The 72089-nt window shown below is 38.5% G+C and overlaps 2 pseudogenes; both read left to right on the top strand.

Moving 5' to 3' along the window:
- Window positions 1–51046: 51046 nt before the first annotated feature.
- LOC149161295 (soluble inorganic pyrophosphatase 6, chloroplastic pseudogene) lies at window positions 51047–51880 on the top strand (annotated as a pseudogene).
- A 74-nt stretch (window positions 51881–51954) lies between these two features.
- On the top strand, window positions 51955–56400 carry LOC149161294 (soluble inorganic pyrophosphatase 6, chloroplastic pseudogene; annotated as a pseudogene).
- The last annotated feature ends 15689 nt before the right edge of the window (window positions 56401–72089 follow it).

Here is a 72089-nt window from a genome sequence, read left to right as displayed (position 1 = left end):
AAGTTGCTTTTATAAAGATTGCATTCTCTCAACTTTTTAGTTAAGCAATTCATCGAAAAAGTAAAGTAGTGGATAAATCATTCTAGGTGCATTTTGTAGTGGTTTCGAGTCGAGTCAACACACCACTAGTTTCACTTCCATCACCTTTTGACTTAAGAAACAACCTTAAAAGTAACGCTTAAATTAAAATCAATCTAGTAATCTTTATTTTTCTAGGGCTCTGAAGCACCAACATAGCTTAGGCTAGGGTCTTGGAGTAGGTGAGTACTTAACTCTCCAAGACTACAAAACCAAACAGATAGTCTATCTTGAGTAGAACAAATCCAATTGTTTCAGTTACATTCTGGGAAAGCTCCTCTTAAAGGAGAAACACGAGCTCGTGTCCGAACCAGTGAGGGGATCATTCCTCCCTCGTTGGGAACGACGCCAGGCAGTACGTATTACAAACGGTAAACCTCGGATTAACCATTGTCGAGGAGCCAGGGGTCACTTATCGGTAAACCTTGGATTGTTGTCAAGGAGCCGGTAAGGGGATTGGAGCTTGCTACTCTGCCCTTGCGTGCTGTCGGAGTTTAGACTGTTCCCCCAGGTGTAATTGTTGTGATTGGTAACCTTAGTGGCCATAATATCTAGGATTCTACCCAAGGTGACGGTGGAGGGAAGGTCCCACTGTACCTGGAGCAGACGTCGGTTATACTCACTTGGATTTTCTGGGGGGTTCGCTTCACTTCGAGACGGTTAAAGTGGAGGAACTTGGTCCAGTCTATTCATTAAGCAGGTTGCCGGGGTAACTGTTCCACCCACTATTTCTGTACTGAATCCTGCGAGGTTGGGCCTAATCACCAACTAGCGTTTTTGGTCCGGAAGACTACTGTTTGTGTGTGGTTTGACGCTCTAGATTATTTAGGCGTGTGCTTCAAATTTGATTGGTTCTTTAGAAGACTTTAGGTGGTTTGATTTGAAATTTTTTACTTTGTTTTCGTGTGTTGTAGTTAAAATCTTTAATTGTGGCGGAATTACCGAGAAGGTCCCGTCGAATTGCGGGCCAGTCTCCTGAAGTTGTTTCTGTGGCCGAATTGTTGAGAAGATCCCGTAGACTTAGGGGATCCCCTCCTCGAGACGACCCAGGTAATTTAGAAGGGTTAAAGGTCCTTGTAACTCCTCCTAGTGGCAGTAGAGTAGGATCACCTGAAGAAGGAGAATCTTCCTTGGTAGTCCATCCAGATTACCAAAGTTTAGAAACAGGTTACAATCCCGAAGCTGTTACAGTTTCCGAGCTTGCTGGTAGTTTTTCATCTGCCAGTGAAACAGGCGAAGAACCTGAAATTTCAGAACCTGTTACTCCAACTCCTAGTGTTCCTGATTCACCAAGAATAGAAAGAATTATCACCGAAAATCTTCCTGTTGGATTAATTGCTATAGAAGAACTTGTTCCAGAGGAAGAAATAGGCGTTTCTGATTCTGAAGATCTAATTACCCTTGATCTAAGGGAGCGTGAATCCATCTTTTACAGTCCTCCTAGAAGTGAATCTTGGTACCTTGCATTAACCAATTTTTTAGACAACTCAGTAGGTTTTTCTACACCTCGTACTCCGGTTCCACCTAGAGGAATTCATTCTCCTGTAAATATGTCTGGTCAGTCATCTGTGTTTTCACAAAGTCCTGAATCATTTTTACATGGCGGTCCTTCTGTTCCTACTGGGTATCAATCACTTTCTGGTACCTTTGCGGGAGCATCTCCTCAACCTGTTGATCATGGGTTATTAGTTGGAAACAGTGGTAATGTACCATTGAGTATAGGTGAAGTTTATATGATGTCAGGTTCAACTCCCATTAACCAACCTCAAGGTGGCCAATTACCGCCTGGGGGGCAACCTTCGTTAATGCCTGGGGGGCAACCTCAAGGTACTTCATTCGTGACTGGGGGGCAACCTCAAGGGTATCAACCCCAGCCTCAATATGTACCCCAAAGTCAACCTCAGTATCAGTATCAACCTCAAGGATGGCAACCTCAAGGATGGCAACCCCAAGGGTATCAACCCCAAGGGTATCAACCTCAAGGATACCAACCTCAAGGTCAAGGTCAACCCCAGTATTCGTATTTACCTCAAGGTTATCAACCTACGGGTCAATACCCTGGTCAAGGTTATCAACCACCTCAAGGGCAATCATATGGGACTGCACCTTACAGTTATCAACCCTATCCTCAATACGGCTATGGATCTCAGTATCCTCAACCTGTTACGAGTCAATACCCTGGAATGTTAACATGGGATCCGTCACAGGGTCAACAGATGTCGCAACCAAGTATACAGTCGGTACCTCAAGCAGGACAACCTGCAGTTCCTGGTCCACCCCAGCAACCGCAACCTGTCCAGTCAAGTGTTCAGACCCCTGTAACTTCTGTAGTTACTCAGCCGCCAATTGCACCTAGTACTCCACCTCACACGGCTGCAGCAACTACCGCTTCATCTACCATGCTTACTTCTGGAGTATCGGCAGCTCCGGTTTCTACTGTCCCTGTAACCACTCCTCAGACATCTGTACCGTTGTCTGGACCCACGGTTCAAACCACAGTCCAGATGCCTGCAGGCCAACCTGGTACAAGTACGGTTGTTACTACTCAACCTCAATTTGTTCAACCTCCGTACCAGGGACAGTATCAACCTGGGCAAGCTGCCCAACAACCGGTTTACCAGTATCAACCGTATCCTGGGTACACTTATCAACCACCTCAACAACCCCAGTACGGTCCGGTTAATCCTGGTTTTCCAGGAGGATATAATATCCCCAATGCGACTCCTGTTCCTAGTTATCCTGGATATCCTCCTCCTGGGGCTGGTATTGTGACTCAGAGTTTTAGAGATCCTAACCGGCAGTTACCATTTATTGCAACTTTAGATTTACCCGACTTGACGCGCCTAACGAACGATCCAATTCAATATCTTCCGTTCTGGCCGCCAATGCCAAATAAGTTGCCCAGCGATATACCCAAGTTCGAAGGTAAGTCTGGAGAGGATCCGTCTAATCACGTGATGACTTACCACCTCTGGTGTGCATCAAATTCCATCTCAGATGATTCCATCCGCTTACGTCTTTTCCAGCGTACACTCATTGGTCTCGCAGCCAAGTGGTACATTGAGTTACCACGGGCCTCTTTTTACAACTTTAGCCAGTTAGCTACCTCGTTCTTAACTCATTTTCAGTTACCAGTCAGATACGATAATGGTACAGAATTATTAACTTCGCTAAAACAATCGACATCCACGTACATTTCTGATCACATCCATGAGTGGAGACGTCGAAGAAGATTAGTGAAAGTTTTTATCCCGGACCAAATCTTAGCTGAATGGTTTGTCAAATCATTATTACCAAGAATTACTGAAGATGTAGCTAAGGCCGGAGTAGTTACTGAGGAGCAAGTCATTGCTCAGGCACAATACCTTGACTTAGTTTACACTCAGTCGGGTACGTTACACGAGAAAATTCCGGATCTTCCAAAGTCAAACCAAATCGCTGCTGCTCCTTCGGGATCTCATGCCGCTGATGGTATGATCGGTATCGTGACTACGAAGAGTAAGAAGAAGTCTTCCAAGGCCTCCAATACTCCAATTATCACTTTGCCTGATTCTCCGACAGGAGAGTCTTCTCCTCCTGAACTTACCGCCGACATTCACGCTGTAGAGTCATCTACGGCCAAATCCAAAAACGGTGGAAAGAAGAAAGGAAAGAAGAAGGCTAAAGCAGACAAGGCTCCAAAGGAGAAAACGGAAAAGTCGGAAACCAATGACGAAAAACGCAAACCTCGATATCCTTGTCTTATTTGTGAAGAAGATCATTTTACGAGAGACTGCCCTCATCGGGCCGAGGTAGTGAAAATAGTCAAAGGTTCTCCCACTCCTGCTGTGTTAAAAAATCCATTTCCAGAGCAGGAGAATAAGATGATAGGTTCTTCTTCGAATGCCAGTGAAGAACCCATTTTGATGATGTCTCATGTCAGGATTGCGACTCGATCGCAAGATTATGGTAGTAAGGCTCCTGTTGATGGTAAGGAAGCAGAATCTTCTCACTCTAACCCATCAACCTCAGCTCCTGGTTCCGATCCACTACAGATCGAAAAACCTAACCCAGACTTAGTGATTAAGCCGCCCGCCAAGGGTGTACTTCGAAGGTCTGCTTTCAATCCACATGCGAGAGCAGCCCAGAATTACAACATTGTTGAAGACTTAGCTGTTTCACCTTCAGCAATGTCGGCACTCGAAGTGCTGCAATCATGTCCAGCGCAACGAAAATTGCTTTTGTCGGCTATTGGAGCTGTCGATGTTCAGGACCCGAACCTAATGATCTTTGATCTAGAAAGTAGTACACCGCGTCTCCCCCATCAAATGGCTTTCCAAATTCCAGTGATAGTCAAAAACAGGCCTATTCATCGGACTGTGATTGATGAGGGAGCTTCTACGTGTATTATGTCGATTCAATGTTGGAGATCGCTTGGTTCTCCTTCGTTGAACCAATCCCCCACCATCCTTAAGGCCTTTGATGGCCGTGGGTTCCGTCCGTTTGGTATTCTACAAGAATTGCCTATAGGGGTCGAAGGTAAAACCGTTAGTCTGGATGTGGAAGTGGTTGATGCCCCTCTAGACTACAACCTTCTTTTGGGTCGAAGTTGGTCATATGCTATGACAGCGGTCGTTTCATCGGTCTTCAGAGTCATTAAGTTTCCACATAACGGTAAGATCGTGACTATTGATCAGCTGACATACTTTTCATCCGACCCAACCTCTTTAGAAACTATCCAGCATGTTGGTAAAACGACAATCCCTTATAGGGACATTGGTGTAGGTTTAGTTAAGGATTCCGGTTTACTGGGAACTTTTCCTCTCCCTCCACTCAATGCAGACCCTTCGTTCGCAACAATTCATATGATCACGTCAGAAAACATTATTTATGATGATCCTTGGTATGTTCCCTCTGACTCTGAGCTAGACTCACTCGGTGATGTTATGCCGTTGAGTCCGTATGAGATTGCTTATGAAGCTCTTATGTCTTTTACCGACTTTCATTCAACCGACCAAATGAATGTGGTCAGTGAAGAGTCACTTTTCACCTCACCCTTAGAACGGATAACGTTTCCCGAAGAAGTGTCATCTGACGAACAACTTCGCGAAATCCTAAGTGTAGATGATCTACCATGGGAAGATCTCCATCACAGATCTTCGTTTTTACCTAAGGATGATGCATTTGAAAATGATTTTTCATCTATCTTTACCGCTGAATATGTCAAAGACGCTCAGGATCCAACGAAACATTCTGATTCAGAGCTGAATTTAGGGAATATTTCTCGTACTATTCCCATTGATATTTCAGTGAAGCCCGGAATCGAGGAGAACATTCATATAGGTGCCGCATGTACTGAAGAAGAAATCCAAACTTACAAGGCCCTATTCCAAGAATTCCGCGACGTGTTTGCCTGGTCTTACGAGGAAATGCCGGGAATTGATCCTGCCATTGTTGTTCATGAAATCAAAACCTACCCGGATGCTAAACCCATTCGGCAACGGTTGCGTCAGATTCACCCTCGAAAAGCGGCTGCGATTAAAGCAGAAGTCGAAAAGCTGTTGAAAGCAGGTTTCATTTATCCGATCCCGTTAACGGATTGGGTATCGAATATTGTTCCCGTCAATAAAAAACAAGGAACAATAAGAATCTGTATCGACTATAGGGATATCAATCGAGCTTGTCCAAAAGACAACTATCCTACGCCTTATATCGATCAAATTATTGATGATTGTGCCGGAAGTGAGATGTTTTCCTTCATGGATGGTTTCTCAGGCTATAATCAAATCAATATTCTACCTGCCGATCAACCAAAAACGGCATTCATTTGTCCATGGGGGACATTTGCTTATTGCAAATTACCTTTTGGACTTAAGAATGCCGGGGCCACTTTTCAACGGGCGATGTCTTATGCATTTCATGACATCAAGCACATTGTGCAACCCTATCTCGATGATTTGCCTGCTCATTCTTTACAACGAGCTGATCACCTTGTCCACCTACGAGCAATCTTTATGAGGTGTAGGCATTATCGAATTCGGTTGAATCCCCACAAGTGTGTTTTCTGTATAGAAACAGGTCGATTGCTGGGATTTGTTGTTTCAAAAGCCGGCATTCGCGTCGATCCCTCGAAAGTCGAGGCTATCATCAAATTGCCTCCTCCTTCGAGTTTGCGCCAACTCCAAAGTTTGCAAGGGAAAGCGAACTTTTTACGCCGATTCATCCCAAACTACGCCGAGGTCACTAAAGGTTTTACACGGTTGTTGAAACAGAACGCACAATTCTTTTGGGACGAGATTGCCCAACAATCTTTTGATGCACTAAAACACGCGTTGACCCATGCACCGTTATTGCATCCTCCCAACTACAACCAGGACTACTTCTTATACCTCGCAGCTTCGCATTCCACCATTGGAATGGTGTTAGTTCAAGAAGATGAATTCAAAGCAGAGCATGTGATATATTATCTTAGTAGAACCTTAAATCCCACTGAGTTAAAATATTCGCATGTGGAGAAATTGGCCCTGGCAGCCGTTCAAGCTGTCCAGCGTTTTCGTCACTACATTCTTCTCCGCAAGACTACAGTTATTTCGGATTGCAACCCTATGATTTATATTTTGACAAAACAACTGCTAGGGGGCAAGTACTCTAAATGGATTGTTATCCTGCAAGAGTTCGACTTGGAGTTCGAGAAGTCCAAGTCTAAGAAATCTTTAGTTTTTGCGGAATTGATGTGTGATTTCCCGAGTGCTGACACAGAGACTGTGGCAGAGGAGTCCATTGCGGACGAATCTTTGTTTCTTATTAGCACTTTAGATCCGTGGTATGGGGATATAATCATCTATCTCCAAACCCAAACCTTTCGGCCTGAAGCTTCCAAGGAAGACCGTCGAAAAATTCGGTTTCGATCCCAGCAATACAGAATTATTGGAGATACACTTTATCGCCGGGGGGCAGACTTAGTTTTTCGACGTTGTTTAACTCACGAAGAGGCTGAGAGAGTTTTGAATGATTGTCACTCTGGAGCATGTGGCGGTCATATGTCTGGGTATGCCACAGCTCAGAAGGTGTTGCGCGCTGGCTATTTCTGGCCGTCTATGTTTAAAGATTGTATCCTTGCTGTCAGAACATGCCACAACTGTCAAGTGTTTGATCGAAAGATGCGCGCTCCACCTGCTCCTCTCCACCCTATAATTGCCGCTGGTCCATTCGCCAAATGGGGCATTGACTTTATTACTTGTAACCCTCACTCGGCCGGGGGGCATGCGTATATCATCCTCGCGGTTGATTATTTTACAAAATGGGCCGAGGCGATGCCTACATTCGACGCAAGCGGCAAGACAGCTGCAGTTTTCGTATTCAATCATATCATAACTAGGTTTGGTGTCCCACAAGCAATCATTACTGACCATGGGAGCCATTTTCGAAACGTCATGATGACTGAGCTTACAAGCCAGCTTGGTTTGCGCCACGATAGCTCTACTCCTTATTATCCGCAAGCCAACGGTTTGGTTGAGTCAATCAACAAAGTTCTAGTCATCATGATTCGACGGATCATTGGTATCCATCGAACGAATTGGCATAACATGTTATTTTCGGCGCTATGGGCATATCGAACTTCAGTGAAAAATTCAACAGGTTTCACCCCTTTCCAGCTAGTTTATGGCTTAGAAGCTGTGTTACCTATTGAATGCGAAATCCCATCACTTCAAATGGCTGTCGAATTACTTCCAGCTACTTCCGAAGAGGAGAAACGGTTATTATACTTGGCTAAATTAGATGAGACTCGACGTGACGCTACTTTAGCTATCGAGACTCACGCGAAACGAATGAAAGCTCAGTACGATAAAAATGTAACCCCTCGAAGTTTTTCGGAAGGAGACCTAGTACTATTATATGATCAAGCTAACGATAAGCTAGGTGCCGGAAAATTCGTTCCCATGTGGCATGGGCCCTACATTGTAAAGCGAAAGCTAGCAAAAGGGGCTTATGAGTTAGTTGATTTTGATGGGGACTCTTTGGGTAAACCCAGAAATGGACTTTACCTAAAGAGGTATTATGCTTAAAATGATGGGTATGGAGAAATTTTTAGATAGGTTAGATTTTCTTTCTAGCTAGCAAGTGTGTTAGTTTAGTCAGTGTGCTTAGCTTAGCAAGTGTGGTTTTTCGTCATTATTCTGGCTTATCTTGGTTTTACTCTTGATATTGTAGATGTCGACGCCTCTCCAAACATACATTGGATTTGCTGATGGTGCTTGTCGTAGTACACGGAATATCTCTTCCGCAGCTTGGGTTATCTATTCGCCCTCTGACGAGTTAGTTTCTATGCATGGGGTAAGCCTCGGTCAAACAACGAATAACATTGCAGAATACAGTGCAGTGGTTGAATTATTATCCGAATCTATTTCATTTGGAATTCGACGTTTGATAGTGAGGTTAGATTCTGAACTTGTTGTATTACAGCTTAATAGAGTTTATGCCATTAGAAATCCTGTGTTATTAAGGTTGTTTTTGAGAGTGCGTCTCTTGGAACGTGAATTTGATTACATTGAATATCAACATATTCCAAGGTCTTTGAATACATTAGCAGATGCAATTGCTTCTCGAATGTTGGACAGACATTTACGATAATCATGCAAGTAAATTTAAAAACATTTCATCACATATGTTAAACAAGATAAGCCGGTAATAGTGATATATATAGATAGAAGTGTGTCAAAAAATATATACATCGTCTTCGATCATAGGTTTAAAACACCTTATGATCGGCAAAATGATAGTACAAAAAGTCAAAAATGTCACATGTGACTACAAAAGTGACTAGTCAATCACTGGTGGTGCTCTCTGTACGACACCACTGCGCGGGCTACCTTACGCAAAAATCTCCTAAACGGTCCAGGGACCGCGACTACGAAGCGCTGAAGCCTGATAGGAATGTCGTCCATAGTAGTCTCAGGTATATCTGCCGTGAGACGCTCTAGATCATGCTCCAACTCAGCTAGTACTTCTGCTGTCGCATCCTGTGGGGCCGGTACCGGTGCAGCTGGATGTAGTCTATCATAAGGCCGGAGGTTGGCTGGACGCTGTGGACCAACATCTGCATTTTGAAAGATTTACTATTAGTTTTGAGACGATATATATAAAAAATACAAAAAATACATAACTAGAAAACTTGTGAAAATAAAAAGTACCTCTGTCGTCCCATTGTTCTCCCTGTGGAAGAACCATGTCCGGATCACCTCTGAAATCCATTCCGGCATACGGAAAGTCCTGTATCACAAAAAGCTGGCCCTCTAACCAGTCAAAATAACTATCTGAGAATCGAACTACTGTCGCGCCCTCGTCAGGATGCCGGGCCATCACCGCAACCCATCGTATCAGCTTTGGCTGCTGGGGACCCAAGATATCAACAGTGAGTTGCTGAGGGATCAGCATTGGAATTCTCTCCAAGGCAAAGCTCACGACTATAGGCCCATATCCAAAAGTCTTTAGTCGTCCGTTCTTTGCCTTGGTCAGTTGGCTCTTCATATGAGCCGACACAGCTTCACACCAGTTGAAAATGGTGCCTTGGTAACAGTCAATTGCCATCCGCATTTGGGATCCGGAAGCAATGTGTAAAGCGGCCGCGCCGCAAATTCTGGTAACCGTGAACGCTATGACTTTGAGTTCCGGCAGAGTGATGTGTTTTATCTCTATGCCTTTTGAATGGTGAGCCCCAGGTGTGCACCAATTCTCGCGGAGACTATCAAGGGATTGGCCACCCGGCCTAGTCCCCGCAAGACTGAGTTGCTCACCTCTGTTTGGCAAGCCAGTGAGAAAGTATACATCCGAGGGCTCTATCTCGAGCTGGTGCCCTCCTATGTAAAAGCATTGTTCTTGTACGTTCCATCGCTCAACCAGCCATTCCAAGAATCTTACCTGGCCCCTCATGCCCGGTATGGTCCAATATTTGTATAATCCGCATGCTCTTAGGGCATCCAGGGAAGGTTGATGATTTATTGCAGCTTCATCTTCCTCTACATGCTCTCTTTCTCTCCAGTCTAACATGATTAATGCCCTGCATATCAAAAATAGCAATTAGAAATTAATTTGGGAATTTTTGGTGGTTTTTTGAGAGAGTTGGGGTTTTGAAATGCGCGTTTCTCGGAGGACGCACCCCGGCTTTGTAGCACAGGGCGCCCGGACGCAGCTGGCCTGAAGGCGGGCTGCGTCTTCCGACCGTTTTCCCGTATGAGAAAAAGTCGGGGGACGCAGGTCACCCGAAGGGCACCTGCGTCCGCCGAGAGGCGCATTCCAAAACCAAAACCCCCCCAAAAAATGAAACTAAAACCTAAAAATTGATTCTAAACGGATAGAAATGCAGAGTAGGATGTGTAAAATACCTGGATGAGACGGCGTTCGATTCCAACGGTCAGATTTTCCGCAGCGACCACGGGAAGTTTCTTGTCAAAAGCTCCTTTTTCAACCTCAACAGTGAAACGGTAAAAATGACATGGTAAAAGGTCTTTTTATAGGTTTTTTGGATGAATTAGTTCATTTTTTACCATGAAAAGATGTTTTTGAATGTATTTTTGCCTATTTTAAACAGGTATGAGTAATGTGTCGCTTTTGTGCAGGACAAAGGGATTTCGAGGGAAATTGTAATTTTTCACAAACAAAATTTCAGAGTCATCTTTTAAGCCCTTTTCTGACTCCTAAAACATGAAAAGATCGCCGAGTGTTTCTTTTTCACTCGTTAAAACGGAATTAAAAGACGGTCCCCTTTTAGCTCTTTTCTGACCGCAAAATCAGGAAAAGATTGCCGGGTTTTTGTCGTTTCGAACTCGATAAGGAAATAAAACGACGTGTCCTTGATCGCTTTTTACTTTTCAGGTTAACGACACTATTATGAAAGTACTCCTTGGTCGCAAGATCAAGCGGTTCCCCCAGGTATTATTTTATACTTTTTCGGGCTTGAGGGACACAAATATACGAAAAAGTTCAACGTGGAGTCTCCTTTAGTTTTTTCAGACTCTCTAAAAATGAAAAACGCCGAGTTTCTCCTATACTGGGCTCGTTAAACTTTTACAGTAGAGGACCTGTTCAATTACAAACAGGAACGAACCACTCCTTCCTAGGGTTCGAATTTAAACTAGGTTGGACTCGTCCGAAGGATGAGCTTATAATCAAGCATATGTTATCCTCCTCAAGCTTGTTAAAAATAAAGAGGTACTTGCCAGAAATGGTGGGGGAAAAAAGAGAAGAATGAACCTATTTGTCACCTTTTGTCTCAGAAGAAACTTTATTACCGCTCTTGAACACGACACTTTTCATTCACCTGGGTTGGGAAATCTTTTACCTCACAGTTGACCAAATCACTTTGAAAGTCTTTAACCGGGTTTCAGGGGTTAACTTTGAGTTATTCGTCACCAAGCCATCTGTTGTGTCGTTATGTGTTCAAGAGGTCTGCAAGCAAAAACTTTCATCTGCAAAATACTTGTCATCCATTTGACCATCCCTGAGTCAGTCCTTACAGCAACATTTCTTCAACTTGAACAATGATTTCGTGTTGCGGGCTTGCCTGCAACGGGTCGCTTTCTATCGACATCGACACATTATCTAGAAAGATGACTTAGGAATCGACAGTACCTTGAAGTCTGCATGCATCAATGGCAGGTTTCTCGCCTTTGACGTCAGTTTACATCATTGACTTTCGATCAGAGGATTCCGTGAAGTGTTCGACATCAAAACATCTATTCACATTTCACGGGTTGTGCTTGGTACTTTGAGAACCATTGACATTACTGGTGGTTTCTCTCACGCTTGTTAACAGTTTACATCATTGACTGGTAATCAAGTGGTTTCTACCATGTTCGACATCGAATCATTTAATCACATGGCTAGAATCGTACCAATTCGGGAAGTAGAAGTGAAGACCCTGGATCTAGTTTCTACCATCCAGGCTGCGAGGAGTTTTGTATTCATTATCTATGTAGACTAATCATAAACAGATGGCTGCGTCCATACTGTGTCTACAAAAGTCTATAAAAATGATGTACTGCAAGATCATTCCTGTATCAGAATAGTTAGTCCATTAGTTAAAGTTTTGAATCTGAGTATGGGAATGCCTACCTCAGTGATGATATAATCTTATCCATGTATTTTGTGTTGAAAATTGCAGGTTCCAACCAGGCCATCCACAAGGCAATCCTTGAAATGATAAAGCGCTTCACCCTTCCTAGAATTACAAAACCCTATTCTATTCCAGGCTTCGCACTTTAGGGGGCAATCTGTTACACTAAAAAATGTCACCTTGACTACTTACAGTTAGTATGGCTCAAATCAACAGTCATGCTACCCTCTTAGGCAAGTCTCATGCCTCTGTTATCCATCTCAAACTCAAAGAAGAGAGAAAGTCTTGTAAAAACTATGTTTATCTCTGGGGTCGCAGGTTCTCTCTAGCCTTACCTGCGGGGACGCTGACCATGTTCACAAAATCTGCGTCCATGGACGCTCTGTATGTTAAGGGACAGGTGCGTCCCTCTGTAAAAGGCAAAATGCGCGAGTTTTATCTTGAAAAAGTTACTTGTGGTTACTTCTAGAACATTCTAGAGGTCGGTTTGATGAAATGGATGCGCCTCCAGTTGGTTCATGTATCTCTATTAAGGGGGAACTTATCCCATCAATAAGGGAGCTATCCCACCCATAGAGGGGGATGATCCCATTGATAGTGGACCTGAATAACCTCTTTACAGCACTATAAATAAAGGCATTGAGCCAGAAGGAGAAGAGGTTGGAGCTATACATTTTCTTTGGGTAAATGCTGCAGGATTTAGGTCTTCCATTAGAGCCTTTGTGAGGAGAGATTGTCTTCACTTGATTCTACTTGGGAGAGGGTGAGCTTTGTCAAAGTAGAGGAAAACCCTTGATGGACCCTGGGAGGAACTTGCACAACACCAAGGCCAGGTTGTAAGAGTTTCTTTGTTTCGTTATTAATACAAACTGGTTTATTTTTCTCAATAGCTTGTGTTAATGAGTTATTTCATCCTTGGTCTGCATGTTGAATATATGTTTTATTATATGAAATGCAAGTGCTTGGTAATTGTTTGATTGTTTGTGGTTGCAGGAATTGACTTGAAGGAGGAGCTCATCCGGATCGTCAAGAACGGACTTCAACAACAGCGTTTTGGAATAAGGTAAGCCTAAACACTTGTAGTTTTCATGTTGTAAAAGGTGTATTTAGAGAAAGATCACTCCATTTTGTCTTGTTTGTCATTAGAATGTCTTAGACTTCTAGGAAGGTCAGTCGTGTCCGCACCCTTGACAGATTCCGTGTGACAGTTTACCTGTTTGTTGCTAAGGCACTATCACCTCTTAGAGTGGGATAGGGGCATTCCGAATTGGATACTTTTCCCAACAACAATATGGTGAAAAGTTCACGCACTTTCATGCAGAGAAAAGTTTCTTTCATATAGAGAAATGTTCACGCACTTTCATGCAGAGAAAATTTTCTTTCATGTAGAGAAAATGTCACGCACTTTCATGCAGATAAAAGTTTCTTTCATGTAGAGAAAAGTTCACGCACTTTCATGCAGAGAAAAGTTTCTTTCATGTAGAGAAAAGATCACGCACTTTCATGATTGGTTCATGGTATTAGTCCGACAGTTTTTGATCCTATGGTTTTGGTCCGTGGTATTGCATCCAAAAGTGTTGATCCCAAGTATTGGGTCCATGGTATTGAATTGTTATGGTTTTGGTCCGTGGTATTGTGAAAGGCCTAAGGCTATAAAAAGGAAAGGAGATCATTTGGCTAGATACTTATGGGTTGAATATCTTAAGGTGAGTACAACAAAGCCAAACTTCAAGCTAACCCCTGTCATAAGAGAATTGTGTTCAGGGAACATGAATAATTTGGTCAAGATTGACCCTATTAACAAAGCCAATATATAAAAAATAGGAAGAATAATTTTTTTACATTGTCGAAACCCAAAAGGTCCACATAAAATAATTAACTGATAAATTATCAAATTACATTTTTGAGAAGAATGTTGAATACATATTGTTGGAAATAAAATTTTGAACCATGTTTTACAAAATTAAACAATTAAACTCATGTGACATTGGATATACTGAATGGTGTAAATATATATATTAATATCTGTTCATATTTTCCAATAGATATAATTACAATGGGTTTCCCATATACGACCAAAAGTCTCGATAAGGGTTCGAGTTGAAAGTATTTACTAAACATTTGAAATTTTAAAATGCTAAAATGTCGAGAACTAACTTCACAAAATACAATCATTTTTCAAATCTAATCAAACTCTAAGAACCCTAGTTTAGGGGTAGGACAATAACCAGGTGCGGCCTCTCCAAATATTGACCTGGAAGACAAAGAAGAAGGGTTAATAAGAGAACATGGGTTAATTTGTCTGAAAATTTGAATATTTAATCCAACCAAGTTAGCTGCTCCAGAAGAGGGAAAAATCCACCTGCGGAAAAAATGATCGGACAATTAGTGGGGCTAGTAATGAGTTATAAGTACAGGGGCTTCACTCAATGAACCTATGACATATCATGTGTTTTCATGGCACACTAAACAATACCCTTAAGTTGACTACATATTGGAAAATGCCTCTAAAAATCACATTATTTAACACCCTATAAATACGAACCTAATACTCCTTCCCAATTTAAAAATCTTCTAATTTAACTAGATATTGTAGATACCCATTTTTCGTTAACATTTTTTTATACACGTTTATATCTTTTCACTAACTTTGAGCTCCATTTTATACCTGCTAATATAAAAACCATTTACCCCCTATTATATGCTTAATATATTATGTCATTTTTTCTCAATATATATCCCCTAATATGAATGCACGTGGTATGGTATTTCTCCGCTAGTGAAGTCATCGTGGTTATAACATTTAATCAAAATAAGAAATGTCCAATGTAAAATCTTACATATCATACTTGTGGGTTGGATGTGAAACCAAGAGAAAATAGGAGTAAGCCCTGCACAGCAGGCAAAAGAAATTAACCTAAGAACTTAAAATCCTAAGCTAAAATTACCCAATCCTTTGTATACGAGCATGACTGGGTAAAAGTATACATTTTCCACATCTCAGAGTGACAAGAATTTGAAGAGTTCCATCGAAATTTGGTCTTCGACAAACCCCAAAGAAACACTAGAGGACGATCATCGTCAAGAACAAAAAGCAAGAAAATAAAATTAAGACAAGATGATACAACATCTAGAAACAATCACATGAATATAAGAATTTCTCTTCAAACCAAAACTCTCCATCAAATTAATAATTAAAGTGAAGGTTTCCTCAGCTAAGTAACCCATACATTTTTGCAAGTTGGATTTTGCATCTCTAAAATTCTAGCTTACTTAAGGGAGGGTAATGATTGAGAAGCATAGATATTCCAGACACAATGGAGTGAGTAGTTGCAGAGCTCTCCCTATAAGAGCGCATGTGCAAATGAGAATTTCTTAGTGTGACGGGAGAGGGGTATTTATCCCATAACCAAATCCCATACCTCCTTGCCATTGATTGCAATGCTAGAGGGTACGAGCCATGGATCTATTGACACCTCAACAAAACCCTACATTGATACGATTGTAGATATGGAGAATCCCAATGTTTGACAACTATCACTACTCGAACGTTCATCAAGGACAAGAGACCACACAATGTTATAAGCGTTGGCTAGGTTAGCATATGCATAAACATTATCATAATGTGAGTTGGAAAGAGTTATGTATCATGTTGAACCATCAAAACTATATCAATATAACTACAACTCCGTCTCATGTTGTGGCATTAGAAATTGTGGCCTTTACAATATTAATCAAAAGGAAAATAAGATGTTGCAACAAACAAGTGTTAATGTGTACATGTACTGAACTATATATATATATGATGTTAGTTGTTGACTTATTTGATCTCTCTCGACGCTTGGTAGATTTAGATTTAAGATGGATCCAAGCTGATTTAAATAAAAAAAAATGGAAGTAATTCTAAAACGCTAGTTTCAATTAAATAGTTACTTTGGTTTAAAATAATTTATAATGAAAAATAAAAGACAACAACTCCACTTAAATAGTTACTTTTGATTAAAATAAAATATGATGGAAAATAGAAGATTTGTTCTACTTTAACTCTCAAATAGCCACAAAATAGGAAGTAGAATGTGTGTTGAATACGTTTTTAATAAAGAGTACCAATGGGAAGAAAATAAGAGAATAAAAATAGTAAGAAGAATTGAATGTATGTTGAATATTTTTTCAATAAAGAGTACAAATGGGAAGAAAATAAGAGAATAAAAAATAATGTGACATTTCATATATTTTTTGTTAAGATGGTTGGAAGAAAAAAAAGGGAAAAAATGGATGAATGTGTAAGTATTTTTTGTTTTTTCTGAAAGGAATCCAGTAGCCACCCTAACACATGGCTACTAGTAAATAGTATCCTTGACACATAGCTTCCTCCTTGACACATAGCTACTAGTAAATCTTTGGGGTCTACAACCTGTCCTCCTTTTCGTAAAACAAGTCATAACAACGGGAATTTGAACCTTGGATCTCTTAGTTTTCTCAAGAATCACATTACTTCGATCACCAATTGAGTTGCCCCCTCGAACATTAGTGTATGATTTTTTGGTTGATCATACATTGTGTTATTTATTTTAAAGTGATTATATAATTATTGTATATTAAAATTTGACATTAATTTTAGATGAAAAAAAATAATAGAAAACTAGGTGTAGGCGACATAGTTAAATATATGGTAGACTTAGGCTATTGTAAAAATAGTAAGATACTAAAAATATATAATAGAGAGCCCCTAACCACTTATTAAAGTTGAAGAAGAGGTCAAAGAACCTCTTGAAATTTTTAAATGCTAAAATGTATATATGGTTTATATAGATAATTTCATTTATAGCCTCCTTTATGAAATCTCTTAATGTTGCTTGAATTTTTAATTTTATTGAAGGTTTTTTTGCCGATTTTGTTTACTCATGAATATGTCTCTCAATACTAGGAAGGAGATTTAGATCTGGGTGATGGAAAAAAAGTGAAATAGTAAAGAAAAGTGTGCGAAGTTCCAAAACCTGATGTTATAAGACTATATGAACGAGGACATTTAAAGGTATAGTCCTAATAGAAATAGTTGTTAGCCCCACTCTCACATAAAACAATCTAAAGTCCAAAATATTTAAAATTATAAAACTTGGATTAATTCCTACTTGTCTATTCTAGAATGAGTCAGTTCTTCAAACTTGGGAGTTTGTTTAGATCTAGTTGGTTGACAGATTCTCTCCAACTACTTAGTTTCCTAGATTAGTGTGTGGTTGAGATATTCACTCAACCAAAGTGATTGTATCCAAGACAGGCGCACTATCTTGAGACATACTCTTGATATATTTATATATTATATGATTATCATTTTTTAGAGTGTGAGATATACAATACATTGAGGCTCAAAATCCTTTTCTGCCAAAGTTTGTCTATGATATTATTTTTTTATTTATTTAATTATCCTTTATTTGGTATTAGAGTATGAGGGATACCATAGTTTGGGCCTAAGGAGCATTGCAAATCCCAATTGGTTGAGGAGCCAACAACGTTGAGCGCCATACCTATGTGAAGATTTCCCCAGCGAGAAATTGAACCATGAAGCCCTTCAGGAACTGGTCGGACTTCAAACATGGATTGATATGTGTGGAAAGCATGGGCTGTTGCATGTGGGAGCCATCGAAGAGCACAAACATTGAAGGGAAATCCAAGAAATCATGCAAAAAAGTGGTTGAAAATATCAACAAGTGACGATGTAGTTTTTTAATCGGATTTGAGTTTCAACATCGATGATGATGAATATAATGACGATATTGAAGAAGAAGAAACCATGGTGCAGAATTATTGACAGAAGACAAAACGAGTAACAAAATCCAAAAGACCATGCACTTAGAAGACGAAGAAAAGAAGAAGAAGAGGGCATCTGTATGTAAAGGATCTGTTAGAAAGAATAAGAAAGAAAAGATGCATCGCAAAAATTGCCAGCAAATGAAGGAAAACAACAACAATATCACATAAATTTATCAGAAATGTGGACCGTTCTAACTTTGTTTCAGATGCATATTTTGTAAAACCACCAAAGTGTCTCAGGTCTCAAATAAAATCCACCAAAAATGAAGAGATAGGGTGGAGATATACGCGTAGGAGAAAGAGAATTCCAGAGCCTTTCGCCGGTGTTGCCTGAGGATGGGGAAACTCCATCATGGACCAAAGATTTCCAATATCAACATCATAGATCTTTGATTATACGGGACGATTCCCTTCATTGATCGAAAGTTGTAGAATCTGGATGTGCCTACAAAATCATTGCCCAACTCCAACATTTTCTCCAGTTTGGAAAGTGAGGAATGATGAGGGTTCACTTAATTGAAATATGACGTTATTTAGTTGCGGGGTCGAGTCCTACACGCAGACCACAACGCTTGTTTTTCTTTTGAGTTTAACAGAAAAGAAGAATGTGTGGAGGTGTTATCTTCTCGTACTTTATAATACCCCCTGTGAGCTAAGGTGAGACCATGTGATAGGTAGAACCACATAAGTGTTTCCACTAATGCGTAGTAGCTGTTATGCTTTATATTGAAGACTAAACCTATGAGAACATTGAAGGAAGGTCATGGCAAGAAACTAAGTGTCGAGTTGTTGTTGCGTTGGACTGAGCGGAGGAGAGAAATCTAGTATCCAATTGTCTAGTACATTAATAGTCTTGTGGCTGGATTATAGGCCACAAGGTGAGCTAAGACCGAGATATTATTGCTTGCGGGAGAAATTACTAATTCGAGTTGTGTTTTTTCATTTTCATATCAAAACTTAAATTGGATTCATATTTCAAGATTGCCTTGATCAGTGGATTAATGACATTTTTGGTCTTACATCTTCGATTGTGGTTACCGTCTGAGAATGCATGGACAGTGATAGATGAATTGTATTTTTGCGGAGGAATGTGACTACTCTCCATGGAACCTTGTTTCCTTTTCCTACAATAAAAAACAACAAGACTACATAGCTGCTTATGAAGATAGGAACAGATGAAGGAGAGACTCTTCTGTAGGTGCAGATGCAATTATGGGTTTGAAACAATATGGAAATGCAATGCCATGAAAATATAACATAATCTAGAAAATGTTAGAGTTTTTTTTAGTGAGGGCCTTAAAATTCCTTCTAAATTTTTCTCTGAAGCTTTCCGGCCCTAAAACCTCACAATTTTTTTTATGAATTGAGAGAATTTGGCTCTTGTCTAAAAGTTTTTTGGGTTTTGTACTCGTCATTCGATACCCATTTATTCTACCTTAAAGACCAAGATTACAGAACTATTAAGGACTGGGTATACCCTATTTGAGAGGTCGACTTTGTTATCCGTTGGCTAAATCCATTAGCCATAAATCTTGATAAAGCATTGTAGCTTTTGGAGTCTCTTTGAAAATAAATCTGATCATGAAAAGCTAGCAAGGGACTCAAAGTTGGAACGCTTGAAGTTGGTTATTTAATATAGAGTTTTCCTTTATGTAGATCAGAGATGGGGCAGTCTCGAGAGTTGTTGTAGAAGGGATTCAAATGAAATGTTTCATGTTGTTTATGCTAGGGTTTCTTTTCGTGGTTTCAACACTTGTTTTTTGTGGCAGTAGCCGACATTGTCATCCCATTTTTCCCCTTTCAATGTTAACTTGTATGACTTTCCATAACTTGAAGCTAGATTGGGGTAGCTATAGTTTTCGATTGTCTTTGGTTGATATACCTCTTATTTATGTCATGAGATCACATATAATTGTTTGTGTTTATTCTCCGTGTGATGTGTCGAGCCTCTCGCATGGTCCTTATCTTGGCATATTCTGTTCACTTGCATCGATTGTGATTCTCATAGTTAAGGTTTTTTTGTTTCATGTTGAAAATTCATTACCAAATACCCTCTTAATGAAAGGAGGCCTACATTTGACTCATTAGTGGTGAAAAGTTTTATGTATTATTATAATAGTTCCGGTGAGGAGAGAGAATGAGTGGAATAAGAAAGAGAATTAGTGCGTAAGGTGAAAACTAAATGGAATGCGGTCATAAAACTTTGGAAATTGAAATGTCTTGAGAGTTTTTTCTAGAGACAAAGTTGAAGTCATTTTTTTAGTGTAGTGTTGGGACTTAAATTCACTTGTAATGTAAGTGAGTAAAGAGTAAAAATCAAGGTCAAGCTAGAATCATTGATTGTAATTGGGTGCATGACCGATGGAGCCTGACACCCTAAACTAGTCATTAAGAAAAATTGATTAGGGTTGAGTTCTTAACAGTTAAATAAGAAGTCATTAATTGGGGTGCATTTTCGGTAGTACCTAACACCCTTAAGGTAACATAAAAGAAAGCGAGCGTAATAATCAAGAGAGTGAGTACAAGCAAGCATGTTAAAGTCCTATTGTACTATTTAACAACCCCCATTTTAATGTATTATAAATTTCGTATGAAATTTGTTATATTAAAATAGGGACCCTTTAGTTTTAAAAAATCCTTTGATTTTATTTCTTGACAAAAAAAAAGAAAAAAGAAAAAAATATAAAATCAACATAAAAAAATTATTAATAAAATCCCATAACCAAAGTTTAATACTTAGGCTTTCCAATTAAAACCCAAGTATTAAACCTTATTATCCAAAAGTCAAATTTTAATAGCCCTCGAGACCGAAACTATAGGTAGCCTTCAAAAAACCTTAAGTATTAAACAATAATGGGTTATTTAAATAACCAGAGTCTAGTTCCTCACTGTTTCCCCGCATTGCAAAAGTTCCATAAGTCAAAGACCCCTCTGTAAACTCCATTGTGATTGCGATATCACCCTGGACCCGACGATGGCAAAGTTAATGCAATTTTGTTATCCCCACGTCCACAGATCTCAATTATCATAGAACTTAAATCTTAGCCTTTCCCGATTGCGATGTGTGATATTCAAACCAGACCCAATTGGAAAATTAATCGTAAGAAATAAAATCCTGCATCTGTGGCTATCGCAAATCCAAAAAGTTCCATGGTTGATGCTTGCATTCTGATTACGATATGTGATTTGATATCGACAAGGTCGTGAACTTTACTTTATAAAATATTGCATCCGTGGATATCATATAAACCATTACCCAAGTTTTGTGACCTATCTCTTATGCACCGGACCTGCTGGGATTATAAACTGCAGTCCATAAACTCCCGCGTCCGTGTGATCAAAAAAATTTAAGGCTTTTAATCCTGCTACGCTTCACCTATTGCGATTTGCGATATAAGCCTCGGACCCGATAGGATTATGCATGTTAATTCATATATTTTCCCCCACGTCCATGGCTATTACAAATAATATAGGATCATTGCTTCCTACCTCATGTGTTACACCGATTGTGCTTGTGATATGATCCATGTCATTTGCCACATTAGCAATGATGTCAGATCAACATCACCTCTAACATCATCCTCCACGTCATCCTGGAATAAAAAATCACAAAACTTTAGGAACCGTTAGCCATCCACCTTTCTGATGTTGCGGTTGCGATATCGCAATTGCAATATTCAAGGGCCATATGTCATGCTTCTCCTCCTTCGTCCATTACGATTATGATTGCAATATGATTTGAGAAAGCCCACATTGCAATCATAACTGTTTTGGGATTTGTGATAAGATCGTAAAGTGTGCCTCTCTTATCACAAACCTCACTACACATTCTTCTCCATCATGTCTGTGTTTGGGATTTATTACGCTCAACTCGCTTATCAGTCTCATTTATTTTTAGCTTATTGATTCTTGTTTTCCGTGTTCAGGTTCATGACAGAAGAGGACTATTGTGCTGATAAGTGGTAGTTCAGTTCAAACAGACGGACAAACATCCAGATAATCCGATGGAACAAAAAAATCTGATGAAGACAACAAATCACGTTTAGAAATTTCTACCAAAAAATTGTTTTCCTTTAAGCGTTATTTAAGGTATCTGTTTAAATTCCCTCAATGCTCTGCACAATACATTCAGTTGTTTTTCTGCTATTTAAGCTTGCTTGTTGTATAAAATTAAGGTCCTGAATTTTATGAAGAAAGGCTTACGAAATCTTGCGCTATTGTACTTTCATACTTTTCTCAATAGAACAACTCGAACATGGTTTTAGGAATTTTCATAAAGAATTTTGAGAAGTTGCATTTATGTACTCCTGAAATCATCTTTGTGAGAAGGAATAAAATGTTGTTATTTATTTTATGAGCTTAGAAACATGCATCTAGTATTTCTAGCTTTGTACCTCTATTTTGTTCACAAATAAATAGTGAATTTATCTTTTCAGATTGCTTATTACATGGTAATTAAAGAATAGTGTTACATGTATTCATTTTTGATCATGTTGCCATTGATATTTTTAAATACATGTTAAGCAATTTTCTTTGATATTCTAAATGTGATATGAGTTATACACATTATTTTGATTAACTATTTAATCAAAATAATCATCTTGAAATATTTTCATTTCCATTGGTGTTTGAGCAATCTATATTGTCATTTACTAAGGAAAATCATTATAGATCGCATCTAGATAAATGTTAAACAATCTCGGGTTATAGAGTAGATTAATGCATATGTTTTCCATTTCACTCCACTATAAGCATTACATGTTCATTCAATCACCTTTCATTGGGAAATTGGTCCCATTATATCTAGTTGAAGCCACTACCTAAATGGAAAAAAGGTTTTCTTAAGGTCTAAACTGGCTGGTTTTCCCCTGTGTTGATGCAGCGATTTTCAAGGCCTCAACACTTTTGGTGCTAGAAGGAGGGCCTGCAGATTATGAATGGAAATTAATTCCAATCCAAAAACAAAAGGCCATTCCAAGAGTCATTCCCCTCCAAATCTCCTACAACTTCCAGATCCCCTCTAGAATCTCCTACTTTTAGATCAGGAGTTGTACATTCACCTCCCAAGTCTCATAGAATACTTACTAAGGTAATCCATGTAGATTATACTCTGGAATCACCAGAAATTATATCTTTGATAAAGAAATTGGAAGTCGTCTCCATTTCAGCAGAAAAGCTTGAATCATCTGAAGTTTTTTAAGGAAGTATAACTTCTATTTTTCACAGAACTAGTGTTTTTACTGGGTCCCAAAATGGAAAACTCAGAATCTCTCCATTTGAATTTCCACTTCAATTTCGCCGAACAAAAACTACTACATCAGATTCCCAAACATCTACTAGTGAGATTACCTCATTCTCTCATTCACAAACATCTCCATTTATTCCTTTTTCATTTCCTTTTTCTCTACCGATCACTTCATATATTTCCATTTCCTCTACACAAACGACTAGTGTTGCCTCATGCAGTACTATCACAACTACCAATTCTTCTTTCATCACACCCCCCTCCCCAACTGTTACAATGACATCTAGATTATAGTCTAATCCAGGAGTTGTTCAAATGAAAGCACCACTTCATCCTCTACCAAAACATCCTGAAAGATGGCTTCCCAAATTCAATCTAGATGATGAGTTACCCGCTAAAGAGAACCTTCATAATTATATTTTATCCATCAATCTTAATGAGGTAGTTGAATAAGACGTTGTTCTTAGATTATTCTCATACACTCTTACAGGATCAACAAGGTCTTGGTACTTTTCATTACCAACCAATTGTATTATTAGTTGGGATATTTTTGAAGAACAATTTTTTACTAAATTTGGTGATGATCGCTCAACCGCGTCTCTTATTAATGACCTTTCCAATTTAAAAATGAATTCAGGGGAAAAGATAAAATATTTCAATTCCAGATTTAACAAATTGTTAAATAAAATCCCAGCTACTTCTAGACATGGTGTCGATGTACAAATTGAAAGGTGTATTTCATGTCTTCCTTCTAACGTAGCAATTTTTGTAGATAGAGCTAATAAAAATACCTTGGTAGAAAACATGAAAGAAGCTATGTCTGTAGAGAAGGGGATAAATACACTAGAAAAGAAAAAGGATCAGGAAGACATAAAATTAAAAAGAGTTACATTTAAGGATGAATCTAAAAAGAAATCACTTAAAGATCCCTTTGATCTTGAAGGCTTACAACAAGTCCTTAGAACTTTGTCTAACGAGATGGTAGAGATCAAAAAACAAGTAGCTAAATATTCTTCTAATTTTTTTTTAGAACATACAGAAGAAATTAGCCACCTAATCCACAACCTCCAAACACGATCTCTAATGTAGAAACTGATGATGAAGATGAGGAGGAAGCAACATTTTCTGCTGATGAATCCCAAGATGAAAAAATAGCCGAGTTAAATGGAATGTGGGATTTTATTCTTCCTATTTCTGATAGTGAAAATGAATATGAAGCATTACTTGTTGGCACAAGAAGTAAAGGTCCAGTTGATCCTATACAACCAATTAAAAAATAGAAACCTTCAACTTCCACTGCTATAGATAAAGATGTTAAAAAATTTACTTCCACTTCTCCCTAAGTAATTCCGTTTTCATCCAATTCTCCATATTCACCCAGAACCTTAGTAGTTTCAGATACTATTGAGTACAATATAGTTGAGGATATGAAGAAAATAAAAGCAAACATTTCCCTTCATGAACTCACTAAACTCAAACAACAACATAAAGTTTTAGTGAAAGAATTGAACGCAATACTTACTTCTCCTCTTCTTGCTGTTGTGGTATCCAAAGCTTCTAACAGAATGGGTAAACCTCCTGGTCATTCATTATTCAATTCCTCTGATGCTATTCTGATAGGTGACAAGTCTAATTCACATATACCTCCTTTTCTTTTAACTTTTGAAATATTTAATAAAAATGTGCAAAACTTCTTGGTAGATTCAGGGACTTCTTCGAATATCATGCCATATTCAGTTTGTCTAAAATTAAACATGTCACCCTAGAAAATTGTAGTTCACATTGTGCAACTCGATAGGAAAAAATTCAAAATCATAGGAGAAATGAATTCAGTTCTTATTAGATTATCTTTCAATCCTGAAATTTGTCAAATAATTGATATACTAGTTGCTAATATCCTAGATTTCTAGGGTTTAATTCTTTGCAGAGATTGGTTAGAAAAACTACATGGTTATTTTTGCATTGATTGGTCTCACTTATGGCTCCCATTTAATGTAAAGCCAAATCAAATTAGAATCAACACATGAAACATTCGGTAACAGATTTCGAAGGTGAAAATGAGGCGATAACATTTAATAACAACATTCTTGGAAACTACTCTACTGAATCATTTTTTGAGAATTTTAAAGCACAAACGTCACCCTTTCTAAGTAATTCTGTAACTTCTCAAATCGAAAATTTTTCACAAACAGACTTTTCCAAATGTGTAAATATGCTAGAAAAACAATTAGTTAATTATTTATTCTGGACATCGTATTTTGATGGGTTGAAATGAATTGATGGTGCAGGAGCATGTTTCATATTGATTAATCCTGAAGGTGTGAAGACAATGCTGACTTGCAAATTGGAATTCAAATGCACAAATAATATTGCAGAATATGAGGCATTGGTCCAAGTTATGTATAAAGGAATTATCCTTGACATTAAATACCTCCAAGTTTTTGGAGATTCAAAAATTGTAACTAAACAAGTAAGAAACATGATGCATTGTATCTCTACACACTTGAAGAATTATCAGTCTTTGGTTCAGTCTCTCACTTCACATTTTTTAGCGTTTAACATTTCTGTTATTCCTAGGATTCAGAATGCCAACGTTGACCTTCTTGCTAATGTTGCATCAAAACTGATCCCATCTGAAGATTACAGTCCCGATAGGTTTTTTGTAGATTTAATCTTTAGACCATCCATTCCTGATAACATCACCAATTGGCGGGTATTTAATGATGATGAAGACATTTTAAGCTTCTTAACTTTTGAAAAATCATACGATGACCAAATAATTGATGAGGATGAACATAATGATAAATTAAAATAGAAAATCGATGATAATACCATACCCAAATCTGTAGTAAAACTTAAGGATCTCTATGATTTAAAAGACATATTTAAAAGAGTTACTAATTCAAATCTACAGAGTTCAACTTTGATATTTGAATTAATAAACCTTGGGACAGATCTTAAACCTCAGAACATCAAGTTAGGACTTGGTCTCTCGTCTGAAGAACGATTATCCTTCATTCATTTGTTAAAAAAATATAAGGATATCTTTTCTTGGAGTTACGAAGATCTCAAAACATTTGACACCTCCATCATTCAACACACAATTCTGATGACATCTAATGATAAACCTATCCAACAAAAATTAAGGAAAATTCATCTGAACTTAGAAAATCAAATCAAAACGGAATTGAATAAAATTGTTAAGGCTAAAATCGTTTTTCCTGTTAGGCATTCAAGATGAGTTTCCAACTTGGTACCTATTAGGAAGAAAAACAGTGATATTCACTTAACGAATTTAGGCTTCTGTGATCCATATCAATTTTGAGAAGAATCTTCGGCGAAAAATCACATAGAGATATTTTAGTCGACGCGTTTCGAACCAACCAGTGTGGTTCATCGTCAGGACAAGTTGAATGAGCAGATCTTGCTATGCAATATAAATAGATCGGGCAGAATATCCCATGACCAAATTTCCAGATCAGGTAACGGCTAAAAAGATAACAGCTAGATTTGACCAGGAAACGGCTAGCTAGACTATGAAGGGCATAATTGATTTAAATAAGCAAAATCAGTTATTAATTTCCTTATAAACATAAATGGATAATTTTATAATTATAAATATATGTTAGAATAAGCGAGTTAATATATTATAATCATAAAATAATTCAAGTAATAGAAATTAGTTAATTAAAATATAAGTTAAAGGGACATTTAATTCTTAATTTAAATTAAGTAAATACATGAATAAATTAATTAGTTATCAAATAGTTTATAAATATTAGTAAGTTGTATAAGCTAAAATAGAATAATCTATAAATAGTTAATTCTATTTTAAATATAAGCTAAAATGACATATATTTTTATGAATATATCTTAAAATAAAAGGATTAGCTTCAAATTCAAAGTCAAAGATTAACCCTATATAAAAATATGAGAGAAAAAAAAAGTTTAAATAAATATATATTAGCGAATTCAAGAAATAATAATAATAATAATAATAATAAAATAAAAAATAAAATAAAATAAAATAAAAACAAAAATAAAATTTTAATTTTAATTTGATAGTAAAGGAGTTTAAATAAGTATTAGAAAAAATTACAATCCTTAAAAATAATAATAATAGAGAATTCAAGAATTAGAAAAAATTACCATCCTTATTAAAAAAAAAATAGAGAATTCAAGAAATAGAAAAAATTACCATTCTTAAAAAATAAAAATTAAATAAATAAATAAAATAAAAATAAATAAATAATTACTCAAGGGAGAAAATGACTAGGAGAAGAGGGCTGGGACCCAGCAACTATTGAACTTCCAGCCATCTTCTCTATTGAGATTGTTTGGCCTTTTTCAATCTCAAGGGCTTCCCTAAATTTCCAGTGATGGAATTGTGACACTCTAGCAATCACACTAGCTTCTTCGATGCAAACATGGTGATTGGTTTTCTCCACATGCTCTACTAAAGCAGAAGACTTAGTTCTCATATGCTTGAGGTCAGCAGCGTGCTCACTAATCCTTTGGTTAATGGAGCGACCAGTCTCACCGACATAGGGGGTCCCACAAGAACAAGGAATAATATAAACACCTTTCATGTCCTTGGGGTCAATAGGATCCTGCGCAAATCTGAGGGACTTACGAATGGTGTTAAGAGGTCTAAAGGTTGCAGGGACATTATGCTTCTTAAGAATCCTCGCAATCCTATCTGTGGTCCCTTGAACATAAGGAAGATGGACACCAGGAATCCGTTCCTTAGGTTCTCTTCTGGATAACGAATTTCTAGCTGCTTTGAGGAAAGCCTTATGTCCCAAATGTCTGCTATAACCGTTCTCAACGAAGACATTAAGGAGATGGGACTTCTCCTCTTCGAAGCTCCTTTCATCAGATATCCTTAAGGCACGAGTCGCCAGGGTGTTGAGAACCCCCAACTTCTGGGCTGGGAAATGGTGGGAACTAGCATGAAGATACTACTCCGTATGAGTTTTCTTGCGAAACACTCGGTGGGAGAGGGAACCATCCTCATTCTTAGAGATAAGAATATCAAGGAATGGGAGGCAACCATCGACTTCTTGTTCCTTAGTGAACTTGATGACCGATGATTGATTATTGAGATGATCGAAAAAGAGATCTAACTCCTCTTGGCCGTGAGACCAGATGACGTTCGTGTCATCAACATAATGCTTCCAAAGCTTGGGCAGGAGACAGGCTGAGCTCAGAGCATTGGATTCAAAATCCTCCATAAAAAGATTAGCAACAACAGGGGATAGGGGTGAGCCCATGGCAACTCCACAGGTTTGCTCAAAGAACTCACCTTCAAAGCTGAAAAAGTTTAGTAGTTGCTGGGTCCCAGCCCTCTTCTCCCAGTTGTTTTCTCCCTTGAGTAAATTTTATTTTATTTTATTTTTATTTTATTATTATTTTTTTTTAAGAATGGTAATTTTTTCTATTTCTTGAATTCTCTATTTTATTTATTTATTTTAATAAGGATGCTAATTTTTTCTAATTCTTGAATTCTCTATTTTTTTTTTTTTAAGGATTGTAATTTTTCCTAATTCTTGAATTTTCTAATACTTATTTAAACTCCTTTACTATCAAATTAAAATTAAAATTTTATTTTTATTTTATTTTTTATTTATATTTATTTATATTTATTTTATTTTTTTATTTTATTATTACTATTACTATTATTATTATTTTAATTTGTATTTTAATTTTTTGCTAATATATATTTATTTAAACTTTTTTTTTTCCTCTCTTATATTTTTATATAGGGTTACTCTTTGACTTTGAATTTGAGACTAATCCATTTATTTTAATATATATTCATAAATATATGTCCTTTCAACTTATATTTAAAATAGAATTAACTATTTTTAGATTATTTTATTTTAACTTATACAACTAACTAATATTTATAAACTATTTGGTAACTAATTAATTTATTCATGTATTTACTTAATTTAAATTAAGAATTAAATGTCCCTTTAACTTATATTTTAATTAACTAATTTCTATTACTTGAATTAATTTATGATTATAATATATTAACTTCCTTATTCTAACATATATTTATAATTATAAAATTATCCATTTATGTTTATAAGGAAATTAATAATTGATTTTGCTTATTTAAATCAATTATGCCCTTCATAGCCTAGCTAGCTGTTTCCTGGTCAAATCTAGCTGTTATCTTTTTAGCCATTACCTAATCTGGAAATTTGGTCATGGGATATTCTGCCCGATCTATTTATATTTCATAGCATGTTCTGCTCATTCAACTTGTCCTGACGATGAACCACACTGGTTGGTTTGAAATGCGTCGACTAAAATATCTCTATGTGATTTTTCATCGAAGATTCTTCTCAAAATTGAACCACACTGGTTGGTTTGAAATGCGTCAACTAAAATACCTCTATGTGATTTTTCGTCGAAGATTCTTCTCAAAAGTGATATTCACATTTGTACATATTTTAGGAATCTCAATAAGGCCAGTCAAAAGGATAATTTCCCGCTACCCACTGTGGAACAAATTTTATGATTAGTTGTTGGTTCCAAACTTATGTCTTTCCTTGATGGTTTCTCAGGATATAATCAAATCATGGTCCACCCAAATGATAGGCTAAATACTACTTTCATAACTAAATGGGGAACTTATGCATACAAAAAATTCCATTCAGTTTAATAAACGCAAGGGCCACTTTCCAACGAGCCATGTATATAGATTTCAAAGGTTTGTTAAACAAAATGGTTGTTGTTTATCTGGGTGACATTATTGTTTATTCAAAGAACATAAATAATCATTTGCAGGACTTAAGACAAATTTTTGAACACTGTAGAAAATATGGGATTTCATTAAATCCGAAAAAGTCTTTTTTCGCTCTTAGTGAAGGGAAACTTTTAGGATTCATTGTGTCAAAAAATGGAATTTACATTGACCCTAATAGAATAAAAGAAATTTTAGAAATTTCTCCACCATATAACAAAAAAAACATGCAATCATTTTTTGGACAGATCAATTTTGTCAAAAGGTTTGTCCCTGATTTCTCACAAATTATTTTGTCGTTACAACAAATGATTAAGAAAGACACAATTTTTAAATGGGGTCATCATGAAAAGAAAGCATTCAATTTAATCAAACATGCAATTATCAATACTCCTTTAAATACTCAGAATTTCTCTGATCATTTCATCTTATATACCTTTGCTTCTTCAACGTCTTATGACGTTGTTTTCACGCAAATTAATAACCAGAAAATTGAAGCACCCATCTCTTTTTTTAGTTCAAATTTTCAGGGTGCTGAATTGAATTATTCAGAAGTAGAAAAAAAAGCATTTGTTGTATATAAATTTGTAAATCATTTTAGACCTTTTCTTTTAAAAACACACACGAAAGTAATAGTCCCATTCCCAGCAGTGAGGCAATTACTAATGCAAAAATAATTAGGAGAAAAGAGAGCAAATTGGGTAACAGCTCTGCAGGAGTACAATATTGAAATTAAACCAGCCAAAATTGTGAGAGGGCAAGGTTTCTGCAAGTTTCTTACAAGAGAATCCAACATACCAGCCGAAGGGGACACAGGTAACAATGAACACATTTCTGAGGTAAGTGTATTTGATGCTAAGTCCCAATACGCTGATTTAATTTTTTATTTGAAAAATGGATATGCTCCTCCCGAACTCAATCATAAAAGAAAAATAGCTTTACGATTAAAAGTAAGTCATTATGAGATTTTTGATAACGTGTTATTTAGGAGAAACTATGATTCCATATTGTTAATTTGCCTTGAAAAGTACGAAGCACAAACAATTCTGTAGGAACTTCACGATGGACTAGCAGATGGACACTTTGGAGGAGATACTAATGCACACAAAATCTTACATGTTGGATACTAATGGCCCAATCTCTTCAAAGATACCCACGCATACGTAAGGAAATGCAAAACATGTCAAACTACTTCTGGAAGACAACAGAAACCAACCTTGCCTCTACAGTGAGTCAACATCGAACAACCTTTCGAACAATGGGGACTCGATATCATAGGTGAAATCATTCCTCATTCTTCTAAACAACATAGATATACTCTGACTACTACATATTACTTCACTAAGTGGGTGGAAGTAATTTCGCTAAAGGTAGTCAATTTTGAATATGTTGTTGAATTTATTGATCAATTTATCATTACAAGATTTGGTTTGCCTTCTGCACTCATATTTGATAATGCATCTTATTTTTTGGGTACCAGTATGATTGAATTTGTAATTAGGAGAGGTTTTAAACTCAAATATTCTTCTAATTACTATCCCTAGGGAAACAGTTTGGCAGAATCCACTAATAAAAATCTCCTTAGAATAATCAAAAGAATTATTGATCAAAATCAAAGAAACTGGCAGAAAGCTTTAATATTTTCTCTATGGCCTAATAGGATAACTCAAAAGGCCTCTATAGGCACTTCTCCATTCAACTTATTATATGGGAAGGAAGCCATCATTCCATCACATTTAGCTCTTCCTTCATTAGCCCTAGTTCAATTTATTGAAGAAACACCTTCTTCTTCCTTGTAATTAAGAAATTCAGAAATCCTAAAACTAGAAGAAGAAAGGGAAAAGGCCAAACTCACACACACCAAACATCAACAGATGGTGAAAGCTTCTTTTGATGCAAGTTCAGTCACACAAAGATAATTCCAAGTTGGAGATCTAGTTCTCAAGTGGGACAAAGCACACAAAGAAAAAGGGAAACATACCAAATTTCAGAAATTATGGCTTGGTCCATTTCAGATTGTTGAATAGATAAGCCCATATACATTTATACTTCAAGATTTATTAGGCAAGAGAGATTCTCTTCTTGTAAATGGGCTCATCTTAAAGAAATTCTTTTCTTAAAAAATTTTATTAAAAAAAAAACTGTAAAGAATCACTTCCATTGTACATCCCACTGCAATCTATTTTCCTTTTACAGATTTTGTTAATAAAATGTTAAAAAGTACTCTATTGACTTTTCAGACATCTCTTGAAGTTATTTTTTATTTTTTCAATTTGAAGGTAGGAATTTTTTAAGAAGTGATTACCAAAATTGAAAACTAGATAAAAATTATATAACTCGGAAGTTTTTCCATTAAGTTGTGAAATCTTTAAAAAAACCTCAAAAATTATATCCTTTTACTCTAGTTTCACTCAAAAAGGTTATCCTTAAAAAGTAAAGGTTGTCTTACAACTAAGCACTTTCAACTTGGTTTTGTCATCCAAAAATCTTAAGGAGTCAATGATCCTCCCCATCCATTAAAAATAGAATTTAGAGTGTAATTCTAAAATATAATAAATCTAAAAAGATAAGAGGTCTCATCACGAGCCTGCTTACCATGTTCATAGGGAACCAATTAAACTGACATTACCATACTGAACACCAAATCAGGGTAATGGCTTATGATTTTTAATTGTAAGACAAGGGGTCTCATCATGAGCAAGCTTGTTCAGTTTGATTATTACCAGTGAATGGCATTGTCGTTATCTGGTCACTAAACCAGGACAATGGATTTTTAGCATCAATTAAAACAAAAGAGAAAAGAAAAGAAAATTAAGCTTACCTCTAATTATTTCACTATTAAATGGATGGGACATTGGATTGTTGTTAGTTAAAAGGTAACCATGTCGAGGCTATGAATGCTTGCTGGCAGCAGTGGCTCTACCTGTGACAAATGAGTACACTAAAAACTAAGTCGTAAAAGGCCCCCTACTTTATTTTTATAAACTCATTAATGACTAATACAAGTAAACAGGCGTTTTTCATTCACGAAAGGTTTTTAAAAGAAATTGAAATTTAATGAGTTTTATAGTCAGAGTAATTTTATTTATCTAAATGTTTCGAAAAGTAGTTTCCACTTTCTAAATTATTTTTACTGAATATTTGAAGAAATTCATTATTTATCAGAGATAACTGGTTCTTCCTGTGAATTGCCAATTGTTGTACTGTTCAACAACCCCCATTTTAATGTATTATAAATTTCCTATGAAATTTATTATATTAAAATAGGGACCCTTAAGTTTTAAAAAAGCCTTTGATTTTATTTCTTAAAAAAAAAAGAAAAAAGAAATCAACATAAAAATTTGTTAATAAAATTCCATAACCAAAGTTTAATACTTAGGATTTCTAATTAAAACCAAAGTATTAAACCGTGATTATCCAAAAACCAAATTTTAATAACCCGCAAGACCAAAACTATACGTAGGCTTCAAATAATGGGTTATTTAAATAATCAGAGTCTTATTCCTAACCGCTTCCCCGCATCGCAAAAGTTCCATAAGTCAAAGACCCCTCCGCCAACTCCATTGCAATTTCGATATCACCTTGGACCCGACGACGACAAAGTTAATGAAATTTTATTATCCTCACATCCACAGATCTCAATAATCTCAGAACTTATATCTTAGCCTTTCCCGATTGCGATATGCGATATTCAAACTGGACCCGATGGGAAAATTAATCGTAAGAAATAAAATCTCGCGTCTGCGGCTATCGCAAATCCCAAAAGTTCCATGGTTGATGCCTACATTCCTATTGCAATATGTGATTTGATAAGCCGAACCCGACAGGGTTGTGAACTTTACTTTATAAAATATTGCATCCACAGATATCGCATAAACCATTACCCATGTCCTGTGACCTATCTCTTATGTGATAGTGATATAGCTGGACCTGTCAGGATTATAAACTACAGTCCATAAACTCCCATGTCCATGCGATTGCAAAAATCTAAAGGTTTTAATCCCACTACACTTCACCGATTACGATTTGCGATATAAGCCTCAGACCCGATAGGATTATACATGTTAATTCATAAAATTTTCACCACGTTCACGACTATCACAAATAACAAAGGATCATTGCTTCCTGCCTCCTGTGTTACACCGATTGCCATTGCGATATGATCCATGTCATCCACCACATCAGCAGTGATGTCACTTCTAACGTCATCCTCCATGTCATCCCGCAGATCGCAAATAACAAAACTTTAGGAACCGTTAGCCATCCACCTTTCCGATGTTGCGATTGTGATATCTCGATCGCAATATTCAAGGGTCATATTGTTATAGACATTTTTGTGCCTTACAGCTTTAAGCATGAAATGTCCATAATCCAAGGGATCCAAAGTCCCTAAAAGTGTTGTTCCTACCCCTAAAGGAACAAGGTCAACCAATTACAGCTTCTCCCAGAAGTTCTCCACCAGAAACTACTCAAAATCAGTCAAATAAGGATCATTTCAGCTGCTCCACTAGATACCTGCATTGCATAGCACCCCAGTACACTAGCTAGGTACGTTGAAACGCACCTAAATGTACTACCAGGGTGCGCTGAGCGGGAAATGACAAATGGCAGTGTCATTCTGCGAGGTGGACAGACAATGGAAGCTTCCAGAATCTTCCCCAATGAAACTTGCCTCACTGAGTTCGACCAAGGATGAGTAAGAGGCTCTCAGTCTCCAAGTGGAAGCAAGAACTGACAGAGAGAAGCCACAAGTCAAAACATAAGCTGACTCATTCTCTCTGCTTACATCTATATATGGATCCCTCATCCCAGAGATCCAGAGGCTGGAATTTTGTACTTTGGAGAGAATTGCTGTTGGTTTTGAGATTGAGACTAGTGCATTGGGTGATTTATGCTTTGTTGGAGGTGAAGAAAGGATTCCTTTGCTGGGAGGTAGATGCTAGATCGGGACTCACTTGGTTGTATCTCCTCTTGGATCTTCTTATTATATCAATAAAACTATTTGAGTTTCTCCTACATGCTTGTGTATCAATGATGTTTTGTTATATTTGCATGTTTAGCTTAAATATGATCCTAAGCTATTTATGAATGTAAATCTATGTCTTTGTGTAGTTTTCCTCTTCTTTGATCTTGCAGGAACTTGGTGAAGCTGGGTAAGTAAGGGAGCAGGTAGCGGGAAGAAAGCAAAGAGGAGAGCGATTGGATCAACAAACTAGCGCAAGACACAGGTTAGTTCATCCTTCCTCTTCGTTTACATTTCATAAAGAAGAATACGAAAGTAGTTTTCCTTGTTTGTTGCTAAGGCACTATCACACCTTAGAGTGGGATAGGGGTGTTCTGAATAGATACTTTTCCCAAAAACAAAATGGCGACTCCGCTGGGGAACGTGTCTAGTTAGTTTGTTTGTGTTTCTCTTGTTGTTTGTTTCATAAACACAGAAGTAGCAATCGAACTGCATTTGCCATTGTCAAATGCAAAGTAGCTGCTACTTCAATCCACTCACTAGGATTTGTTTATGATTTGAACAGCTGATCCACAAATGTTATAATTGCCCTTTGTGATAGCTCTTAGTCCTCCTTTAAATCATCCCTCTGATTGTACCTTATTGATTGCTTTTACTCGGCCAAAAACCATAGATTAAACTGCAAACCGTGACCCAGAACCCGGATACAAGTCTCGTTTCTGCCCCAGCGCAGGCTCTGTGAAGAGGTTCTGCATTTCAACGCAGGTCCCGAGAGGGCTACCTGCGCTGAAATTCAGTTTCTTTGTGCAACAGGTGCACTGATCAGCCTTTGCCCTGTGTAGTTGAGGTTCTTTGCTTCATTTTGTTCAGTTTTATCTCTGATTTTTGCAGCCTGTTATCAGTGTGTGTACCTATCTGAAAACCCCTTTTCTTTGCCTTAATTCCGCCTCAGTTGTATAAAAGAAACTGTATTTGTTTTTGTATTTGTTACGTCATTTACAGTTTCCCATTGCAAAAGTAAACTGGTCATACTGTCACTCTTAGATCTAGATTTGTCGTAAGTGTCGTTTCGATCTTAGGAGAAAGTTTATTTGCCGTTGACAGTTTATTATGCTTTTACTTTTGCCTTTGGGTGTGAATTTATGAATTTCTAGTGTCAAAACAAGTGTTTACTTCAAAATCATAAAGTGTCGTAATCGTCTCTACTTTTTGATTTCGAAAAGAAGCTTGTTTGTGTTTTTCACTTAAAATCGAATTCAAATTTGTACAACAACTTTCTTATTAGGCATCAATATTAAGAAATTGAAAAACAAATACATGCACAAGTGCATTTGCATTTTGACAGTTTGTATGGTTTGATTTAGGAAAAGTGCATTTACAGTGTGCTCTTTGTTCTTTGAGAAAAGATTGCGTCTTTCTTTTCCCCTTGTAGCTAGGATTTTCATTGTTGAAAAGAGATAAGAGCTTGCTTATCATCTTTAGATTGCATTTAGGAATTACATCTACATCTCGCGGTGATCCAAAAAGGCAAACTTCTAAGAAAGATCAACCTAAAATAAATTGAATGAACTTAACAACACTTTGTAACTTAACGCACAACATAGAGGTCTAGGCTAGAGACGTGTTCCGGCGTCGTAAAACCTGGTAATTGTTGTCCTCACTGATGGTTGGGTGATTCCTCCACTATGAGACGATAAGTGCCAGTACGGATTGTGCTCCCACGTACCGTCGAGTATATATTGGGAGACCCCTATAGGAATAAAACCTTTATCCATAGGAAGCCGTGTCGGCCGCCTTACTGATCGCAATGCACTGAACACAACATTCGGGAAGATTGACCGCCCGTACCCTAAAAAGTATTCTGCGGTTTTGCGATTGGTTTGGCACACCCTCTACCTAGATCTCCAGAGCAGTCCCTTTCGTTCCTTTTCAGACTCCTTAACGGAAAAGGTCCATCTGAGCACTTGTCACTTCAGGCTCATTAAAAATCGAAGGAGACTAGAGTCATCTTTTGTTTTTTCTCGACTCTTTAAAACTGAAAAAACAAAGTTGTGTCAAAGCGTGTTAAAATTTATTTTAAACGGAATATTCATACCCTTTTTCCTGCGTTGATCTTTAGGTTGAGAAAATGGAGCCTACCAACCAAGGAATTCCCCTTGGTGGAAATCCTAGTCCCTTCTCCTCTTGGGGAGATGTTGGTGCGCCCCATATGGCCACATTGTCGCTTCCAGGACTGACAATTGGCTTGCCAGTTTGGCTCTTCTCAACCAATGTCGTTCAGAACACCACCATTCCTGAACAGTCAAATCAGCAGTTAGACGAGTCCAGAGTTACCCACCAACCTTCTACTTCCTCTAATTCTTCCTCTCTTCCTTCCTCTTCGCTTGACGGGACTGGTAAAGCTAAAAACCAAGTTCCTAAGGAGAAGAAAGAAAAGAAGAAGAAAGAGAAAAAGAAGAAGGAGCCAAAGGCGAATAAGGGAAAACGAGTGTCGTCTAATGAAAATCCACACACAGCACCGACCAGGCCTAAATCGCCATGTGTCATTTGTAGAGGAGACCACTTTCACAGAGATTGTCCTTGCATCCCCTGGATACTAAGGGACTAGTCTCCTCGTTTGCACAATCTGGTGTCATCAACCTCTGGAGATCATGTTGAAAGCACACCGTCAACTAGTGAAAGTGAAGCCCTAGGACAAAAAGGGAAAGCTAGATTTCCCTGTAGACTGTGCGAAGGCGACCATGCCCTCCACCGTTGTCCCTTCTTAGACGAGGCTAAAAGAGTTTTGGATGATCGCCCGGTCTCACCGATACGACTTCCTCCTGGATATAAAAAACTCTTGCCAAGTCCGTCACTAGTTGAGAACCTAGCTGGCCCGCTCAAGTGGTCGGCTGAAGCGTCTATCATTGAAGATAAACCAACTGAATCCATACCAGACGAAAGTCAAAAGGTCGAGGCGCTAGTTGACCCGGTCTTGCCTTCAGAGGTTTTATCTTCGAATGATACAGTCACTGAAGAGGATAAGGATGACACCATCCAAATTCTCTTCATCAACACGGGGGCAATCCACCCATTCCTTTATCGCAGGAAGGAAGTTCATCAGAGCCATACCCGGCCGTCTACTCGGTCCCACCTCCAAGCAACCTAGTTGTATCCTTCGACTGGAACCAACTAGGCAGACCCTGTTTGCCAGCAAGCATACCATTCCGAATTATCGTTCAAATATACAGAATGGTCATGGCTAGCACCATCATAGATGAGGGGGCGTTTGTTGCTTGGAAAGCGCTTGGTTCGCCATCGCTTTTGCCTGAGATGAGAAATCTGACAAGCTTCGATAAAGGAACCAGTCGACCTTTAGGGATCCTCCCCAATGTGCCCATAACATTGAAAGGGAAGACAGTTCAAATGAACGTAATGATCGTTCAAGGACCCTTGGATTATAACCTACTCCTTGGACGAGACTATATTTATTGAATGGGAGCCATCGTCTCCTCACTCTTTAGAGTAATGTGTTTTCCGCAAGAAGGAAGAGTGGTCAAGCTCGTGGACCAGCTTTCATTTCCCGGATCACACATCGCAAATAGTCATATACCATCCCTAAATGGTCTCTTCACGCAAGAAATGTCTCAAGTCCCAGTCCGTCCTCCCGATGAGCGCGAGTAATCCGGAAGGATATGACTGAAACCCAGGGGGCATGCGTCCTGGTCTGCTTCGGCAGGAAAACTTCGGGTATAGGGTAGGTTTCCGCGGGAGAATATGACTAGTCCGTACCCCGTCCGTGATTGGAAGAGGGGTTGTTCTAGAATAAGATTCTCTTGTCAAAGTTATGTGAGTTGAGAGACAGAGTCTCTCACCTTTGTCTATTTCAGTAGACATCGCCAAAGAAGTGTTTTGTTTGCTGTGTGAATAGAACAATCTTTGGGTAACCTGTAAGAGGTAGGCCTCTCCTGATAGAACAAATGTTTTGTCTGCAAATTGAGGGGTAACTTTGAAACTCTGTTTTATGCCTGGGGGCATGCAAACCTTTTGGAGTGCAAGCAAAGAGTGATTATTTATCTGTTTTTTTGGATTAGTCGTTTCCTAACTTGCATAAAGAAAGGATGTGGGGCAAAAATCTAAAAGTTGCCGTTTTTATATGAGGCATTCTTATCATATGACTGGATTAATCGAGCAGTTTTAGCACATAGTTCATGCTCGTTAAAAAATAAACATAAGACCGAGCAAGTGTTTCAATCCGCGTTTAAGCTCGTTAAAAAATGAACTATCCTCCGGTAAATAACCACCGTGAATGTAACATTATCAGCCATTAAAGCCTTGGTCGTGTTTGCACTGTCACCTCCACTTTTCCATTGGCCGATCATTGACCTCCATTTGATTGTTTACCCATTTTGAGGAACGCCTGCGAAGAGTGATTTCACTAGCCATCCTTGTGACACTGCTGTGCTTGGAAAATTCCAACCCTTACCTGGAATCAACTGCTACCCTTTTTATCACTCGTTCCTCAAAAGACGAGTCTTCTTTAAGCTCTTTTCATCTGACTCGTAAAATATGAAAAGATTTCCGAGTTTTGGCCTTCCAGCTCGTTAAAGCGACCGGAAGTGCTATCCCTCCTCTAGATTTTAATCTTTTTGGACCTGAGGGATTATTGCACAAAAAGATCGAGCGCTTGTTTTGTTCGGCTTGTTAAAATTATCGAAAATTCATCCCTTCTGTATTGTTTTATACTTTTTCGGGCTCAAGGGATTAGATGACGAAAAAGGAATTCCGGAGTTACCTTTACGTTCCTTTTCAGACTCTCTAAAAATGAAAAGGACCGAGTTATCTTTGTCGTTAAACTCGTTAAAAACATTAATAGCGACAAACTTGTCTTTAGACGAGAACGAGTTTCACTATCGCTAGGCTCATTAAAACATAGCGATGGGTTTGCCCGAAGGGAAAATTATAGAACAAGCATATGTTATCCTCCTCAAGCTTGACAAAAATAAAGAGGTACTGGTGAGCAATGACTGGGGAAAAATTGGGAAGAAACTAAAAGAATCTTTATTGGTAGCAATTCGCTCTTGAACATGACACTTCCACTCCGTGCCTGAGTCGGTTTGGGTTGTTTCATTCACCGGTCACATCACCATGGTCTCGCCATACCATCCACGTTTGGGGTAAATGCTACCAATCCATCATATAAGTGTCGCCGACATGTTCAAGAGAAGTCATCCAGAGAAGTCACCCGTGTCCCATCCACTACCATACATTATACTTCATTCTTTCATGACCGCCACCCTGAACCATATATCATTAGATCGTTTTCACCTCCATCAAAATCATTTGCTCCGTTCCATGTCATTGATGTGGGATTCATCAAGGCCCTCCTTTGACGGATCGCTTCTTGTCGACATCAGCTCATTATCCAAGAAGTTGATCTAGGAACACCCCATTCAGTACTTTGAAGCTTGCATGCCTCAATGGCAAGTTTCTCACTTCCGGCGACAGGTATACATCAATGACCTTCGACCGAAAGATTTTGCGTGGTGTTCGACGCCAAGTCCTTTATTCACACCACGTGAATTGTACTGCAGTACCTTGAGGGTCATCCTCCTTATCGGTGATTCCTCTCGCGCTTGTTAACAGTTTACATCATTGACTGGTAATCAAGCGATGTCTTTCCATGTTCGACTTCAAAACATTTTTCACATGGATCCACTTGTACTTTGAGTGAAGATCGAACGAGGTTGAAGACCCCGGATCTAGTTTCATCCATCCGGGCTGTGATATATATTCATGAAAAATAAAGACATTGACATGTACAGCATTGCAGCACAGATAATCATCCTACCAAAAGGATGATGACTTCATAAGAATCATCAGTCTACCATCAGACGATTGTCTGTCCTGTGTACATAAAATGAATTTATAAAGTTGAGCATGGGAATGCCCGCCTCAGCTAGATCATGAAAACAGTATGAAAAATAATGTATTGTATTGTATCTTATTACAGGTCTCCTCCCAGCATTGAAAGAACTTCGGATCCTCCTAATAAAGCATTTCACCCGATAAACGGCCTCATACTTTAGGGGGCAACTGTTATAGACATTTTTGTGCCTTACAGCTTTAAGCATGAAATGTCCATAATCCAAGGGATCCAAAGTCCCTAAAAGTGTTGTTCCTACCCCTAAAGGAACAAGGTCAACCAATTACAGCTTCTCCCAGAAGTTCTCCACCAGAAACTACTCAGAATCAGTCAAATCAGGATCATTTCAGCTGCTCCACTAGCTACCTGCGTTGCATAGCACCCCAGTACACTAGCTAGGTGCGTTGCAATGCACCTAAATGCACTACCAGGGTGCGCTGAGCGGGAAATGACAAATGGTAGTGTCATTCCGCGAGGTGGACAGACAATGGAAGCTTCCAGAATCTTCCCCAATGACACTTGCCTCACTGAGTTCGACCAAGGATGAGTAAGAGGCTCTCAGTCTCCAAGTGGAAGCAAGAACTGACAGAGAGAAGCCACAAGTCAAAACATAAGCTGACTCATCCTCTCTGCTTACATCTATATATGAATCTCTCATCCCAGAGATCCAGAGGCTGGAATTTTGTACTTTGGAGAGAATTGCTGTTGGTTTTGAGATTGAGACTAGTGCATTGGGTGATTTATGCTTTGTTGGAGGTGAAGAAGGGATTCCTTTGCTGGGAGGTAGATGCTGGATCGGGACTCACTTGGTTGTATCTCCTCTTGGATCTTCTTATTATATCAATAAAACTATTTGAGTTTCTCCTACATGCTTGTGTATCAATGATGTTTTGTTATATTTGCATGTTTAGCTTAAATCTGATCCTAAGCTATTTATGAATGTAAATCTATGTCTTTTTGTAGTATTCCTCTTCTGTGATCTTGCAGGAACTTGGTGAAGCTGGGTAAGTAAGGGAGCAGGTAGCGGGAAGCAAGCAAAGAGGAGAGCGATTGGATCAACAAACTAGCGCAAGACACAGGTTAGTTCATCCTTCCTCTTCGTTTACATTTCATAAAGAAGAATACGAAAGTAGTTTTCATTGTTTGTTGCTAAGGCACTGTCACACCTTAGAGTGGGATAGGGGCGTCCTGAATAGATACTTTTCCCAACAACACATATGTCATGTTTCTCCTCCTTCACCCATTCCGATTCTGATTGTGATATGATTTGAGAAAGCCCCCTTTGGATTTTGTTTGGAGTACTCCCTGTCTTAAAGTGATTGCGATTATTCTGAGTTCTACCCCCGATCTAAAAGCAATTGCGATTTAATTAAAACCGCTAAGCCTCCCCTTTTCATCAGCGTTTGTTTTGCGAATTGCGATAAGACCGTAATGTCTGCCTCTCTTATCACAGGCCTCAATCCGCATTCTTCTCCATGATGCTTGTGTTCAGGATTTATTACGCTCTACATTTTTCTCCTAATTTCCTGCAAAACGTGATTTGTTTCAAATGAAACTTGCTTATCAATCTCATTTATTTTTAGCTTATCGATTCTTGTTTTCCATGTTCAGGTTCATGACAGAAGAGGACAATTGTGCTGATAAGTGGTAGTTTAGTTCAAAGAGATGAGAAAACATTGAGATAATCCGATGGAACAAATAAAGCTGATGAAGACAACAAATCACATTCAGAAATTTCTACCAAAAAACTATTTTCCTTTAAGCGTTGTTGAAGGGATCTATTTAAATTCCCTCAACGCTCTGCACAATACATTCATTTGTTTTTCTGCTATTTAAGCTTGCTTGTTGTATGAAATTAAGGTCTTGAATTTTATGAAGAAAGAATTACACAAGCTCGCACTATTGTACTTTCATACTTTTCTCAATAGAACGACTCGAACATGGCTTTAGGAGTTTTCATAAAGAATTTTGAGAAGTTGCATTTCTGTACTCCTGAAATCATCTTTGTGACAAGGACTAAACTGTTGTTATTTCTTTTATGATCTGAGCAACGTGAATCAGGTATTTCTATCTTTGTACCTCTGTTTTGTTCATAAATAAATAGTGAATTTATCTTTTCAGATTGCTTATTACATGGTATTTAAAGAACAATGTTACATGTATTCATTTATGATCATGTTGCCATTGATATTTTTAAATACATGTTAAGCAATTTGCTTTGATATTCTAAATGCGATATGAGTTATACACACTATTTTGATTAACTATTTAATCAAAATAATCATCTTGAAATATTTTCATTTCCATTGGTGTTTGAGAAATCTATATTGTCATTTACTAAGGAAAATCATTATAGATCGCATCTAGATAAATTTAAACAATCTTGTTATAGAATAGATTAATGTATATGTTTTCCATTTCATTCATTGCTGCAAATCCATCTATTTCACTCCACTATAATCATTACACATTCATTCAATCACCTTCCATTTGGAAATTGGTCCCACTATATCCAGTCGGAGCCACTACCTAAATGAAAAAGGAGTTGTCTTAAGGTCCAGAGCGGGTGGTTTTCCCCCATGTTGATGCAACGAATTTTGAGGCCTCAACAAGTCCAAAATGGGTAAAGGAGGAAAACGTCTTCAGAGTGCAGAGCTAGAAATTAAAGAATTGAAAGAGTACAATCATGAATTGCGCAACAAAATTGAAATACTTGAATGGAAGTTAAAGAAAAATCAAAACATAATCAATCATATGACTAGCACACTATAAGCAACAAACGATCTTCAAAATGAACTAGATATGAAAGAACAAATCATTAATGCACTCCAAATAAAATTGAGTGAAAAACAAGATCTACTTGATGCACGATGTACAGAAAATATAGATGCACTGTGTGACACAAAAGACCTCATCCAAACAATAAATCCAATTTGTGAAACATATGACCTCATTCAGCATGTTGATAAAAGTTGTGACACAGATGATCTAATCCACCAAGTTGATGAAAGTTGTGACACAAATAATCTAATCCACCAGATGGATGTAAGTTGTGACATAGATGATCTCATCCAGCAAGTTGTGCTACTAAATGATGAAACTAGTAGTACTGAAGATCTAATTGAAAATTTTGATGCAGCTGTGATACAAATGAATTATTAATAGAGATTATTGATGCTTAGTGTGATACAAATGACTTAATGAATCCAACACAAAATATCAGCAGCAGTAGCAGGTGTGAAGAACAACAACAAAATGGCCTTTCCAGGAAGGTGATAAGACCTTGAGAAGAAATTTCTTTCAACAAAGATTGATATGGCTTGGTATACAACAAAGAAAACACTTTTTATGTTCTATATTTCTCAAAACCAGTTTAGTTTGTAAGTGCAAGTTTTCTAGAAAATACCCAGAATCGTGTTAAGTGTAACCATTGTAAGAGAAACGGTCATATGGAGAGTAAATGTTTCAACCTCCATCCTTGACACCATTGTGGCAAGAAAAATCATCTATCTAAGAAATGTTGAATGTAGAAGAAAACTAAAGTGACAATTAATTATGGCTAGATAAACCCTTGGAGATGGAATCTAGAAATGAAGAAACTGCATAAGTCCTAAATTCTACTTAAGATGGAGGTAAAGATAAAGTTTCTTGAAGAATTAAAAAGAAAAACTCTCCTACACCTTAAGGGGTGAAGTTCAAAAATAAAATGCAGATGATTGTCTCTCCTTTCAGCTCACAAAGGGGGGAAATGATAATGGAATTGGAAATGATTGCCAGAATAAATTTTTTGACAAAATCAATAAATTTTCTAGTGGGAATCAACAAATCGGCTAGTGGGCATTGTCAAAATTTCCAGTAGGAAAGCAATTGGGAATCTCAACTTCAACAAATATGCTAGTGGGTGTCATCAAAATTTTGTCAGTGGACAAGCAATTGGGAATCTGAACTTCAACAAATATGCCAGTGGGCATCATCAACATTTTGTCAGTGGACAAGCGATTGGGATGTTGATTGAGAGAATTTGTGGACATTCTTTTATTCACTTTGATGGTCATTAGACCAAGCATAGGACAGATGAATCATTTTTCACTCCAACTTGACATTTGATGGAGTTGTCAAGAAACTTTCAAGGATGTATTAGACTTTCAGTTGATTCATGTTTCTTGGTTTGTTCTCTTCATATTGGAGTTTTTTTCGGCATCCAATTTTCGCAGTTTTTTAGGCAGTTCTTCATTGAAGATCAACACAACAGTTTCAACATGAAGACTTGGAAATGGTACCAGGTTCTTACTTTGGACTTATGATTGGGGGTGGGGGGGGAGGGATTTTAACCTCACTCTCACATAAAACAATAAAAATTCCAAAATAATTAAAATTACAAAACTTGGATTAATTCCTACTTGTCTATTCTATAATGAGTCAGTTCCTCAAAATTGGGAGTTTGTTTAGGTCTAGTTGGTTGAGAGATTCTCTTCAACTAGTTAGTCTCCTAGATTAGTGTATGGTTGAGATATTCACTCAACCAAAGTGATTGTGTCCAAGATAAATGAGCTATCTTGAGACATACTCCTAATGTATTTATATATTATATGATTATATTTTTTAGAGTGTGAGATATACAATACATTGAGGCTCAGAAGCCTTTTCCGCCAAATTTTGTCTTTGATATTATTTTTTTTCTATTTAATTATCCTTTAATAGCAATATTTTAAGATGCTTTAGAGAATACATTTTTTAAAGATTCTACAATCTATCTTGTAAGATAAATGCTTAGAGAATACTTATTTTAATTTCCCTAGATTTCTCCTAGGGTTATTGGCCATCATTTTTTTTTCTAAGTTATACTAATTCTATTAATGAAAAAAAGCATCATACACTGAGGCCGAAGCCTGTACTTAACCATGCTAGAGGAAAGGCATCAACCAACAAAAGTCTAGATTTGAACTGCCCAAAAGGGAAACCAGTCCGTAACCAAAGAAGTTCATAAAATTAGCTTGCTGCCCACGCAGGGGAAACCAGCAAAGCATCCAGTTTTGTATCATTGTATCTAAGGAGACCAAAAAAAGAAAAACCAACTGAAGAGCTGAAAATTTTATATTTTTTCCCCAAAATCCCATTGAAAACAAAAAGCTAAAAAACATAGTCCCAATGAACCTGAGACACGTGGCATGCTGAGTGGCAGACGCATGGCACGCTGAGTGGCAGCAAGGTGGCAGACAAAGAGGCTGACAGATGGCATCGAGGTGGCAGGCTAGGGATGTGGCAGTGACGGAGGGTGCTCCTCCACGATGAAGCATCTGTACTCGTCCATGTCACCACTTTCCAGCGGTGAAGTCTCCGTGTCGCCAGCCTGCAACTCTGGGTGTTCTTCCTCGACGAGACAACAGTATTCGTCCATTACCCAGTTAGTTTGCGGAGCCTCGTTCACTTCCTTCCCTGCGCGTCTGGTCTGCTGCTCCTGGCTCCGCTCCTCTGCACCCTGAATGCTCGTCTGAGCCAGTTCTGGTTTGGCCTTGGTGTGGCTGCCCCCTGCTATGGTGCGCCCACCACCAGCAATGTTCGAGATCCTTTGGTTCAGCCACCTCCCATCGTTCCTTGCTCCTCAGTTGCCGTGATTCGTCCACCAGCCTCGGTGTCTTGTGCCTCAGAGCTCTGCTCTTCCTCGTGAAAGCATATGGTTATGGTGGTCATGATGAGGGGCTTGTTCAGGGTGGAGCGGAAGGTGAATTGGGCATTCTGGGAATGCAGTTGAGGAGTGGGTGGAGTGCCTCTAGGAGATGGGGTAGAAGTGGAGGGGAAGCTACTGGGAGGCGAGGCAGAGGCCACCGAGTGGAGGCGACCTCTTCCACTGCGCGTATTTGGGTAACGACCTAGGATTTGCTCAGCCAGAGAGGAAGTGGTATCTGAAGCAGGAGAGTGTTGGGGGCAACTCAGGCTCCCTCAATTCCCACCCCTATGGCTGCGCATCCTGTGTCGCACCATGCTGTCTGCAGGTGGATGCGAATTTCGTCCAGAATTGGGCACAATGGGATGCAGCGTCACAGTGGAGCTAGCGGACAATTCAACAGAGGGATGAGCAACCAGGGCCGAAGGGATGATAAATTGACAATCCAGGCTGTGGGTGAAGTGGATGCCTGAGCCAAAATCAATACAACAAAGGAGATTGCAGTGTCTCCCTATGGTTGTGCGGGAGCTGGGTGCAGTCACTGCATGAGGGCAGAGGCATTGCAGGGGCCGAGGTTGCAGGGGTGGATAGGCAGGAGCAGAGGTGATATTCTCCCGAGAATTCATGTTTGCCTTGAGCCGAGGTTGATGGCAGTTATCAAAATGGTGGCAGCGCTCACATAAGGTGCATTTATGGCGATTGTAAATGCCATTTTTGGACCACTGTGCCGCCCTGCGGGAGGCCATGTGGTCTCGCCACACGCCAACCCAGTTGGCGGCCACCTTACTATCCTCAATTGTCACCCGCATCCGGGAGGTTATTGGCCATCATTATTACTTAACAAATAATTATAATGAATAACTAGATTATATATATTCATTATAATTATTTGTTAAACACTAATGATGGCAAGAACCCTTGTGGATTCTACTAGTCTCAATTGCTTCAATAAATTCAATTATGTGATTATTTATTTTTTGTCATTCTCAAGAAGCCAATGAATAGGTCTCTTAATCAAATCATTTGAGGTGATATTTGTGTCAATGTTGAAACATCATTTGAACTATCTTACTTCCTATAATTATGATTTTCTAATTAAATCAAAATTGCATTTCATTGTTTTTTATAGGTAGGGACGAATTTTGGTTAGACAAGTCACTAATACATGAACGATGAGTGTATGTAGGAATCTCATAGCATAATAATATACAAAGCATAGGGATTTTGTATAAGAAATGAAAATCATACTGGGTTTCCTACTTCCTTGGTTAAAGAATTGAAAATAATTTGAAACTTGAGTTTGAACATCTAGTAGATGAATGGGTGGTGCTTGTTGTAATTTTCTTGGTATTTTTATTTTAGCTCGAGTAGAAAAAAAGCTAGATATCTACCTAACATATTAATAGGAGAGAAATCCAAGTTTGAATTACACCCAAAGTTGCAATAGCATAAGCTTAGCCTTATTCCTAGTCCCAAAACTTTGATAGATTGAACTAATACAACACAAGAATTTAAATAATAGAGAACGCTACCAAATATTATTAATCATATTCAAAAAATAATCAAAAAACTTATAAATGATGTACTTAATGTTCTTTCCCAAATACATACAAAGACATGGAGTTAATTGTCATGAAATCTCTTTTAGAACAATTTTACAGGGTTGTGTGTAATAGTAATCTATGCCACCACATATTTCACTAGCAGGAAACACTAGAGAAAATACGTGAGCTATACACGTGTATCCCCTCTGAAGTCATTTTATAGGTTATGTTGGTGATATGTATGTTATGGCTTTAGATCTTATATGTATGTTGGGATACATATGCTAGGGCTTACTCTACGTTTCAAACACTTTTTTTCATATGCTAGGGAATCCTCTAACTCTTACTTATATACCCCCACCTCCACCCCCAACAATACCTGTAACATTAGATCAATTAAGAAAATCCCTTCACCCACTTCATATGAATGGATATATTGACTTCATTTTCCATTATATTAAAACCATGACTATGAATGAACTTATTACACTATTGCCTAATTAATAAACCCCTCTTGGTATTGTACTAAATAATGAACTACACTACCCTAAGCTTTGTTAAGGAGCCATCCATGTACAAGTTTCTTACTAATTGGTGATTGATGTGCTACATGAATGAATTGTGCATATAATATATTGGTGACGGAATTTCTATTATATTATGTAGTGAATGTTGTAGCATTGAATATTAAGATCACTGGGAAGTATTTGATCACACTCAAAGATAAACTTTACAAATGAAATTGATAGGAGTCTTAGCTATCAATAATTTACTTTCATAATTGATTACTCATCCAATTGAAGTTTTTTCTTAATAAAATCCATGCAAAAATAAATGAAAAGGACAAAATATATGGAGAAGAATTTTACATCAAATCATACTCTTTGGGGAAAAAACTACTAATATTTGTTTCACACAGTAGAAGCAATAAGGACCAATTTTCATTTACATTCTATCCAAGCAAGTCATCTAAACATCATTCATTAAGCTCATATTTATATGTATTAGTGGTGAAAATGGATTGGATTACATCACAAAAACCATAATGATTTTATGATTCTATTTTGAGGAATACATGGTAGGTTATCAACTTTAGGAAATGATAGTTTTAATTCTACCATGGTTAAAGGCCTTCAATTGCTTTTGACTCTAGCTACTTTAAACGATGGTTTTGATTAATAATAATCTATGATGAAAAATAGAAGATTGACTCCACTTTATCTCCCAAATTGTAAGAAGAATTAAAAAAAAATATTTTGAATATTTTTGGTAAAAAAATACTAATAAGAAATAAAAAAAAAGAAAGAAAAAAAATGAATATTTTATATATTTTGGATTGAAATGATTGCAAAAAAAAAAAATTCTTCCATTGAATTTTTATTTGTAAGCTTGGTAGTACCTTTCTATTAATCATATGTAAAGCAGGTTATAGAATATATGTCCGATGGCCTCAGCCTGCTCGAAGGAAACCATGTCTGTTGGCCACCGATCAACATCATAAGCCATCCAAAACAAAAACAATTTGAGTATGTCCATCCAAGATTTATAAGCTACCATATCTATCACCCATTTATATTTACTACTAACAATGTAAATGTTATCCGACCATATCATAAAAACAAAAACCATCATAAACTTTCAGAAATATCATGACTTCTCGGTAGTCAATCATCAGACGATGCTACAGGGGTAGGGTCCTTTACACTCGACCTTGGAATTTCATTTTGTTGTAGACTTTGTATTTTTTTTTCCATGCGGCCAAGGCGAACATTCTGATGGTGCAGCTAGACCTATACTGACTGTATTTCCTGTTGAATGTCCTTGAGCCTCGACGCAGCTTGCTGGGTTTTCTTGGGGGCCTTCCAAATCTAGGTTTCTAACATGGATCTCACCAGTAAGCTCTTCATCACCCAATATAGCTGGAATAATTGTTTGAACATAGTCATCCTTCTACGAGTGTGTCCAGGGTCCATTACCAAAGGTGCCCAGTCCTCTATTGGAATCGGTTTTGCTGTCGCCTTGGCATTCAATTCTGCCTCCCATTTCGAAATTTTAGACTTCACTTGTGCCGGGGATCCAACACTATAAGAATTCAAGAGATTTTGCATGTTCTCCTCCCATGTTTTCCTACCTCTTCTACATTGGGGCTTACTAGACAAAGCCAACGGCTCTTTCCCTTTCCTACTATTCTGATTACTATCATTGTAGCGCCCACGCTTCCCCGTGCTATCCTCTTTCCTCACCATGTTGCCATAGACTAGGTCCCCCAATGACTGCAGTACCTCCCGTGCCCTCACCATAGCGAGAACTAGCAATGCAAGAGTCGGAGGAGTTTGCAGTTTAGGCAAACCTAAAAGGGTGGTGCACACAGATGGTTGATTAAAATCTTTCATAAAAATGAAGAATTTACCATCCATCTCTTTCCCGTGGGTGAAAATTTTGGTTCCACATTTCCTGTTATGAGGAATGAAAAAATAGAGAACCCTGACACCCTCAGCCTTTTCCTTTGGGCAGGCACAAGACCCGACTTTCACCATATCATTGAAATGGCTCGCATACATTACGCTACCCAAACTTTCTAACTGAACCCATGCCCATCCAAGCCTCACACGCCAAGAATTAAGTGAAGCATTTATAGAATTTGTTAGAGTCAGTATTGTCAGTCCTCTGTCAGAGATCATTTTGCTTTTCACATTTCATTTTTAGGTGTCTCGTTCGATTCACTCAGTTGCATTTCGCTAGGGACATGTCATTATCTGATGGAAGGACCTTATTGTTTATTTTTCTCATGTCATGTATCTGATGGCTTATGATTGATCATTAAAGTTCATCAGAATTCATCAAAATCAATGTTTCAGTCATTTATAGTCATGGATGGTCTTTGGTCAGCAAAGAGTCTTTTAGAGTTGTAGGTCCGAGGTTTTGTCGATTTAGTCTGCATGAGAGGTTCCAAATCAGTTTCCATTACAAGAGTTTAATCATTAGTAATGCTCAAGGATGATTCTTCTCCAAAACTTTATTTTGGAGAAGAAATTGTCAAATTAGTTGTTTGTAACAAGTGTATTTTTTAAAAAGTCTTCCGTCATGAACAATTTCAAATGCAGGCCTTGGTCACCTTATTATATTCAGCAGCTCTATACCTTGTAAGACAAACAGAAATCCATCATTCAGTTAATCAGAAACACGATGATATAAAATGCCCAAAGCAGAGTTGAGAGAATAAGCCACAAACTCTGGATTATAGAGTTTTCTTCTTTTGAGAACACTGGGAAGAAGATATCACCTTGGCATGATGTTGCAATTAGGAGATGGGGTTATCAATTTTGTGGTTAAAATACCAAAGGAAACAGGTGCAAAAATAGAAGTTGCAACTGAAGGTACATTTTACTACAAAAAGGGAAAACTTCCAATCAAGCAAAACACTAAAAAGGGCAAACTTCAATATTACCCATATAACATGAATTGGAACTATGGATTGCTTCCACGAACATGGGAAGATTCATCTCTTGCAAATGCAAAAGTTAAAGGAGCATTTGATGACAATGATCCAGTTAATGTAGTGAAGATTGGGGAAAGGCAGGCTAAAATTGGAAGAGTACCCAAAGTGAAGCCATTAGCTACTTTAGAAATGGTTGATGAAGGTGTATTGGATTGGAAAATTGTTGCTATTTCGGTTGATGATCCAAGGGCGCCACTTGTCAATGATGTTAACAACGTTGAGAAGCACTTTCCGGGCACATTAATTGCAATTCAAAACTGGTTTAGGGATTACAACAGATGGAAAACCAAGACTCTTTTTACAAGTCTGCACGGCGCATTAGGAGCAGGCGCGACGCGACGCATTGGGCGTTTTCCCATAGTGTATTTTTCCTCTGGCGTGGCGCACAGAATCGACATGGCACACTGGAGGTGGACGCGGCGCACAGAGTCCACAGGTATACTTTCTCATTACCTCAATGAAATTCTAAATTCTGTGACCCCTCTGCTCTAAGTAAATCAAATCATCTTAAGTTTCCATGGATCGATGTTTGGTGCGGAGAATGTCAGGAATCTCGTTAAGTTTATTGATGAAATCAAATGGATATGGATCACTGGCATTGAAAGTGATATTATTTTGATGGGACCGTGAACTGGGATCATTATAAGAATTGCGACTGCACAGATGAAATGTTGGCACTCTTATGCAATCCAATTCATGTCGTCGGTGGGCATCCTGGTCACCAAGTATCTTACAAACTGTTGAAAGTGGAGAACTGTTGACAAACAAATTTTCGTTATATTTTTCCTTCACTAAAGGCTAAGGCTTTGGTCAAAGGCATTTGTGTTAAAAAAAATTGGTTTTTATTCAAACAGGCAAAGGAAAAAGCGGAAAGTCAAACGTAGATAGGTTGGACTGCCTATGTTTGTCTTCAATTACGAGATCTACGCTACAGGTGTTGCCTCCTTTGTGGGTTATCAAACAGATTTCAAGTGTTATGCAGCTTTTGAAGATTATTTGGCTTTTGTTCTCTATCTTTAGTTTTTAGTTCCTGAGCTGTTGTAACAGCTCCATTATCTGTCGATCCATATTCTGACAAATTGGTCCTATTTATTAGATTGTAAAACATTTTGGAAGGAGAGTTCTGGGAGAAGTGTGGAGGAAAACTTCGCTGTACATTTTTTCACAGAGAATTAATGAAAGGTTGCAGCTCTGGTTCATGAGATTCCTGTGGTGTGAGTTTAGAAAATGTATTTTCTTTCTGTTTCATATGTATTTCGTTATGTTTCAAAGTTCATTAAAAATCATTTCCAGTTGAATGCTTTTAAGTAAGAAAGGTAGAATTCAGTTTACTTCTCTGCCTTGGGAAAGTTTTCACGTTCTATGTTTTCTTCTGTTGAAAAGGATTCATGTATTTATGCCCTTTTCACCCTCTTAACAATCTTTACACTTCATATTATTTCAAATCTAATTGCTAGACTTTCTGCCTGTCTTGCCTCACGAAATAATCTGTGTCTTTGATTTAACTTCCATGCTCATGTTGTTCGTTGGTCCCATACAACCCAGAAAACCCGGCCTATTAATCAAAATACTTCTTTTCTATTTATGTACTAGCCTAAAATCATTATCAATTTTGCATTTAGGTCGTCTCAGGCCCTATTTGACATCTTTTGCCGAGATAGACCCGGAGAGAGCCCTCTCCTATCCTCGTAGGGCTAGCTACGAGGCTGAGCTTGGTTCGATGTTACCTTGAATCATGCTTTCATTCAGCCTAAGGCAGATTCGAGCACTAACATAGTGGCGACCATACTGGGGAAGGAATGGTCTAGCGGGTAAACGTGACACTTAACTTGTAGACTATCTTGCCCCAGTACATGTATCAAGTTTAGATCTAATCGTTGATGGTGGGCAACTGTCAGACACTGCAAGGCTGAAAACATTCACCTGGCGACTCCGTTCACTGAAAAATCCCGAGATCAATGCTTCATGGTGACTTCACTGGAGATCAATAGCTTTCAGATTTTCAAGATGGACCGGGTTGCAAGAAGATACGCTCCCATGAGCCGAGGTCACATCCCAGGTTTTCCAAATAAGATGCCCAAGGTAGATTGGCTTCAAAATTTGCCTATGTTCAGAAATGTGGAAGGTAATGATGTTGCTCTTCATTTGGTGAAATTTCACATTATGTGCATAAATTAAAGATCAATTTTCCTGAAGACTGTTTGATGAAAATGTTTATGGCTACTCTGGAAGATGAAGCCCGATCTTTGAAAAGTATAAAGACTCTTATCCATCCTTGATTTTAGTTCAGAACTGTTGTAGCCATGTTCACAGTTTTATTGAAAATCTTGAGAATTTCTATGGAGATAATGAGTTGATGGACAAAGAAATCCTGGAAGCATTGTATGAAAACCCATTTCAACAGCACACAGAAAACTTAGAGGATACTTATGAAGATCAGCAGGTTGAAGATTGTTATATGGCTGAAAATGATGAAGGAGAATGTTTTGTTTTAGATCTGTCCATCGAAGAAGACAACATGCAGGGAAGTCAAGTTTCAGTTTCAGAATGTGATAATGTCCAGTCAGCTATTTTAGATCCAAATTCAGATCGTGATGACCAAGAATACCTTGTGCTGAATCCCATAAAGGAGAACTCTGCTATTGAGATCACCTGGAATGCAGAAGACACAGTTATGGATCCAAATGTTCTCAGTTCATTAGAACACAGCCTTCATGTAATCCAATCAGTTTATACAACACAAGATGAGATTTTCGTTCAAGTAAGTGAAAAAGTTTCTCTTGATGAATTTATGGTAGATGATAGAAATGATAGTGTTAGGTTTCAAGAATCAGCTGAATTTTCTTTTCTTATGATTGATGACTGTAATGAGAATCTGGCTGTCATATCATATGAAAACGACCTACATTATATTCAGGCTACAGAAAAACAAAACATTCAAGACTGCCTTTTAGATTCTTCTTCATATGTTTCGTGTTTTGAAATGTCTTTCCAAGAAGAGATCTGCTCATCTACTTGTTCAGAATTTTTTGAGGACCAGAAACAAACTTTTACTGAAGAAAGATTAGAAGCAGGAGAAAAAGACACCTTGTTCCTTCAGTAGGAGGTAAATCTTCATGTTTCTCAAGATCCACTGGCAAATCTGTTGCAGTCAGCAGTGAAGGTGATTATTGCAGTATTCAGTGACGAAGGAGATCATGGTCAATTATATTTTTGGATGCCCAGTTATCAGTATTTATTATTGACCAGGAGATCTAATCGGGAGAATCAGTCAGGAAGGCATCTGCTTGATTGGTTACATTGGAAGGCCCACTATACATAATTTTACATATTTCATCAGTATGCAGGTGGTTGTCATCATGATTTCAATCTTGATGGACCACTGTCTTTTTTCAAAAAGCTTTGTAAATTCTTGTCTTAAGTCACTCATGAGTCATTTGTGTTTGGTTTGTTAGAGTCAAGTATTTTTATTTTAGTTTCGAAAGTCAATCAGTTTGAGTCGGATTTTCAGTCAATAAATCAGTTAGCAGTCTTGTGTCGATTTGTCGAATAATGGACTCCATAGCCCAATGGATGTAGGCACTGTTTGCTCTCCCAAAGATCTGTTGTTATTGGCACCTCCAGGGAGCTACCATCCCCATTAGAGCCAATGTTAGAGTCGGTCTTGTCAGTCCTCTGTCAGAGATCATTTCGCTTTTCACATTTCATTTTTAGGTGTCTCGTTCGATTAACTCAGTTGCATTTCGCTAGGGACATGTCATTATCTGATGGAAGGGCCTTATTGTTTATTTTTCTCATGTCATGTATCTGTTGGCTTATGATTGATCATTAAAGTTCATCAGAATTCATCAAAATCAATGTTTCAGTCATTTATAGTCATGGATGGTCTTCGGTCAGCAAAGAGTCTTTTAGAGTTGTAGGTCCAGGGTTTTGTCGATTTAGGCTGCATGAGAGGTTCCAAATCAGTTTCCATTACAAGAGTTTCATCATCAGTAATGCTCAAGGATGATTCTTCTCCAAAACTCTGTTTTGGAGAAGAAATTGTCAAATTAATTGTTTGTAATAAGTATATTTTTTAAAAAGTATTCCGTCATGAAGAATTTCAAATGCAGGCCTTGGTCACCTTATTATCTTCAGCAGCTCTATACCCTGTAAGACAAACAGAAATCCATCATTCAGTTAATCAGAAACACGATGATATAAAATGCCCAAAACAGAGTTGAGAGAATAAGCCACAAACTCTAGATTACAGAGTTTTCTTCTTTTGAGAACACTGGGAAGAAGATATCACCTTGGCATGATGTTGCAATTAGGAGATGGGGTTATCAATTTTGTGGTTAAAATACCAAAGGAAACAGGTGCAAAAATAGAAGTTGCAACTGAAGATACATTTTACTGCAAAAAGGGCAAACTTCCAATCAAGCAAAACACTAAAAAGGGCAAACTTCGATATTACCCATATAACATGAAATTGGAACTATGGATTGCTTCCACGAACATGGGAAGATTCATCTCTTGCAAATGCAAAAGTTAAAGGAGCATTTGATGACAATGATCCAGTTAATGTAGTGAAGATTGGGGAAAGGCAGGCTAAAATTGGAAGAGTACCCAAAGTGAAGCCATTAGCTGCTTTAGCAATGGTTGATGAAGGTGTATTGGATTGGAAAATTGTTGCTATTTCGGTTGATGATCCAAGGGCACCACTTGTCAATGATGTCAACAACGTTGAGAAGCACTTTCTGGGCACATTAACTGCAATTCGAAACTGGTTTAGGGATTACAACAGATGGAAAACCAAGACTCTGTTTACAAGTCTGCACGGTGCATTGGGAGCAGGCGTGACGTGACGCATTGGGTGTTTTCCCATAGTGTATTTTTCCTCTAGCGTAGCGCACTGGAGGTGGATGCGGTGCACAGAGTCCACAGGTAGATTTTCTCATTACCTCAACGAAATTCTAAATTTCGTGACCCCTCTGCTCTAAGTAAATCAAATCATCTTAAGTTTCCATGGATCGATGTTTAGTGTGGAGAATGTCGGGAATCTCGTTAAGTTTATTGATGAAAGCAAATGGATATGGATCACTGGCATTGAAAGCGATATTATTTTGATGGGACCGTGAACTGGGATCATTATAAGAACTACGACTGCACAGATGAAATGTTGGCACTCTTATGCAATCCAATTCATGTCGCCTGTGGGCGCCCTGGTCACCAAGTATCTTACAAACTGTTGAAAGCGGAGAACTGTTGACAAACAAATTTTCGTTGTATTTTTCCTTCACTAAAGGCTAAGGCTTTGGTCAAAGGCATTTGTGTTAAAAAAATTTGGTTTTTATTCAAACAGGGAAAGGAAAAAGTGGAAAGTCAAACGTAGATAGGTTGGACTACCTATGTTTGTCTTCAGTTACGAGATCTACGCTACAGGTGTTGCCTCCTTCGTGGGTTATCAAACAGATTTCAAGTGTTACAGAACTTTTGAAGATTATTTGGCTTTTTTTCTCTATCTTTAGTTTTTAGTTTTTGAGCTGTTGTAATAGCTCCTCTGCCTGTCGATCCATATTATGACAAATTGTTCCTATTTATTAGATTGTAAAACATTTTGTAAGGGAGAGTTCTGGGAGAAGTGTGGAGGAAAACTTCGCTGTACAGTTTTTTCACAGAGAATTAATGAAAGGTTGCAGCTTTGGTTCATGAGATTCCTGTGGTGTGAGTTTAGCAAATGTATTTTCTTTCTGTTTCATATGTATTTCGTTATGTTTCACAGTTCATTAAAAATCATTTCCAGTTGAATGCTTTTAAGTAAGAAAGGTAGAATTCAGTTTACTGCTCTGCCTTGGGAAAGTTTTCACGTTCTATGTTTTCTTCTGTTGAAAAGGATTCATGTATTTATGCCCTTTTCACCCTCTTAACAATATTTCCACTTCATATTATTTCAAATCTAATTGCTAGACTTTCTGCCTGTCTTGCCTCATGAAATAATTTGTGTCTTTGATTTAACTTCTCTGCTCATGTTGTTCCTTGGTCCCATACAGCCCAGAAAACCTAGCCTATTAATCAAAATACTTCTTTCCTATTTATTTACTAGCATAAAATCATTATCAGTTTTGCATTTAGGTCGTCTCAGGCCCTATTTGACATCTTTTGTCGAGATAGACCCGGAGAGAGCCCTCTCTTGTCCTCGTAGGGCTAGCTACGAGGCTGAGCTTGGTTTGATGTTACCTTGAATCCTAGTTTCCTTCAGCCTAAGGAAGATTCAAGCACTAACAGAATTAACAGAACGGGTGCTAGTTATTGACCCCGACTCCCCATACATGCCCCTTTGGGCCGAAATATTTCTAAAAAATGTCAAACTCTCTGACCAACCTGAAACCTATCCAGACCTCAGACACTTAGATTTAAATGATTCATTAACTAAATTTACAGAAAGAGTAATAGACCCCAACTCCCCATACATGCCCATCTGGGCCAGTACATTTCCATAAAATATTGAAATCGGCATACCAGATGCTAACAATGAAAGACTTAACCCAATCCCAATTAACCCATGCAATAACATCACCAAACCCTGCCATTTCAGCTTCATTCCTTGCAGCAAGATCACCATTTCATGGTATAAGAAGGCCTGGGATACATACTAGTATCTTGCCTTGTCGTCACGTCGTTGACGTCGCCTTGGGTGCTCAACCTATGTCGTAGGTCTCCAATCCCATGAGTAACCTTTACCACCACACAACATCTCCAGAGGTGAAACTACAATAACTTTTGCATGCAAAAAGCCAGACTTACCACTTGTAAAACCAATGCTACCAGGACCGAGGTTTGATCTGCCACTTGGTTACGGGCTGTCAGGTCCTTCAATGCCTTGAGCGTGTGGAGGAATTGGGTGGGCTGCCCAGTTTCCTTGTCCCATAACCGTTTAATCATTACTTCGATCCTCGTGCATGTCTCTCCTCCCGTCACACCCCGATCTGGGGCCCTCATTGTCACTCATGTCTCTTTTTAGAATCTCCAACAGGGCTGCCATCCCTTCACCTTGGGTTACCCTATCCTTGGATACGTCCAGATCCTTTCTAGGGTTATTGCACCCCCAATTAGCCAGAAAATCAGCAGCAGCATTACCTGAGTGTGAGTACATGTACAAGAATTATGTATTCTACGTCTGAGATAAGGTCTCCTATTTCCTGGATTAATCTCGTTGTTCTCTAGCTCTTACTTATCTTTTCCTAGTGTGTTCCTTGATGAATCTTCTTTATGGTGTCTATCACCAGGGTGGAATCTCCTTCAACAACCAGTTTTTGTATTCGTTCCCTTCTTGTGATTAACAATCCATGTTTAACTGCATTGAATTCTGCATCATTATTACTCGCAATGCCACAGTCCAATGCAAATAGTCGAACTACCCGCCCCTGGTGGCCTCTAAAGATGCCTCTGAATCCTGCCTCTCCATGGTTACTTTTGGATGCACCATCAAAGTTCATTTTTATGAACTCCTCTAGGGGGCATATAATTTTCGAGCGTGATTGGATGGGGGGAGTTATTACTTTCCATGAATAAGGCGCTAGCATCTGCAGAGTAAAATTGAGCATTGTCAGGATAGAGGTTTCCTGAGTAGGGACTTTCCAATCATCTAGGTACCATTTCTCTGGAAGGATGGTTTCTCATATGTTTTGGTTGATTACCTGCCAGACATCTATCTCAGTCTGTTTTTTATCTTTGAATACCCTCTGATTCCTTTCTTTCCACACTGCCCAAAGGAGAAATCCAATAGAGATGGCCTGGGCTCTATTGAGGATAGAGATTTAATATACTCTTTTCCTCCATATTTCAATTGTAGCCTTGATGCTTGAACGATCTTGGTTTGAATGGCCGAAGAGGTTTTCATGATTCTACCAAAGATGATTGCTAAAGGGGCATAAATTTAAGAGGTGCTCCATAGTTTCCGACTGTGATACACACATGCTACATGTTGAAGGACCTTGAACACCTTGTTTTTGTATTTGGTCCCATGTGAGGGCTCATCCATGACTAACTAGCCAGAGGAAGAATTCTACCTTTGGCCATAGTTTCCCCAACCATAGTCTACCCCATATGGGTGGAAAATAATGATGTTGGTGTTCTGCTTTCAGTTGATATCCTTCCTGTATTGTAAACATTCCTTTATTTTTATATCCCCATCTAAGGATATCTGTGCCTTCAAAAATCAGTATCCTTATGGAGTTGACATCCTTGTCATATGATACCCATTGGGGAGAATCTGGAGCATTGGGCCAATGTTGTCTTCTTTTCCACTGTCACCAGGTTGATCTGGCATCTAAGTCCCAAAACTTATTCACTGTCAGGTTTTCAAATTGGTTAGGGAATAGGAATATCTCAGCAAGGTCTTGATGACTAAATAACTTTTCCCTCTGTTGCCATGCATCCTGCTAAAACAATGCTTTGTCTCCCCCCGATCTCCCAGAAGCTTTGACTACATATCAGGTCCTAGTTTTCTGCTGCTAGGTTCCATATTGTAGATCCTCTTGGTGTACCCTGTGTTCTCAATCTCCATTCCATAGATGGTGGTATTCTGTATTTTCTTTCCCAGGTCAACTTCCACAGGTCATTTCCTCCCTGAATCTATCTCCACCATAGCTTTGCTCCCATGACCTGATTGAGAGTATAGGGATCTCTGAGACCCTGACCCCCTGCCAGTCTGGGTTTGGTTAAACAATTCCAAGATAGGAGGGCCCATTTATTGGCTTTCTCTGCCCCTTGCCAAAGGAATCTCTTGAAAATATTTGTCATTTCAGTGCAAGCAGTTTTGGGTGCAAAAAGTCCTGATAGTTGATATATGGGGATCGATTACAACACTGATTTTAGGATAATTACTCTACTCTCCATGTTGAGGGCCCGAAATGACCAGATTTGAAGGTGGGCTTGTAGACGATCAAGAAGAGTCTTCCATCTTGAAACTCTGAGAGAGTTGAAGCTGAGGGGAATACCCAAGAATTTTGAGGGTAGGGAGCCAATACGAAAACCCAATATTCTGGCCATAAAGGATTGAGACTGAACAATGGTGTTTAAGAAAAAAATATCTGACTTTTCTTTATTAATCTGAGTTCTTGAGGCTTGCATGAAGTCTTGAAGAATGATCAAGAGGGATCTTGCCTCTTTGAGAGTGGCTTGGTAGAACATCATGATGTCATCAACAAACTGTTGATGTGTTAAGGGGAGATCATCCACCCGCATCCGCTACCCTTTGAATTGACCTTCTTGAACCTTCACTTTTATATATCTCCCCAGACCTTCCGCTGCCATAATAAATAGAAAAGGGGAGATCGGGTCTCCTTGTCTGAGCCCCTGAGAGGCATTGAAAGTCTGATCAGGGGAGCCATTGAGGAGGATAGAGAACACCAGAGAGGATATAAGGGAGGATATCCACTGAATCCATCTAGGGTCAAAGCCAAAGGCTTGAAGGATACGCATAAGGGAAGTCCAACACAGATGGTCATAGGCTTTAGATAGATCCAACTTAATAATCATGCCTTTTGATCAGATGCTTTTGAGGGATTGGATGCCTTCTTGAGTTGTAACTATACCATCCAGTATTTGGCGACCCTTGACAAAGTTGGTCTGCTACGGGGATACTAAAGTCGGGAGAATTGATTTAAGCCAATTCACCATGATTGTAGAGAGGATTTTATAGATAACATTACATAAGGATATAGGCCTGAAGCCTTGAGGCTCTTTAGAATGTTCATTTTTATGGATTAAATCTATAAAATTAGAGTTGACGGCTGGATGTACCTTCCTTGACCTTCTGGATTCTTCTACCACCTCTAGGATGTATTAGCTCAGAATTGACTAGGCTGCCTGGAAGAATTTTTGGCCAAACCTTCACTAGTATAAAATGATGAAATTAATGACTAGGTGACTAAAAACGTTAGTCACCGAAGCTTTTCCAAGTGAAATACTACCAAAAATGAGCAATCTTAAGTGATTAACTAAAAATGACTAACATTAATGACTAAATTAGTCTTCGGTTAAAATATATGACTAGCTAATAAGTAATACAACTAAAAATGACTAACGTGAATGACTAATTTAGTCTAGTAACATAAATATGACTACTTAACAAGTAATATAATAGTACAAATTAGTCGTTTATGTTAGTCATTTTAATTATGTCACTTCAGCAATCTAAACTTACGAGTGATAGGAGATTCAAAAGTTGTTATAGATTGGCTGAAAGGTTATACTTCCTTAAATACTTGTTTACTACATCAATGGACTATTAGAGTTATGGGGTTGATTAGAACCTTCAGGGTTATACCCTTTGATCACATTCACAGGGAATTACATTAAAACATTGATAAATGATCCAAAATGGGAGTGGGCTTATAGCTGGGTCAAATACATTATGAAGAATACCTACGAGGAGAAGTGTTGAGTAATTAGTAGAGGACAAATTTCCTTTAGTTGAAGACTTAACTTTTCATGCATATCTACATTTTTTATTATCAGGTTCATATCCATTGAAATTAGGATACTAGTTTTTAACTTGGATACCATGTTGTTTATCTAGTTTGAACATACATTATGAACATAGCAGTACTAGACTCTTATGAAATTATTTTGAATCCTATGGGGATTTTGATATTGCTCGAACATTAGATGTTGAACATATTACAATAACATGTCATTCAGGTAAAGAAAATTTAGTATATGTTAGATGATGTAAATTACATCTTTGCATTAATATTAATACAAAAATGATGTCTTTTTCTTATTGGGAATTTTTTTTTATGCCATTTCCCACCACCTAAGTTATTAGACATAATTTACGTAGGAATACACGCAACTACAAGAATCTTTGCTTAGATGCTAAATATTGTTTGATTTCATAACAATGATGATCATTATTTATCTTCTTAGTACCATATGTCAATGTTGGACTTCCATGATGGCTCTATGATGGTTGGGATTCCTCATAATAAGCATGTGAACCCCTAGGTGTGCACACAACTTGTTGAATGTGAATATGGGCTTTGAAACTTGGTAGGCATAATGTTTTCTGTGTTGTATGAAAGATTGTTGAGGTTTCAAGACATTACCTTGAATCCTACAAGAACATTGTGCCACCCCTTAAACCCTATGTTAAACACTCCATGCTTTGGTATTGATGTGTAAAAATAAATTTCATGAAAAATATATATTTATAATTTATACAAAAACATACATCAAATACATGTAATTATGCTAAAATTATACAAGATATCCAATTATGATTTTCCTCATAAAAACATCAAATACATATAACTAGCCTAGATCCATCTCAACCCTGAATCTATCAAGCGCTGAGAGGGATCCAATCTCCCGAGGTGAAAACCTCTTTTTTTAGTGCAAAACTTGAGGAAAGGTGTGCACCTCGAGACATTTGATCCCTCTCAATGCTTGATAGATCTGGGGTTAATATGGATCTAGGTTGGTTATATAATACTATATAATATCTATTTTTGTATTTATGTGTCTCTTTCTTATTCTCTATCTCTATTTAACCCCCAAACATGCACACACTCTCTCCATATCTATCTCTGTCTCTCCCCCTCCCTCTTCCTCTCTTCCTCTCTCTCTCTCTCTCCCTCTCTCTCTTCCCTCCCACTCTCCTCTCTCTCTCTACACCTTTCTCCCCTTATTTGTTTCTTCTTCCTTCCCTCTCTCTCTCCCTCTCCCTCTCCATCTCTCTCTCCTTCTCTCTCTTGATTCCTCTCTCCCCATTTCTCTCCCACCTCCCTCTATCTCTCCCCCCATCTCTCTCCCTCTCTCTCTCTCTCTCTCTTCCTTCCAAATCTCTCTCTCTCCAACTCTATCATTATCTCCCTTTCTCTTCCCTTATCTCTCGCCCCTCCATCTATGTGTCTCCCCCTTTCTCTCTTCCCCTTCTATCCCTATCTCTCTCTTCCCTCCTCTCTCTCCCTCTCTCGCCATCTTCTTTCACCACCAGAATCGATCCCGTAGATCTCCCACTGAACAAGGTCTACCACAGCCCGAGAAAAACCCCTCAGCAACAAAGGCATCCCCTTGAAGCCAAAACGACTTTGATACCAAATGTAGGTTTTAACCCCGTACAGAAATTACCTGCATACGAATTCTAAAACAAAGAAAATAAACAACGCGAGAGCATAACACATAAAACACATAAACACACAGATTTTCCCCTGGATCCCAAAACCGAGACTACCAGCTTGATTTTTCATTATGTTCCTTTCAATGTTACAATACATATTTATACATGCAGAAGCATCCAATACCATGGACCGAAAACCATCATGTCTAAAACCATGGACCAAAAACCATCACATCCAAAACCATGCACAAAACCATAAGTAGGTCCGCCCAACCTAATATAGGGTCCAAAAAAAAATTTTCCCAGGGCATTGCCTACCCCCGTCAAACCCACTAGACAGGGGGTTTTACCGCCCCCCTGTGACTCCCCCGCTGCACAATCGGTGCAACGAAGGGGGAGGGACTAAGCCCCCGATTAACTATGATGGATAATCGTTGAAAGAATATAACACAACCCAACATTCTCCCACTTGTTGTTTTCTTTCCACAGAGGGCCATAGGAGAGCTTAGTCAATTATCCACCCCTGAAATGCCCATTGTTTCTCTACACCAAGAGAACTTCTCAGAGCTCACATATTTTTTCAATGTCTGCAGTATTCTTCAAAGTGTCCACCTTTACCAGCAACACCTTTTTGTCTTCTATCATATCCCTCACAAAGTGATATTGGACATCAATGTGCTATGTCTTTGAATGATAAGCAGGGTTCTTGGCCAAGAAAATTGCACTTTGGCTATCACAGTCTATCCTTATAGCTCCCTGTACTAACCCCATACTTGAACACAATCTCTGCAACCAAACTACTTCCTTGCTTGCATGAGTGGCTGTCATGTATTATGCCTCTGTAGTTGATAATGCCACTACAGATTGTTTCTTACTCATCCAGTTGACTGCACCTCCAAATAGGTTAAACACATACCCACTTGCAGATCTTCTTTGATCTAGATCTCCAGCCCAGTCTGCATCAACAAAGCCATGGATATCCAAAACTCTGTCCAATCCTGGTCTTCCTTGGTAGCACAAACCATAATCACTAGTGCCACACAAATACCTGAAAACCCGCTTCACTGTTGTCCAATGTTCCTTTCTTGGTTTTGACATAAACCTGCTCAATACTCCCATTGCATGTGCAATGTCTGGTCTAGTACAAACCATTGCATACATCAGGCTACTGAATGCACTTGCATATGGAACATGGGACATATCCTCTTCCTCTTCTTATGTCTTGGGACACTGTTCAACAAATAACTTCACACCTACTGGAATAGGAACCTTCACCGGTTTACTATCCTGCATATTAAACCTCTGCAAAATTGTTTCGACATGCTTCCTCTGGTTTAATCAGAGCTTCCTCTTTGCCTGATCTCTTTTAATTTCCATGCCAAAAATATAGTTTGCAGCACCAAGATCTTTCCTGTCGAATTTGGAGGACAATTGGGTCTTCAAATCCTGGATAATTTCTTTGTCATTTCCAACCAGCAACATGGCATCCACATACAAGACCACATAAATAACACGGTTTCCAATTAACTTAAAATACACAGTGATATACTTTGCTTATGGTGAAGCTAGGTCCCTGTATAAATGTATCAAATTTCTGATACCACATCCTTGGCGACTGTTTTAACCCATACAGAGACTTCTTTAACTTGCATACCAGTTCTTTCTTACCCTTCACCGCAAAGCCTTCAGGTTGCTTCATGTAGATCTCCTCTTCCCGATCCCCATGAAGAAATGTTGTCTTCACATCCATCTATTCTACCTCAAAATCAAAAGCAACAACAACAGATAAAAGTAATCTAATAGAAGCTACCTTGGCAACAGGAGAAAAAATATCACCAAAATCAATTCCTGGCACCTGGGAATAACCTTTTGCTACCAATAGAGCTTTGTATTTCTCCACCTTTCCTTCTATATTTGTCTTCTTCTTGAACACCCATTTGCTGCCAATGGGTTTCCTTCCCGTCGGCAACTCCACCAGATTCCATGCCTCATTTTTGTGCAAAGATGCCATTTCATCAACCATGGCCTCTTTCCAGACTTTTCCATCCTCTGAATCTACTGCTTCCTTCACAGTTCTGGGATCATCATCAGTAATAGATAAATAAAAATTTGAACAGAAAGTAGATGGACTATCCCTTTCTGGCTGCCTTCTTTCTCGAACTGATCTTCTCACACCTGGAGTTTGTGGCTCTTCATCTTTTGATTCCTCCTCTGATGTAGATTATGATTCTTCCTCCTTAAGCTCAAACTCTATCTTCTCAAGTTCCTTTGGTTGGACTTCATGTTTAATAACATCTTTCACCTCTCTGAACACCACATCTCGGCTATACACAACCTTCCTTGTTACTGGGTACCAAAGCTTATAACCCTTTAAACCATCCTATACCCAATAACGATACACTTTTCAGATTTACTATCCAACTTGGTTCTTTTCTCCTTTGGAACATGTACATATGCATAACATCCAAATACCCTCAGATGTGAAAGAGATGGTTTCTTACCAGTCCATATCTCTTGTGGAGTCTTATCCTCCAACGCTGATGAAGGTGATTTGTTGACCAGGTAACATGTTGTCTCCACCGCCTCTGCCCAGAATTCCTGTCCTAACCCAGCACCACTAAGCATGCTTCTTGCCCTTTCCATCAACGTCTTGTTTGTTATTTCTGAAACTCCATTTTTCTGAAGTGTGTATGGAGTAGTCTTCTGTGGTGCTATACCACACTTCTTACAGAATTCTTCTAATTCCTTGCTGCAAAACTCTCCACCGTTATCTGACCTCAACACCTTTATCTTCTTCTCTGTCTAGTTTTCCACTAGAGCCTTAAATTCTTTAAACCTGTCAAAGACTTCAGATTTCTTCTTAAGGAAATATATCCATGTATTCCTTAAGAAGTCATCTATAAATGATACATAGTACATAGACTTACCTATTGATGGAACCTTCACAGGTCCGAACACATCAATGTGCACAAGCTCTAATATCTGTTTCGCCCTCTTACCACCACAGGGAAGACTCACCCAATTCTGCTTCCCATATACACAATTTTCACAGAAATCAAAATCCAGAGAGCTATTACTCATACCTTCTACCATACCTTTACCATGAAGTATTCGAAGGCCCTTCTCTCCAATATGTCCAATCCTTTGATGCCACAACATGGTCTTCTCTCCAGAGGCCACTAGATTTTCTGTTCCACTTTCAGGAACCACAGAACTGTTGCACCCATCAACAACAGTGCTACCTTGCATCTTGTACAGAGTTCCAATTTGAACTCCCCACATCAATACCAGTTCTCCCCGAACCATCTTGCAGGTATCCCTCTCGAACACTATTTTAACACCTACATCATCCAGCTTGCTTACAGAAATTAGTTTTTTGGCCAATGCAGGAATATGCAAAACACCCGGAAGTGTTATAACCCTTTCACCTTGCAACTTCAACTTTACTTTTCCACAACCAAAAATTCTAGCCTTCCTGTCATTCCCCAAGAAGAAATCACCACCATCATATTTCTTATACTCGCAGAACCACTCTCTATGGGGAGTGAAGTGAAAGGATGCACCTGAGTCAATCAACCATGCCTCACGATCTACATGTGTACTTGAAGAGGCCAAGTACACATCCCCACCTTCATCTGAGGTGGTTTTCGCCTCTGCAAAAGGAGAATCATCAGATCCCTTTCCTTTGTTAGGAGCTTTAGATTTACAGTCCTTTTGTAGTGCCCTTCGTTTCCTCATTTCCAGCACACCACCTTTACAGGTTTTCCAGGAGATTTAGATCTCCCACTCGATGACTTATTTTTGTTTCTATTCTGGGATCGTCCTCATACAGACAAGGCATCGCCATTCTGGCTCTCCATATTTTTCCGTCTCATCTCCTCCGTCAGTAAGGATGAGACTATTTCATGAAACTGCAAGGCAGTTGCATTGCTACCAATTGCAATAACCAGACTATCCCACGAATCTGGTAGAGAACACAACAAACTGATGCACTAATCTTCATCTAAAATTTTAATATCAATAGATAATAATTGACTTACCACAATATTAAATGCGTTCATATTCTCTATCACCGAGTCTCCTTATTTCATCCTCAGGTTATACATTTTTTTCTGTAGGAACAATTTATTCACCATAGACTTAGATTGGTACAAAGTCCCTAACTTGTCCCACAAATCCTTCGTCGTAGCTTCCCCTGATACATTCAGCAATATTGAATTTGAGACACACAATCGTATTGTGCTCTTAGCCTTCCGATCCAACTTCTTCCATACTTCATCAGACACTCCCATTGGTTTAGTACCCGGATCTACCATGATCCACTGATTTCCACCAACAGATCCTCCATCTTGAGTTTCCACAACTCAAAACTTTGACCATTAAATTTCTCAATCTCTATCTTTCCACTGCTCGCCATCTTCTTTCACCACCATAATCGATCCTGCAGATCTCCCACTGAACAGGGTCTACCATAGGCCCAAGTGAAACCCTTCTGATACCAAATGTAGGTTTTAACCCCATACAGAAATTACCTACATACGAATTCTAAAACACAGAAAATAAACAATGCGAGAGAATAACACATAAAACACATAGACACAGATATTTTCCCCTGCATCCCAAAACCGCAACTACCAGCTTGATTTTTCATTATGTTCCTTTCAATATTACAATACATATTTATACATGACGAAGCATCCAATACCATGGATCGAAAACTATCATGTCCAAAACCATGGATCAAAAACCATCGCATCCAAAACCATGTGCAAAAGCCATGCACAAAACCATAGGTACGTCCGCCCAACCTAATATAGGGTCCAAAAAATTTTTGCCCGGGGCACTGCCTCGAACCCCGTAGAGGGGTGCTACCCGCCCCACCTGTGACCACCCCACTGCACAACGAAGGGGGCGGCTCTGCCCCCCTCTAACCCCCTAGTTAACTACGACGGCTAGTCGTGGAAAGAATATAACATAACCCAACATTATCCCAATTGTTGTTTTCTTTCCACAAGGGCCATAGGAGAGCTTAGTCAATTATCCACCCCTGAAATGCCCATTGTTTCTCTACACCAAGAAAACTTCTCAGAGCTCACAGTTTTTTTCAATGCATCTGCAGTATTCTTCAAAGTGTCCACCTTTACCAGCAACACCTTTTTGTCTTCTATCATATCCCTCACAAAGTGATACTGGACATCAATGTGCTTTGTCTTTGAATGATAAGTAGGGTTCTTTACCAAGAAAAATGCACTTTGGTTGTCACATTCTATCCTTATAGCTCCCTGTACTAACCCCATACTTGAACACAATATATACAACCAAACTACTTCCTTGCTTGCATGAGTGGATTCCATGTATTCTGCCTCTATAGTTGATAATACCACTACAGATTGTTTCTTACTCATCCAGCTGACTGCACCTCCAAATAGGTTAAACAAATACCCACTTGTAGATCTTCTCTGATCCATATCTCCAGCCAAGTCTACATCAACAAAGCCACGGATATCCAAAACTCTGTCCAATCCTAGTCTTCCTTGGTAGCACAAACCATAATCACTAGTGCCACGCAAATACCTGAAAACTCGCTTCACTGCTGTCCAATGATCCTTTCCTAGTTTTGACATAAACCTGCTTAATACTCCCATTGCATGTGCAATGTCTGGTCTAGTACATACCATTGCAGACATCAAGCTACCGACTACACTTGCATATGGAACACGGGACATGTCCTATTCCTCTTCTTGTGTCTTGGGACATTGTTCAGCAGATAACTTCACACCTACAGGAATAGGAACCTTCACCGGTTTACTATCCTGCATATTAAACCTCTACAATATCATCTCGACATACTTCGTCTAGTTTAACTAGAGCTTCCTCTTTGCTTGATCTCTTCTAATTTCCATGCCAAAAATATAGTTTGCAGCACCAAGATCTTTCATGTCGAATTTGGAGGACAATTGGGTCTTCAAATCCTGGATAATTTCTTTGTCATTTCCAACCAGCAACATATCATCCACATACAAGACCACATAAATAACACGGACACCAATTAATTTAAAATACACATAGTGATCTGCTTTGCTTCTAGTGAGGCCAAGTCCCCGTATAATTGTATCAAATTTCTGATACCACATCCTTGGTGACTGTTTTAACCCATACAAAGACTTCTCTAACTTGCATACTAGTTCTTTCTTACCCTTCACCGCAAAGCCTTCAGGTTGCTTCATGTAGATCTCCTCTTCCAGATCCCCGTGAAGAAATTTTGTCTTCACATCCATTTGTTCTACTTCAAAACCAAAAGCTGAAACAACAGATAAAAGTAATCTAATAGAAGCTACCTTGGCATCAGGAGAAAAAATATCACCAAAATCAATTCTCGACACCTGGGAATAACCTTTTGCTACCAACCGAGCTTTGTATTTCTCCACCTTTCCTTCTGCATTTGTCTTCTTCTTGAACACCCATTTGTTGCCAATGGGTTTCCTTCCAGTAGGCCACTCCACCAAATCTTGTGCCTCATTTTTGTGCAAAGATGTCATTTCATCAACCATGGCCCCTTTCCAGGTTTTTCCATTCCCTGAATCTACTGCTTCCTTCACAGTTCTAGGATCATTATCAGTAATAGATAAAGCAAAATTTGAACAGAAAGTAGATGGACTATACCTTTTTGGTTGCCTTCCTTCTCGAACTGATCTTCTCACACCTGGAGTTTGTGGCTCTTCATCTTCTGATTCCTCCTCTGTTGTAGATTCTAATTCTTCCTCCTTAAGCTCAACCTCTATTTTCTCAAGTTCCTTTGGTTGGACTTCATGTTTAATAACATATTTCACCTCTTGGAACACCACATCTTGGATGTACACAACCTTCCTTATTACTAGGTTCCAAAGCTTATAACCCTTTAAACCATCCTTATACCCAATAAAGATACACTTTTCAAATTTACTATACAACTTGGTTCTTTTCTCCTTTGGAACATGTACATATGCATCACATCCAAATACCCTCAGATGTGAAAGAGAGGGTTTCTTACCAGTCGATATCTCTTGTAAAGTCTTATCCTCCAATGCTGATGAAGGTGATCTGTTGACTAGGTAACATGTTGTCTCCACTACCTCTGCTTAGAATTCCTCTCCTAACCTTGCACCACTGAGCATGCTTCTTGCCCTTTCCATCAACGTCTTGTTCATTCTTTTTGCAACTCCATTTTGCTTAGGTGTGTATGGAGTAGTCTTCTGCCATGCTATACCACACTTCTTACAGAATTCTTCTAATTCTTTGCTGCAAAACTCTCCACCATTATCTGACCTCAACACCTTTATCTTCTTCTCTGTTTGGTTTTCCACCAAAGCCTTAAATTCTTTAAACCTGTCAAAGACTTCATATTTCTTCTTAAGGAAATATATCCATGTATTCCTTGAGAATTCATCTATAAATGATACATAGTATACATATTTACCTAGTGATGGAACCTTCATAGGTCCAAACACATCACTGTGCACAAGCTCTAATATCTATTTCTCCCTCTTACCACCAGAGGGAAAACTCACCCAATTCTGCTTCCCATATACACAATTTTCACATAAATCAAAATATAGAGAGCTATTACTCATACCTTCTACCATACCTTTACCATGAAGTATTCGAAGGCCCTTCTCTCCAATATGTCCAAGCCTTTTATGCCATAGCATGGTCTTCTCTTGAGAGACCACTAGATTTTCTGCTCCACTTTCAGGAACCACAGAACTGTTGCACCCATCAACAACAATGCTACCTTGCATCTTGTACAAAGTTCCAATTTGAACTCCATGCATCAATACCAGTGCTCCCCAACCATCTTGCAGGTATCCTTCTCAAACACTGTTTTTACACCTGCATCATCCAGCTTGCTTATAGAAATTAGATTTTTGGCCAATGCAGGAATATGCAGAACACCCGAAAGTGTTCTAACCCTTCCACCTTGCAACTTCAACTTTACTTTTCTGCAACCAACGATTCTAGCCTTCCTGTCATCCCCCAAGAAGACATCACCACCATCATATTTCTCATCTCCCAGAACCACTCTCTATGAGGAGTGAAGTGAAAGGATGCACCTAAGTCAATCAACCATGCCTCATGATCTACATGTGTACTTGAAGAGGCCAAGTACACATCCCCACCTTCATCTGAGGTGGTTTTCACCTCTGCAGAAGGAGCATCATCAGATCCCTTTCCTTTATCAGGAGCTTTCGATTTACAGTCCCTTTTGTAGTGCCCTTCCTTTCTACATTTATAGCACACCACCTTTACAGGTTTTCCTGGAGATTTAGATCTCCCACTAGATGACTTTTTTTGTTTCTGTTCTGGGACTGTCCTCGTACAGAGAAGGCATCACCATTCTGGCTCTCCATATTTTTCTGTCTCATCTCCTCCGTTAACAAGGATGAGA

Source organism: Pinus tabuliformis, chromosome 5_2, assembly GCF_031772625.1.
Source record: "Pinus tabuliformis cultivar Carrire ecotype Pingquan chromosome 5_2, CPIR1, whole genome shotgun sequence".
In the NCBI taxonomy this organism is placed as follows: domain Eukaryota; kingdom Viridiplantae; phylum Streptophyta; class Pinopsida; order Pinales; family Pinaceae; genus Pinus; species Pinus tabuliformis.
Note: the sequence above shows the minus strand (reverse complement) of the source record. Positions and strands in the feature narration are given on the sequence as shown.